Here is a 53602-nt window from a genome sequence, read left to right as displayed (position 1 = left end):
TTAAAAATGTCTGGAGAGTTTGAACCCCTAAAACCCCCCTGTTTACGAGCTTGGATCATATAGTATATACAATCCTATATGTATAGGTCTATAATGCAGCTTATATCATTTTAATATGAATTTGGTTTTGCCCACATCATTACTTTCATCAACTGTTTGTATTATAATTTCACCAAGTCGAAATCTGAGATTGAAAAAAATACAATGATGTATATATACAAATATATGTCAAATGTCATATACTATTTATTGTTTTCAATATAACAATTAACACATATTTTTGACGTTTAGAAAATTTGAGAAAAAAATTTAAATCGAATTTCTCCTACCGGCTTTAGAATTTATTGAGATACTTCGGAGTAATTAGCTATATGTCAGTACTAATGACTGTATAGAAGCCAAATTTTTGTCCAAATACATACTTTTATAAATACAACACAAAACAATATATTCTGATTACAAATCTATAGTATGTCTCATAGGATTCATATACTGAAACCTATGCTTGCATATTTCTAAATAGTAAATACCTACATTTAAGTTGCATATTTTATAAAAATAAATTCAATTTAGTGGAAATTTATATGGTTTTTTTATTTAACTATGATTTTATTATTTTTTAAAAATATTCTAGATATAATCTAAATAAACTTAGTCCCCTACATACGATACTCTAGTGAATGAGCTATGTATACCTACGCTATATTATGTATATATTATACATAATACATTTCTCCTGATTTTTTTTATAGACGTATATGAAATATTTATAAAATAAAAAAATAATTTCCAAAATTGTTGATACGAGTACTTCAGTTTCGTCTTTTAATTTTTATGTATTGAACCATAATATGATGATATTTTACGTTTTACGTATGGTATACGAGAAATCTGAAGATAGAATATTGTACAATACAATTATCACTGGTCCAATATCGCTGACAAGAACAATATTATTGCTGTTTCCAGTTGGTATAACCACTGTAGTTGCTGCAGTGTGGAAATATTATTATTATTTTTTATATTGTAATTTAATTTTAAATTTATGTAGTCGTTGACCTGGTTCTATTTGGATTCGCATCGTAAGTTACGTGTAAGAGTGTCAATAATAATGTATGCATAACATGTGACAATGTACTACCTATGGGTTTTGTCCGTCCTAATAGTACATAATATTATCACGATTACGGCATTTTTGTACGTTGTGTTTTTGCCATTTTTGGAGTGCAATCGTTGAGTAACTGACACAATATTGTGCGATGACTTTAAATAATAAATGTATGAAAAATGTAAAAAAATGTATGATACGTCCCATGGTATAAATATAATTTTATATTCTTATAAGTTATAAGTTATAAGTTATAACCTATAGAAATTGGTCAATAGTTAATATTAAATGCTCCGTAACTTATCGGTATAATATAATTTAATTGTTCAATAATGTTATTTGTGGGGATATTGACTTTTGGTGATTTGATAAGTGGGTTTTTAAAAAAAAAATTGTACCTATAAAATATGAATTACTAATATAAAATTTTTCATGACACGGATTACTTTATTAAACTTACAATAACATTTTATTATATTTAAAAGTTTACATTCAATATTTCTACATAATAATTACAAACAATTATTATTAATTTTGGATCTCCTCTTCTCCCCAACAAGTCTACAATATAATATTAAATATTATACATGATTATATAAAAAAATCATATTCATAAAGATGTAAGGTATATAGTAGTGATGGGTCGAACTGTTCGAATCTCGAACCGAACCGAACCGAACCCTTGATGTTCGGTTCGGTTCGAAATTCGAACTCGGCACGAAAAAAATTCGAACCGAACTATCAAACATCTTTTACTGTTCGAAAATCGAACTTGAAAATATTTGTCGAACCTGACTTACTGACCACGATAGTTCAGAGACCAAATATTTGTACAATTCTTCAAAATTTATTTAAAAAAAATAAAAATTGATAATCATTTTTTAGAAATAATTAGACTATTGGCGATAGAAAGTTATAAACTGTAACAGGCACCTTATGTATCATTTATAATAATAATGATAAAAAATATTGAGTTCGAGTTCGAGTTCGACTTAAAATGATTCTAGGTTCGTTTCGGTTCGGTTCGGTAGAAAATATGAAGGTTCGGTTCGGTTCGAGTTCGAAAAAATAATTTAAAGTTCGGTTCAAGTTCGGTTCGATTTAAAAAATCAGAGTTCGACCCATCACTAGTATATAGTATATTGTACAATAGTATTATACAATACTCGTATGCAATATAAGTTTGGATATTAAATGAATATAATAATCATTACACTCGAAAATAAGTTAATGTATACTATTATATTATAATAAATCGATTACATATCTATATATAAAACTATAAAAGTGCAGTAGTATAATATATTAATATTTTAGTTCCTACTGTAAAATGAGTTCTAAATTGTCATCCGTATTCTATACTAATATAAAATACAAATTTAATGATACAATAATTTATATACATATAAGATAAGATTTATAAACAATCATATATATAAACGTTACAGACTATTTAAATGGATCACCTTCAAAATAATGACCTATAGCTTTTGGCTTCAATATAATGCTCCCAACGGTCATGCCACTTTTTAAAACACGTTTGAAATTTATCTGAACTTATAGCCTTTATTTCTTCGGTCGTATCACAAATGGTCTTATTAACGTCCTCAGAACTATGGCCTTTGAGGATAATTTTTAGTCTTGAAAACAAAAAGAAGTCAGGTGAGCTTACAACTGGTATATTTTGGATGCTAAAAATATTTCCATGGATAGTGCTGAATGCGCTGGCGTATTATCATTCAAAATCCATGACTTTGAATTCCACGCTTCTGGCCTTTTACGGCGTACTTTCTCTCTTAATCTTTCCAAAACTTGTTTAAAAAAAAACTTGATACTTGATTTACTTGTTAGGTACAAATTCATGATGGAAAACGACGAGCATTGCTTTAATGTTACAGGTGACCTGACGAAATTTTTTTGGATGAGGTGAATTCGCTGATTTCTATTGTAATAATTCAAATGTTATCTCATGTTTACCAGTAATAATTGATTTTATAAAATTTGGGTCATTAAAAACTTAACTTTTTAATTCCAAACAGATTTCAATGTGATATTCTATTTTATCCTCTGTTAACAATTTTATCTCTAATTTTGGGACAATAATTTTCAGTTTTCATACCCAATTCATCTTTTTAAATCGAAAGACAAGAATCAATTGATATACTAATTTCATTAGCTACTTCACTTCCAATCAACCTCGGTAATTTATAATAATTCCTTAAAAAAGAGCAATGGTTTGTGTTTGATGTTGAAGCCGTTGAAGGACATCCAGAACGATGGTTATCTTAAATACAAATTTAACTTTCAAAAGTTGCACAACGATTTAACGAAACATTTCTAAAAACTAATTAAATAAATTCAAAAGTTTCAGTAGAATTTAGAACTTTTACCGATTTTGAAAGAAAATTTAACGCGCGTTGTTCGTAAAATAATCACAATTTTATACAAAATGTCTAACTTTGAACGCATAATATTAATGACTGGTTTAAGATAATTTTTAAATTTTATATTAGGGCAGTAAAAATTATCTATTGTTTTTTTTAGTATAGCAATATTAGCGATAAAATAAAAAGTTTTTCTTTAAAAATTATAGTTTGAAAATTAATTGAACACACCTTAATATGCACTGCATTGCTGAATTAACTATAAATAATTACGAGTTAAAACAAAAGTTATAAATTTGTATTGTTATACAGCATTAATTTTGCATTTTATTATTTAGGGGTAAATGATCTATAAAATAATTGTCAGTTTATAGAATAAAATATTTGTATTGGGTATTTATGTTATATTATTGTTGTATTGAATATTCTTTCTTAAACTACTACACTTTTATAATATAATGTTAATATTTACCTAATACAATTTAAATATTTTAAGAGTTGCTTACAATATATACTTAAGTATATATTTTGAATATAACAATTGATACGAGTCACTCGGTGACAATAAAAAATGATTGATATGAAATAATCATCGATTTATCAATAAAAAATATATGTTTATTAATAGTGTTATAAATATTTATTTATAATCCTATTGAGTCTATTCATTATTTTGAAAAGTTTTAGCTATTATAATAAGTATGTATTTATGTCATTGTAAAAGAACATTTACAATTTTAAAATAGAGTTATAATTTTGCAATTATTTGATTTAAATTTTTAAACAACAAACATATTTTTTAATTTCATATTTCTAAGACTTACTAAGTAGAACTTTTTTTAGAAAACTCCGATATATAAAATTTATTTTCTTTTGAGAAGTTAATTATTTATAAGAAGTATCGTCTAAAGATTTCAAGATAGTGGAATAACAGATCAACATTTTATCAGGTTACACCTGTGTCACTTTTCCATTCATACAAAGTTTAAATATTTATTGCTGAAGAATTAAGTATACTTGTAGGAAATTCAGTTTTTGAATAAAAGAAGTATTATTTTCGGAATAAAAAAAAAAAAATATGATATAATTCAAAAACTTAAAAATTGTATTAAATTTTTTGAAAAAATCATAAAATAAAACTGAAAACAAATTTAACACGTATAATATATTCAATAATTCCGTATTAAAATTATAGATACCTAATACTATGATAATAATATTGACGTAATATAGTAGGTACATTTTACCAATAAATTTAACATTATGAGACAAAATTTTTTTGTTATTTATTTACCTATTATTATGATTTATATTAACTTTGTCATAAATTAATAATCTAACCTTCATTCAAATGTGTACTACATTGTGCTTTTGATTAATTTAGTGAAGATTTCACTAATAGGTACCTAAAACGTGAACAGATTTAACAGAAACTAAATACCTATGTAATTCATATATTTTGAATATAATGGATCATTAAATTTAACAACGATGTGTATAAGAATTATACAGCTGTAAGTGTTATAAAATCAACTCCGAAATCTCGATAAATGGCGTTTATAAACAATATTCATTTAAAGTTACGCAATTCGTATACATAATCGTTCGTTTAATGGATTTATTTATAACGAAATATTTTGCAGTGGAAAACACAAATAGGTACCTACTGGAAATAAAAAAAAATCTGTATTTACTGAGTAGATGTATTTACAACTATAAAACATACACGTAATAAAATAAATTAATAATATAAATAAACTACAAATTTATGTTTTAAATTTTAACGATTTTTAAAAATCATTTATTACCAAAAAGTTTAACTAACTTCTTTGACGATTTACATATTTTTTATTTATTGTAGTCATGTAAAATAGTTGCATAATATTATAATAATTTAATACATCCTAACTATAGATATTAAATATACAAGTACATACGAATTTAAGCAGCTTACTAGATTATTATTATGTTAATATAAATTATACACTTATACTTATAACAAAATATTATTATTATAACTATGAACTATATTTGAACGGTATTAATAATAGGTAGTATTAATTTTTTAGAAACAGTTTTATCATAGTCATTAAATTCTGAACAGCGATGAATTTTTGTGTTTTCAAGCAGTAAGAATGCTTTGATTTTAAAATTGGATAGTGGTTTTTAGTAGAAAATTAGATTTAATTGGAACTTATGAGCGGGTGTTAAAAGGAATGGATTCAAAAAATAAGTTTTTGATAAAATCGACTTCATTAAAAATAAAAAATAAATAATAACTATAAAACGAATAATATTTTTACTGAATAGATATTCATATTTGCATTTACCTACAAGACGTGCTATAATTTTCAAAATATTTTGGTTCTTTTTGTAATATTTGTTACCTTATAAGTATTTTTAACTTTTAAAAAAACTGAAAAATTAATACAAGGTCTCTCGTAAGCTGTTCATATATCAATTATATATAATATCAAAAATATCTTGTCACAATATTTTTTTCATTAGGTTTTTAAGTTTATATTTTTTTTGAAATACAGCAGGTTGGAAATTTAAAAAATATTTAGATTAATTTTAAGCATTTTTTCTAAAACAAATGTTCAACCAACTAAAATAGGTATAATTACTAGTAAAAAATTAAATTAAAAATAGCAATATAAATATTTAATAAAATGTCCTTAGAAATATCAAAAATATGTGCTGATAGGCAATAATAATGGAATGATTTATCATTTAATTTAAATTCCAACACGTACATAACAGCGATGTAGTAAATTACGTTGTCTTTAACAAAATTCGCTAGAATTGCGGAGATTTTTAAGATGTTTTTTAGTTTTAGACTAAAGCCTAAAAATTTCAAAAGTATATTTATTCATAGATTTAATAGGTATTTAAAGTTTAAATTTGGATGAAATAAGATATTTAAACAAAGAATAACGGTTTTAACTATTTTATTTATTTTATAAAAACATTTAGTATATTGAAACAATTAGTTAATTATTTAAAAAAATGTTGTTATAGTTAAACAATTTATTACTGGAGAATTCAAACTTATAGGTATATATTATTCTATTTTATTTTATATAAAGTAATTTTACTTATAGTAAAATAAATAACTATGATAACAATATCAATATATCATAAATTAAGTTTTGTTTGTCATCATTTTTTTTTAAGGATTGCTGTGTACATTGGAAATAGAAGTGCATTATATAGTGTAAATATTAAGATACATATATTTATAGATTAGTTAATAATGGAGAATAAAATTCTTTTTTAATGAATTAAGCTAAACAAAAAAAAAAACAGAAAAAAGGGTGTATAGTGTATAGATTATATTGTACAAGTATAGATATATTATTGAAGAGTGATGATTTGTTGGTGTTCGTTATACAAGGTTAATGAGATGTGTAACTGATAAATATTGGCTGAGCTTGGTGTTATTGAATGGATCTGTACTTCATATTTCCGTTAGGTGATCAGGTATTCGAAGTTTTGATTACGGTATTTTAATGATAATGTATACTATAGTTTATAAATTTATAATAATTAATAACTGTCTAATTTTATTCATGTATTTGGTAGTAACATAAATCTCCGAGGCATAATATAGTCTGCAGTTCGCGTATATAGAATTATAAAATATAAATAGTAAGTGATACAAAAATATAAGTAATTATTGAATAATATTATCTATAAAAATGTATGTAAGACAATATTATAAATGAATTACCTAGTTATTTAATATTCAATCGTCATATTTTTTTTTTACCGTAATGATTAAAAAAGAAAGAAAGTATAACCATATTATTTAACATAACATAGTATCTAAGTTTTATCTATACTCAGTTTGTTTTCAAACAAAAATAATATTTTAGCAAACGTATACATTTGTTTTGTTTTTGTTTCCATACAATTTCGACCTTGGATTATTGATCTACTATATTCAGTTTTGATTCATGTAAAAAAAAATATAATATATATATTTTTAAAAATGCTCTACTAAATAACTTTGTATATATGGATCATTTTGCTGTAGTAGGAACACTAGAAACGCGGTAGAACCTTGAGGGCATAATAGAATACAATACAAATCGTAAAGAAAATAAAGGAATATATAGTTTCAAAATTATTCAGAATGCTGTATTAATACATACAAAAATAGTATTTAAAAGTACAGCGTGATCTATCCAAATTCCATACATAAATCATTTTACTTATAATTTCTCCGTGTCAATTACAAGCGTCAAGCATGTCTTAAACTATTTCATTGAATGCATTATTGTGTATGTAAAAAAAAAATTAAATAAAAATAAAAAACTTAGAATTTCACAAAAATGAATTAGGTTAGCTGATTTTTTGTCCCTATTCTACGTTACATGAGGATTTAATGTACTCGGAGATATAGAGTAGCTAAATAGAAATACGTAATTTAGCTTTAATTTATTACAGTTAATTTACTATTGTCTTTTAATATTTAATTATTCATATTTTTATTAATACATCGACGTCCACGTTGAACTCGACATACAACGTAATTTTAAAATTCTTCCTATTAACAATTAACATTACAAAATATCTTAAATATTTACAATAATATTATGAATTTGTCCATACTAAAACTAACATGGCGTATAGTTTCAATGTCGACACAATAAAATAGTAATATTAAAAAGAAATTAAGTTTTAGTATATTTTGAACGACAAACAAATCGTTCAAGTTTCTTAAAAAAAAATGAATTTCATTCAATGTTATTTGATAAATTAGAATGTCGTTTGCAAAATATAAATGTGAATGTACGAAATAAAGTGTGACTAGCATATCATTTTTTTATTACCTAAAGGGAAAGCTCTTCTCCCCAAAAATGAAAAAAATCCTGATTACGTGCTTTTGTGTGTGCGCGCTGTCGACTAGCTACTATTAATTACAGTTGCAACTGTTTACCACCATGTTGGGTAAAGATTTAACAATGATGTTGAAGTCCTCGTCGTGGTACAAAACGAGTTTGTCGTACAGCTTATCAGGGGTGCAGCATGGATCGGCGTGCGCAACCGACTTGTTGGTGAGCTGGGAGAGTTGCGTGTGATTGTTATATTTCGATAACTCCGATGAACACTCGCCCATACAGTAATTGGCTTCGAACTTTTTGGGCGCGATAATCCAATCCCAGCCCAACTCCTCAAAGTCGACTATCAGAGGATACCGGCCGCATTGGGTCACCGCGGACGTTTCATTGCAGTTCAGCCAGTATTTTCCGAACGTGGACCGCCTAGCCCGGAACTGTTGGTCCTCCCGAATTTGCCACTCCAAGTACGGTATCTAAACGGATTAAAGATAGCTCAATGAGTACGTGTGTTTTTCAGTTTATAGTTTATGTGCCCTGTACAACCTTGTGTGTGTCAGTTTGTGCATGCTAATCGGTGATGTTATTATTTTTTCCCATTTTAACTTAATACTCAGTGAGTTAAAGTTATAACTTGTTGATTATTAACTTCCAACTTAACGATCGTGTGTTCAGTTAATTTAATTTCAGTTCATTATTTTCATTAGCGTGCCACATTTCTATAAATATTATCTATACATATGTAGATTACGTAAGTATAGCACTGCAGGTGGTAATGAACGATGAGTGATAGTGATGGTAGTTGTGGCATTGGTGATGGTGTATTATAACGGCATTTAATATTATAACGATGGTGCATACAAAAAAAAAGTGAACGATACGAGCACACAATTGATGAACAAAAGGGCTGAGTCGCTAAGTGTAACCGGAATATAATATATTTTATACTTGACAGATACTTAATCTTTTAATTTTTATCAAAACTAGACTACGGCCGAATGATATTTACCTTACTCCTTACTCTCGGTGCAGAAATGCCAAACCAAGAAGTATATTCAATATTATTTTATGTATAGGTATAATTAATAATTATTAAGAATATGGTTCATGGACCATGTGGCCTTGTGGACAACATAATTTAAATTCAGTATACACTTGAAAGATGGAAATAGCACAAAATAATTTCCTAAAGCATTCAAGGACGAAACTCGAAGTGGAGACGATGGAATCTCTGTCTCGGATTCGTTCATAAAGTGAAGTACACTCAAACCGAAATTATAATTGTAGTTTAGTTTTTCCCAGGCGAAGGGGGATAATACAAATAGCATAGGTACTATATAATCTTTCGCAAATAATAAATACACAATATTTTTTATATTTATTTATAACTATAACCATGACAGGGAATACTACATTTTTAAATATTTATATTTTATAAGTAGGTCTGCTGTATAGTAGGTATTACAAATGTACCTCGTCGTTGTCATTGAATAGGTCAGTGCTGTAACGGGTCTATTAAAAGTGAATTCAATGGTAAATCATTATAATTATATAATATAATATTATATGTTAAAAACATAAAATACAATTCAATAATACGGTGAAATAATGTGTTGTGGTGACTGGTGAGCATACATTTCAACATACCACGGTCATGTTTTGTCTTTCTGTGGCGTCCGTTACGAAGGGTGTCCTGAAGAGCGTGGTGTTTTTGTTCAGGTAGTATACATCCACCATTAGCGTCAGGTTTTTAGCCCCATCAGTAGTCTTGAGCCAGTCGGACGAAATGCGTCTCTGTAGCTGAATGGGCACCCAGCTCAATTCGACGGTGTTCATTGCGCGCTGCGAATACGTTAAAATGACAAATATAAAACACGCAGAACTGCGACAGCGAGTAACATAAAATTATATTTGCACTGAGAAAATCTAATGATGGCTTATAATATATATATAATCGAGTTCATAGATTATTTAACATTATATGATATTATGTTGTAATAGTCTGCGAGAATCAATTGTGACCAACTCTAAACTCAATAAAGTTAGACCCACCACGTCGCGCGCCTCACCTTTATACTAGAAACGAACAACTGGTGCATGTTGTTTGGATTGATTCTGAATACATCGATAATGGCCACCGAATCGTCATTGACCACGTCCCACCGTCTCTTGTACAGCCACAAGATCGCTTTGGTGATCGGATTTTGACCCTTTTGCTCGGAGATCGTAAAATAGAGTAGATTTCGGTTCTGTAGCTTCCGGCGTTTTTGCATCATTAAATCTGTGTACGACACTACTTTGACAATTTTATCTTGTATTGTAAATTATGATATAACAATTTAAAATATCTATGGTATTGATTTTTTTTTGATTTGGGTGTTGTTGCTTTGGAAAAGATGAGAACCATATTATAGGGATCGTTTATAGTTGAACTTACGCGGCTGAGCGAACGTTATGATATGGTGTGTCTTAACGTGACAGCCATCGCCGTTGATGGCCATGTTGTCCCTATGCATGTCAGTGCCACTGAGATAGCCGTTGTACTTGTGCATTCAATTTTGGCCGCAGATCGGTAGGTATCCGAGGCGGTAGCCGGCCACTGAAAGCCGGTGGCTGCTGCATGTCCAGCTTTTTCAGTATCGACGCTTTGATCATCTCGATTTGTTGTGACTTGAATTCATCATGGTCCGAGCAATTGGCAAACCTGTCAGTGGCCGGCATATTCCGCTACCATCACTATCACCAACACCGCTGTCACTAATGTCACCGTCAGTCAGCGCCATGTGCGTGGTGACCAGCAACAGAGGGACGGCGATGACGACGGTTGTCACATTAATCATCTTCCGACGCATCAAAGGTTTTCTTTTTAAAGTTATCTTTTGGTCTACAGCAGTAAACGTTCTGTAAAATAAAACACATGCATAATCATACATACATTGTTATCGTTATACCATACCGTCTCGGGATTTGTAGTATTATTATTCTAATAGAACGTGTTATTTAATACGTCTTAAGTGTAATATTTTGATTTATACATTCATTGGGAGAATAAAAAGTTGATAAAATAATCGTTGAAATTGTACGTCATCTTACAGGGGAAGGTTTATCATACGAATTTTTTAACTAAAACTTAATACATTTTCACAAATATGGCATATATAATAATATATTATATTAAATTTTGTCAACAACTGATTTTGCATTAAATTCACATGTTCGTATAATATTGTTTTTGTTTCTCCTGAGTATTATGAAGGTATTGTGTTGAAAAAATTTAAATCTTCTTAATTCTCCCAAAGTCTACATTGCATACAGAAATATATATTATGAATCGTTAATTTCATAAATTAGGAAAATTTAGTTTTGTCATTATGTATTATTAAATATTTCAAAAATAAATAATTGCGACTTATTCATTTCAAAGACAAGAAATTTTAGGTAAATTTTGACCGGCTTTTGATGCAACAGAGTGTTTTGAATTCGATTTTTAAATGAATTGTTTCAGTGTTTGATGGATTGAACATTTTATATTTTAAATATTCGTTTAAGGCTTTGTATTTCAGTTGAACAGTTTACTTGATTAAATGTTTATATTGTTCTATATTTAAATTATATAATACTTATATATTATTTCAGGCCGCTCCATTTTTAAGGATCATTCTATAAATAACAATCATGCTTTTGACTTTTGAGTTAATATCAATACAAAATACGTACCTGTCTTACCTTATACTCAACTGTTTTCTATTGACTGAACGAACTCATTATTGTTAGAAAGGTGAACTCTGAATAATAAGACCGTAATAAAGAAACTACATATACGAATTAAGAAATAGATTACAAATATAAATTAGTGATGGTCAATTAAAACAGAGATAACAAGGGGTTAAAGGGGGGGACTCAGTCTCCTCTACCTCTGGCTGTGCTTAAAAAGTTGCCTCTTTAACTAATTCTTCAAACAGTACGCTGAGTCTGAGCCCTGAGGTTAAATCAAAATAATTTTTCCACTATTAAAATTATTTATTATTTATTTTCAAAAATGTATCATTTTATATTTTTCAATATTTATAAATATATTTTTTTTTTAAATGATAAAAAATTATTGGCCGTATAAGCCTCCCAACTTGCGTGCAGTAAACATTTATATGAGAGACGAGCTACATATTACATGTAAATGAACGAAACGTTCCAAGAAGCAAGAAAATTATAATTTATGCACCTGATGTAAATAATTTAATTTAATTTAATATTTATAGGTTTTACGTATATTTGTATTATATTGGTATTTTTGTTACATTATATTAAAGAAAACCAATTATATTTCGAATGAATTAAAATAAAATATAAATCACTATAATTATACAACTAATTATTGTATATTATATTTCTATTAAATAGTTTATATTTTAATATTAACTATCTTATATAATGTAGTCCTTTTAAATTGAAAATAAATGAATTTGACTGTTATAGATGATAATAAATTGATTAGATAATCGATTCCTAAACTATGAGGTGTGACTGATTTAGGAGGCACAATCACTTAATAAATAATAGGGGAGGCGTGATAATAATATTGATATATATTACATATAAGACACTATAAATACTAATATAGTACAATACATTGATAACAATTTGTGTTTCATTTATTCAATGGAGGTGTGATTAATTTATTTTATTTTTCGGAATGCATGAACCCAAAATGTTAGGGAACCGCTAAATTAGATGATTATAGAATACAATATTTTCAGTAAATTGTAACAAGTTTTTAATCAAATATTTATTCATTTAATATTTATTTTTGTTATTATTATTATTGATAATCGACCAAGAGTAAAGCAATATTTACAAAATTTAATAAACATAATGGCAAAATACATTAAAAAATGTGGTACATCGAAAAGCCAAAATCAAGCATTTTTTAATTATAATATTTACAATTTTACATTTAATAAAATATATACCAATTTATCAATAGTATATATTACGTATAACTAATAAATAATAACTATATCAATTACATTTTTAAATGTATTGTTTATAATTTTGCTATAATTTTGGCGATGGTAATTTATAAAGTTAACAAGTACAAATATTTTTATTTTTAAACATCATCAAATTATTTTCTTCCTCCTTTAAAATACTGCGTGTTTAATTTTTACTAGGTACCTATTCAGTTTCTTAAGCATAATATTATTATCGCTTCTTCTTTAGTAGCTTTCATTTCAAGTAGCTATAATATAAACAACATTCTATATTATAATAGTCTTATTAAAAATTATTATTATTACAAATTTTTATTCTACGAGTACCTCATAACTAATAATTATTCTTTATACATATTTATAGATAGGCAGTCAGTATGACGCGGTTTGTAGCAGTCACAAGTTCAAAGTACATTACAAGCATTTCAGTGTACCACCTTCGCTCGTTCCTATCAGCCGCCACTTCCGGACACAAACAGCGTAATTCGTTCGATTCAAAGACCATATATATATATATTATTTTCGATTCAATATTTAGTAAATTACCATTCGATATTCATAAATCAAAAATCAAAAACTTATAAACATTAACGATTTATGATAATGAATATTTTCCAAGTATAAATATGTAATACTAATCCAGTAGGCCGGCTTATATACATAACACATCAATAATATAACAACTATATATAAAAACAAAATGTATGCATGTATAAACTAAATAATATCGATACACGGGCTAAAAATGTATCGCAATACAAAGTATTTGATACTCCCTGTGACTATGTAAATTGCAAAATACAAATCGTATTCATGATTTGTATTTATGATACTTTGCATCTTAACTTTTTTTTCAGTTATATGGGATTGTAGGCTGTTGAACATTTTTCTTCATCCTATTCAAAATTGAAATGACGACACTACCTGGAAGCCCTTCTAACGAAGCATGTACATTGTAAGTTTTTAACAGAATAATATTACAATATTGGTTAATTTAATTTCACAGGATTATATATTATATTTGCCACGCCACGCCAATGTCCAATGAATCTGATGTAAATAAATTTAACTATATATATACGTATTATATTTGTTAATTATTATGAAATGCTTATTTTATGTTGCTCTTTAGTAAGGTCATCATAAATATAAATATTAAATATAAACTAATGTGCGCTGTTTGTCAGTTTGAGTGCACTCATAGGATTTTATTTCTATATCGTTTTTACAATATGTACAAACATTATTTATGATTTTATGAATGAAATACTTTTTGTTTGGTCAACTCTTTTTTACATAAGAATTTGCATTTATTATTGCTGATGAAGGCTTTCCCTCTAATATATTATTATATAATTATACACATTACGAAAAGTTTTAGACATCAACCTTACTTGCATTATTTTTCACTATCAACGATTCTATTAGTACATAAATATTTGAATATTTCTGTTTACTTAATCATTCAATAAGTAATAATTTACCTATGTGTACAATGTACGGACTTGACATTACTGGTTTTTATACAGACGTCTAACCTTATTTTAGTCAAAAGCCTTATATTATGTTATTTTGAAATTATTTATCTCTACTTGGTTCCTCTTTTACTCATTTTTATATTATATAGGTAATGAAATCTTAAAATATTTTCTAATTTATTAATAATATTTTTTTATTAAAGTTGTATCGCAATATTCAATTATGGTACGTACTTCGTTTATTTTTTTTTATACAATTATTATTCATGCTCATCGATTTATCTTAAACGGTAATATTGATTTGATTTATGTTTGATTTCACTAAGACAATAATTTTAATATGCTAATATAATAATAATTATAATTGTGTTTGAAAATGAGTTTGAAAATGAGTTTCCATCGCCCATAATCAGATTTAGTGAGAATCTTAGAGAATAGAAACAAAAAAAAATACATTGAAATATTATTCAGAACATCATATTTACTTACAAATATAAAGTTTAAAATTAATATGGAAAACTATCAAAATATAGCCAATTTTAATTAATTGATAACTTTCCCGCATCTGCTACACGAATATCTTGATCGTTTTGCTCAAAACATAAAATGGCAAACCGAGAACAACGCACTAAAATCGATTAAATTAGTTGATATTTTGTCCCTAAGACACGTTAAACATCATGTCTCATTTTATGCCCGTGAATAAAATAAATATTTTATGTATAAACCGTAGAAAAAATGTATGTACTTAGACGATTCAGTTATTGTACACACATCACATACATAGAAATATTGTTCTGTACATAAACTATAACAATTATAAATTATACAGCATTGGGTAACTTTTGTGTATTTAAACAATATGACAACATATTTAAAGGTAAGTACAACAAGGACACTTCTTATAATTTTAAAGTAATGATGGTATACTACGTATGTTTATCCAAACAAACGTGATCAATCGTATTTATTATACTTAGGTTTATACTCTTATTAGTCTATGTGTATTTATCATGTGTATAAAAACTGTCACAACAGTGAACGCACACCTTTGGAGTTTAAGCCTTCTTATCCACACACGTCCGTTATTATGTCGGGTATCACCGTCGAGTTCATTATACCTGAGCTGTCCACGTACAGTAAGGTAATATTAGACGTCTTACGTGGCACGCAACACTGGCCGATGGTGGAGTTCTGTAATCCTTGCGATAAACTGCACTCTGCTGTGTTCGAATCTCTTAAGCAGTAGTAATATGTGAATGACCTGGGCATGATGATCCAGTCCCAACCAAAGTCCCGAAACTTAATCCGCACCGGGTACCTGCAGCATCGGGACTGGGGTTGCGCTTTGGTCCTATTGTCGCACGTCGGTGATTTGATGTCCCATGCTTCCCGTCTGTTACGATATCCACGGTGGGTGTGCACCTCCAAGTACGGGATCTACAGAACGCATAACCACGGTTAATCGATTGAATTAAATAATACTAGACTATTATTATTACTCATATTATAAAGACGCATAGATGGCATTGAGTGCTAAGCGATGGGAGTATATATAGTGTTACAAGTGGGGAGCAATGTATAGTTATTAGTTGTACGATAATACAAATACAAAGGTGTCAATATTTATTATTGTGGTGATTATATCAATAGCAGTGATGACGGTGGTAGAGAATGATATAATAATACTGTGTTTTATCAATATAGGTACTATATAATTGTGCCTTTCATTCTTTAATTAGATACTTAAGTATTTAAAAATCTTTACGTCCGATATCATTGAGTTACTCCGTTAACTTAATACAATATTTTCACTATATAATTTATGAATTGTCTAAATAACAATGTAAAACAAAGATTTGGCTCGGTTAAGTTGTGATATTACAAAGTTAAGGGGAGACTGCGTCAAATTGACCCCTGAAATAAAAATTGTGTATTTAATATTTATGGAAAATTTTACTACAAATATTGTTCGATGTCAGATACAACTAAAGTCACTAAATATAATACATTTTATAACTTGTAAGTTGTAACCAATACTAATCGAGTAACTTGGCTATCTTTGTATAATATAATATCTACATATTAAATATACGTAGTTATTTAAAAACTGCAGGAGGCGCAGGTAATATGTAATATCGGGTTATATTTTTCACAATTCATATATTTCGTATGTATTTAAAAGTCAACATTATACAATCGATGGTAATACGCCGTTCTAAGGTATATTATTATGTTATGCGAAGTCGAATGCAAAGTGTATCGAATTATGCTCGGTTAACAGTTTTCTAATACACTACCTATATAATCAATAAAATGCGGCGATGTTACAATAACATCCAAGTTCATCGTATTATGATTTAAATGTTAAAAAAAAAGTCTACAATATTCTTTCGACGGATATATCCTCTAACTTAAAATAATATTAATATAGCATAATAACACTACACTACCGTTTTCTGAATTATATTTGAGCTGCGTAGTTCTTATATACTATATCGAACTTCTAACATCGTAGTGATGTACGATAATTATTCATTTATTATATGATTCTTTTAATCAAACTATATGATATTTAAATGTGTTTAGCGTATACAATAATAATACATTATAATACAGTATACAGTATGTTTATGACATAAAATAATATTCTTTATTAACGATTAAATTATAATATGTGTTCATGGTAGTAAGTATATATTAGTTTGTATTTTAATAATGGTAATAAGTAGAGACCGGATTTCCGTGCAATCGCATCTTTTTATAGCCGTGTTCTAAATTCTATAGGAACAAGCTACAAATTCAAATCAAGAGATTTGTATAATATTATTTAATTATATGCTGTATTATAGGCATTTTATGAAAATAAGTGGAGTCGGGACTCGACTTTTACGAAGAACGAATTACGATCGAGATTTACTTTATGTCGAGTGGTTTCAAAATAAAGATAAACTTTAATCAAATATAAATTCTGTTATATAATTTGTTATATTATATGTATTAATTTGAAAGTTCTATTTTGCACAAAATTACACGTTTCAGGTTTTTTTTAATAAAAATGTACACTAAATACTAAATAGTATTTTTGTATAAATAGTTTTGATCTATGGATCTATTATAACATCTATCCACTTTTTCATTGCAATATTATACGTTGTAATATGAATAAGACTGGACTTTTATATATAATATAATTATATATATATATCGATGTAATACGACGTAATTTAATAACGATACTACTACAATATTGTTGATTACACATGATATAGGTACCTGCACATATAGTATTACAGTCAATCCACAACAGCCGTAGTTAACTCGTGTTTTCACAATTAAAAAACATATTTGGTGACAATTTTTAAAAAATATTTATCTAAAATTATAATTTTATAGAAAAAAACTTGGAAATTCATATGATAATACATTTTAATCAAATATTGTAAATCAGTTTATTATTATTTTATTTAAATTATTTTTTTTTTAAATATAAAACTTAATAGTTGTCTACTAATAAACAATAATATTATATAAAAAAAAACAATAGCAATAAAATAAAATTTGAAGTACTATTTATAATGAAATTTTTTTTACATAATTCCTAACAAAAATTTATTTTTGCACGATTTTATACATTTTGGGATTTTAATTACATGTTTTTTAGAAGTTAGCTGCACAAAAATCCAGTCTTTAGTAATAAGTTTCTTATAAAATTATTTTGTAATGTACTTACCTCGGTCATATTTTCATCTCCTTTATTGGCATCCGTTATGTACGGCATCTTGTTATGCGTGGTATTCTTATTAAGGTAATATGCATGTACCACTAATGTCAAGTTCTTGGCTCTATCCATGGTCTTAAACCAATCGGACATGTTTCTCTGTAGCTCAATGGGTACCCAACCAGGTTCATTGGTATTGAGTACCCGCTGCAAACATACGAAAAATTGTAAGTCAAACAAAATAAAAGGTCAATATTATAAATAATTATAAATATTAAATAATAATACAAAAATATTATATACAGTAATTAATTATTTACTAGCTGTATAACCCGTCTTTGCCCTGAAAAAAATTAACACATATAAAATATATTTTTTTATTATATATTGGTATAAATCGGTTTTAGGGTGTCTCTGTTTAAGGATTCAATGTCGTTGGTATATCTCGCTTTGAGAACTAATTCAACCGAGATGAGCAATACAACCTGTGGTGGATTTGATAAGTATAGCACTTGAACATGACTTAAGTTACTTTATAAACTTTTCTAATGCGAGTAAGAACAATTTCTAAAATTGTTATTAAAATTTATCGACTAATTTTAAACAAATATAAGTTACAAACGTACATTAATTTATATAAAAGTCTCTTTTATTTCTATAACCAATAAACTTACTAAAATTACTAAGGTAAATTAAGTTATCGTTTAGTGGTGGCTCACTTTTATGCTGGAAACTAATGACTGTTGTAAGTTGTTTGAATTAATTTTGTATACGTCGATGATAACCACCGAGTTGTCGATGATCACGTCCAAAAGTCTCTTGTACACCCAAAGGATTGCTTTAGTGATCCGATAATGACGAGTTTGATCGGAAAACGTAAAGTAAAGTGGATAATGTCCTTGTAAATTCTGCATCGTGGGATCTGTTAGTATTTATAATCATTATTATTTATTTATATTTCTCTATTACCATCATATTTAATTATTATGCGTTTATTCTATTATTATTAAAAGTAAATACTGTTGTTGTTGTTAATATTATTAAAATAGTAAAACTTTAAATGTAAATTATAATTTAAATGTGATCGGGCACCTTAAAAATATATATATATATATATTATAATGAAGAGAAATAAACCCTTAAACCACTCCCCACAATACCACTCCACTAGGCAGAGTCGATAGGTATAGCCGAGATAAACCGTGACCCGCTATATTATGGCACCATATAGTTTGAGGACTGAGGAGTCAATATAAGATCGGAGGTATACTCGCAATTGTGTGATCTTCAACCTCTTTAGAGGTCACTAACTAATATTATTTAGAGACACTAGTTGACTAGCACTTAATTACCTAACCAATGCAATGTATACACTATACATATAAAAAATAATTGTAAGTATTGCCGTTGATTTTAAAATATATTGTATTATTGTATATTAGTATATTTTAAAATCAATGGTATTGCGAAATAATTGAATGTCTAATTTAAGAGAGGGGGTCGATGATCAAATAAATCGAGAATAAATATTAAAGACTAATAAAGACCGTTTAGATATTATATATACCTACTTACGTGGCTGAGCAAACGCTATGAGTTTTTGGGTCTGGACGTGATAATCATCGTCGTCGTCGCTGTTGTAGTTGTTAATAGTGCTGTTTCCGGTCGAATTTAGGCGGTACGACCCGTGCTGGAATTGCGGAAGCGTCGCCGTGGAACTGCCACTGTTATTTTTGTACTTTTGCAAGTGAACTATCAATGGTAGTTGATCGCCAAACTCCGGTGGTTGCTGCATGCCCAGCTTGTTAAGTATAGACAATTTTATCAGCTCGATGTTCAGCGACTTCATTCCGCTATCGCCACTACGGACGCTGTCAAAGTCCTGCTGACGACCTGTGGCGGCGGTAACCACCATCAGTACCGTTTGTCCGGTGACCAGCAACAAAATAACAGCGGTAGTGGCGACCATGATCGCTTGCGACATCTTCCGACCCACCAAAAGTCCTGGGATTACCGTTCCGTCCAACGTTTTCGTCCGAAATTTAGCCGCGCTTCCTGCACTCTTACAACAACAAAAAAAAACATACGTACAATTAAATATTACAGACTTATGATAAACTAAACTCGCCCCAGTGGCATAGGTGTATAAGTTGAAAAGAGAGAGGCTTGAAGGTATTAAGCACCCAATGATTTTAAATAAGCACTCTCAGTTTGTACAACTTCTTACACAAATCTTTTAAAAACTATAGTGGTTTGGATTTTTATTTATTTATTGCAATTTATCGCTTTAAAAAAAATACTTATTCAACAAACATCCGTTTTTAAATCAAAATCTTAATCTTGAATAAATTATTTTTAAACTGTTAATATTTTTACATTGTTTTATAATAGGTAATACAATCATCTGTTTTATTAATACAATGAGACATATTTAAAAATAAAATTATAATTCACCATATTATGTTTACGGTGTTGATAACCCCCCCCCCCTACTCTAAGAGGTTGTGAGAAAAATTATTGTAGCGTACCCCAATGTATTCACACCGCTATATGTGTCCCTAGCTCGGTGGTGCTGAATTAAACGATTATACTAAAACAAGATTCAGAAAAATACCTGAAAATACTGAAGACTAAATTAGAAACATGCCATGTCCGTCATAAAAGATTGAAAATCAAAGAAAATGCGCCAAGTGTATAGAATATTCATACCATATTCTTATCTATCTATAAAAACCATTAATGTCTTTCATATATGTAGCTATTATTAAACAAATTTCAACTTAAAGTATCCAATTATGAATTTGTGTTAAACAGTCCAATATTAAATAATCATTACAATGACGCTAACGTCAGACAATTACTATAAATCTGTTTGAATGGCACAACACTAAACACTTGAAATTATATGATACTGTCTACAATCGCAGAAGAGATGGGACCAGCAAACATGGAATAATAGTATAATACTGTGACACGACTGTAGTCTGTAGCCATTCAGTTAATAGACAGCTCAAACGCCATATATACGATTTAGATTGATTAGATATTAAATTGAGAGCAGAATTCCTTTCAATGAAAATGTAACTCCACACACGTGTACACATAATTTAATGTGCCTATGTTTATATTGATTTTTTGACTGAGATAATTGTACATGAATTGTAAATCATTTTGAGATAAAACCAATTGGTCGTTTTGATAAAAAAAATAAAGACATAAAAAAAAAACTATGTTGATGGTGTCGAATGTCGAAACTTCATATCGATTTTTCATTGTGTGTGACTATTGAATACCATTAGACGTAAAACTCGGAGGCAGATGTATGATATTCGAATTCGTTATTTCCTATGGTGATGACTCTCGTTTAAGACAAACGTTTATAATAGTATTTTATATAATATTATGCTTGTAGAGTACGAGTGTGAGAATATAATTTATGAACCATCACAACGACACCGAATGAAAGTATAATATAATAATATGTTGAGTGGCTTATGTTTTTGGTATCATTAAGATACAATTGTACATTTATAACGCTATACGCGTGAATATAATATAACCTATTGTGATTTAATTTCAACGATTATTGTAGAAAACGTGTATTGGTATTATAAACTAGGTATGCATTCAAAGTCAAAATTACCATAAAACCTATTATTATTACGTCGGAAAACAAGATCTGAGAATCAATCATTCACGGCTCACAAGTATATATTAAATATATATTATGAGTTTATGACATAACGTATTGTGATTATTGCATATAAATTATAGCTGCGGGCAACGGTGCCCGATAACCAGCACAACATTATGCTTTATTTGCGAGACAAAAAAAAAAATATTGACACTCCCCCTACCCACCACAAATACACACACACACACCCTAGTACCAAATAAAAACAATTTTTTAATCTAACTCGTACACTCATACTTCTTAGTGATTACTATAATAGTATAAGAACTATAAGAAATTCACTACTCCAGACTCCAATACATTATAATATGCTAACCAACATTTAAATATGATACTTGTCTCGCGTTTAGCCGCTGCCGAGACGCCATCGAATTAAGGCTACTAGCTTTCTGTATAACAATATAACGATAATATAATTAATTTAATAAAATATGCATTTATTTGTGGTCATAGATGGGATTATACGTTACGAAATAGTCAATAGAACATGCATCAATTGCGCCGATTGATATCAAAATATACATGTATAAATTATTAATTAATATAACATGTTATTCATTGTTCATACACTGCAAAATATAATAAGATAGATAGGTATTTAAGTGCATTTGGTGACCTTATGGCTTATACGTAGGTGAAACTAGAAACACAAGTATGTTATCATTAGGGTTTTCCGGGCTTATCAAAAGTGTTGTGGTACCTTATCTTTCTTTATATTTTAATTAGCCTAAATTATATTTTTATACTTAGTGTACATTTGATTTTTTGATATTTGGTACCATGATATACAAATATTAAACTCATATCATCAATATTTATAAAATATAAATTAGACAAATAATCATTTTTTTAATTCATTATATCATCTACCTACATTTTTTCCATTGCGCTATTGACGTGTACCTATTTTTAATGCGTCGTAGGTGCATCTTGTGTACTGGTGCCAAAGTAGTATACAATAATGTTGCAGTACAAATCGCGTGGCGTTTAAGTTTTACACACATAAGTGTATGTAAGTATGGGCTGATAAATATCTTACTGCAATCATAATAGAATTCTAATACGCAAATGTGTGTGTGTGTGTGTGTGTGTGTGTGTGTGTGTAGATATTTCAAAGTAGCTAACAATAAGTAAGTTAGTACATTTTTATAGAAATTAACCTAAAAGGCTTAAATACTTGATATTTTCAGTAAATGTTGATATTTTATAACCTGACGCTAGTATTACAGATGTTGATTATATTCATATAGTATTGATTTATATGTTATGATATGATATATATTATGTATTATATTATTTAAAATGGAAAATATCAGTGCTATGTCATAAATACATGGTTTTTTTTTTTAGACCGACCTTTAAAAATATACAAATACATAAATAATCCACACGTAATTATTAATTCAATGTTCAATGTATGCTGTTTATCTCGATTGTTAACTTAAATACAATTTACCTATTAATATTAATGTCAGATGAAAACAAAATTATTTTGTATTTTTGCTTTAAAGAATTCAGAATACTTTATTATAAATTTATACAAGTAATAAAAGAGTCGGCAAACTGCCAAATTTTGACTGAAATAATGAATAACTGAAAAAAATAACTGAATATTTTAAAGCCATCATATTTTAGTGCCACAGTTTTGGAAATTAGAACATTTTTTAATACAGCCAAATATTATATGAAGGTAAATCTGGCGATAAGACCTTCAACACAACTGTAGATTGTTTATTCTATACAATTTCACTACAAAAAATGTCAATTATTAAAATTCTATTAAAAAGGGTTAAATGAAATTTACGATTTTAATTATTTTGCTGTAAGTATTCAAAAAAAATATTAATCATAGTCTTGAAACTTTTCAGTATTACGTATAAGTTCGTATTATTTTTCTATACGCAATGAAACTTTATAAATATTTAAAATTTTAGACTAATTTTAATTTGATACAGTTCGACGATACGTAGGTAAGTATTGATATATAATTATAGCTGCAAATTTATAGGAAAATGCATTTTTTTTATGATTGTGAAACGTAGCTTTGTAAGTACATAATCCATAAAGTACATAAATCCATTTATGAAACTTTTATTTTGGATTTTTATTTTTTACATTTTTTGATATTTTTAATTTTGCCGGTAATTTTTTTACCTTTTAGGGCATATATTTTCTTTATTAGTTCATTTTCTGGTATTTTTAATAAAATTTCGTTAAAATAAATACATAAAAAAAAATTTTTAAAATTGTTTTAGGCGAATAGCGTTATCAAAGAATCAATCAACTTCAAAATCAAAATTCTAATTTAATCAACTTTTCTATTAAATAAATACATTTTTATGCCAATATCAATATAAATACACAAATTAAATTAAAAACCATTTTAAATGCATTTTATACTATAATTTTTGGCATTTAAATGCATTTTTTTTGCACTTGGAGTGCATATTTTATTGCATTTTTTCTACATTTTAAATGCATTTTTTAGGGTTTTTAGTGCATTAAATTCATAGCACTACTTGTAAATTATATACGGTATAGTACCTATTATATTAATTACTATACATTTATTGAATAATTCATTTCATTTTTATTTTTTTAGATAAATATGAATTCAAGCTATCATATATCTAATAAAAAAAATTCATTAATTGTTGACTAACATACCTTTACTATTTTATAAGTTGTTTAGTTGTTAGCTGAATGAAACGGTTAATATGTGTGATGATGATCTTTGAATTTTCACGACTGTTACGAATAAGCTAAACATATGAACTAAAACTAAAGTTTTAATCTGTATTAAAACAATAGATTTGAATTGATTTGCATGAAACATTGTCCTTATAACTTTAGTATACTAGAGTTTATTAATACGAGATAATTAAAAAAAACATTACTAATTACATAATATTGATAAGCATTAATGACTATAATTATAAAAAAAATAGTTTAAATAAACTTGATGCTGTAATGTATTTTTAAATTTGAAATGTATAATTAAAATCTATTGATTATATTATATTGTATTATAGATACTAATGATATACATAGATTTATTATACTATAATTGTATTAAATAAAAGTGAATTAAAAAAAAAAAAAAAATTTTAGGGTAGTAAAAATAATGTTTTCAAATGTATACATAATATTATAATATCTGTATGAACTTCAGATATGTTTTGATTGGGTTTAAATTTGTATTTAAAGCTATAAGATTATTCTTAATATTTTCTAAGAAACTGGAATTAAAATCAATAAAAATTAAGATTGAAAGTCATATTTTAATTAAATATAACGATACATTATTACATTCATAACGTACACTATATCAATTTATAATTTTCATAACCCATCAGATATAATGTAACAACTAATAAGTCTTTATCTTAGTGGCTGTAATAAGAGTTTAATGCTTTTAGTGTGTAAAACTGTAACGTGTATACTTTATTATTTAACCATTGAAATAGTCTAATGTAAATTATGCATAAAGACCATAAATACTAGGTTCATATTTATAAAAATTTAACTATTATTACAATAAATTATCCTGAATTATAATTATAATTAAAATCAGTATTTTTAATATCTATCTATAAGTACTTACTGTTTATTAATGTAAAAACCACATCAATTTAACTAATAATAATTGTTAGTTTTACTATTATTTTTGTCTAATCAACTTTAGAGTCGGTCGAATGCCTACGTGACTTTTGGTCTGTTAAAACCAAAAATAAACTAGAACAATACTTTAGAACAAAAATAATTGATAAAATGTACCAACTATTGAATCAATATTTATGATTTCACAATTTCACAACTGTATTTTTCTTTTTTAATGTAAAATAAATGTAGATAATACCTATATTAAATAGGTATTGTAAGTATTTAATATTTTTAAATAGTTCAAATAGTTGTGATTCTTAAAATTATAAATTAGATATACATAGGTAATGCAAACATGGCGTGACCTACTATAATATCATGTTGAATCAACTAGATCAAGGGGCAACGGTTACTAAAATAGTGATGATTGATTACTAAACAATTTCGTTGCAATATTTGAGACATATAACTAATTCAAACCATTGAATTTAATTCGTAGTTAATAATATATATTGCATTAACATTTTTTTTTATTAGAACGATGAATATATCGATTTTATAATGATGTGTGTTTATTTGTGTGTATGAACACAGGGTTGTAAACCAAGGTTATCACGAAAAACTAAAAAACCCAGCCTGAAAAAACCCGGGCTGCTTTTTTGGGTTAAACCCACTCATTATTTTGAAAAAAACCAATAAAAACCCAGTCTGATTTACTGGATAAAATAGGAATTCACTTTTATTTTTTTTTAACTTGTTTTAATTTTCAGAAAAATTTACCTTATAGGTATAATTTATATTTCCAATTAAAGTATTTAACTGATTTATTGACACATACAAACCGTCTCCGCTCATCATAGTTTTTAGTATACAATGGTATAATTCAAATTTAATACACCCATTACAGCAACACACTCGATACTTAATGTACAGCAGAATAGTATCCACTTGTCTACCTATTTCTAATTTAATTGAAATAAAATATTTTGATTTTATATTATACTATAAATGTCTGTGTACATTTACTGTTGTTGTTGTTTTTTTTTATTATGATGTAAATAAATTAAAATAAAGTTATAACGATAATTGCAAGTTATTTATCATCACCTCTAATAATAATAATTTTAGTATAGCTTAATAATAACAGATGTACGTAATAAATAATAATAATTTTATATTAGAATTTAAGTTATACGTGAAATTAAACATCGATAATAAAATAATTAATTTAATTAATAATACTAATTTTAATGCAATAAATTATATTATGAGTGTATTACTATAATATATACATATAGAAATAAAATAAATAATATGATAGTGCGCGGCCGATCGTATTTTCTTTGGTTATTTGACAAAAACTTACTCATATTAAATAATTTAAATGTTTTTAGTTTTTAAAATCAAAGAATGGTCATTATTCATTGTTCAATAACTACTATTAATGTCCCCAGTGAGTCGTTAACTCCATTAGATCTTTTTAACAATGTCTTGCACGCTAGTTTATTATAATATATTATTATCTAGATAATATTATATTATAGACTGTAATAGTGTAATATAACATATTTGCATTGGTACCTATGTAGTATATTGATATATCATAACAACCATGCAAGAGTTCAATAATAGAAACTATAATATCAATATGGTTACTATATTAATCAATAAAAATGTACAACTGGATCCCCCTGCCCCAAACAATTGCTACGAATATTATATCCATACATGTGTATGAAACTAATTTTTTTCATATTATATAGTTAAATAATAGGTACACTTTGCATAAATCTCGCTTAGATTGTTGATACTAAAAATATGATGCGTTCAATATGATCATCTTACAGGTATACCATCAGTTATAATATTTAATATTGCCTAAATATAAATATATAAATCAAATATAATATTGTTGGTATAGTATATCCACCAACTTGAATCAAAGTGCGTCATTAACTAAATAAATTGAGATGTTATACGAATATACAATCTGCAATAATGTAGAATAATATGATCCGCACTTTCATAATATATTCATTGTTTAATAACGACATTTTACCAACATAATGCATAATATATATACCTATATATATTATAATATGTAGGTATGTATTGGTATATGTTTGGTTTTTATAAGATTCGATTAAAATTATAATAATATCATGCTTTATTGAAATTTTAACGTACATTTTATGTAACAATAATAAGTATTGAGAAACATAATATTTAATTATATAGAAATTTGAATAATATATCGATATATTTCCAAAATAAAGCATAATCCATATTCTATTCGCAATTTAAATATTATATTACACATCACGATACAAATGTGTGAAAATCAAAACATTTCTATTCAAACTTTTTTTATCTAGAACATAAACAACAACAATTTTAATGTTTTTTAACGGCCTTGAGACAATCACGGGAAATCTAATTTCTTTGTTTAAATGCACACATAACATAATTGTAGTACTCAAAAAGGTTATACAAAACTAACGCCATCTTACACCAGTACACCACACAACTATAATTACCAAGTTTACAGTTTATAATTGTAACCACAATATTATTAATAAACGACTATGTTTCATTATTTTGTATTTTGTAAATAATCATCGGATCAGTAAACATTCGAAAGTTGGCAATGGACCAATGAAATGTATTATATTATACTATTTTTTGTTTAATTAGAAAAAATTGTATTATTAACTGATAAGAAATGCATGTATAATATATATATATATATATATTATGTAGGTAGTACCTAAATCATTATACATTTTTTTCTACAATATGTTTGCAATAATTTTAATTGATCAGTCTTTATAGTCTTATTTCTTATATTGTATTGTTGCACTAAAGTTTTCAACCACCCATAAAGTCTTTAGACTATTTGTTGACCCATTATTGTAATAATCATATAAGTAAACTCAATACTCATAATTAAAAACTATTATATTGGAAGACCAGTAAAACCAACGAGTCATCAAGTAAACAGTTTTACTCGAACACATAATTTTGTTTAATATTTGTTCATCCGACAAACAATTACTTATCATTGAAAAATAATCATGCCCATATAACCTATAAGCTATTATTATTACATTATAAAATTAAAGCATATATGTATAATAAATATAAATTAGACAATACATTTTATATGTATGATTCTGTTTTAATAAGTTCTAGATATAAATATATAATATATGTAACCTGTAGGTATATAGATAATACGTATATGTATATAGATTACTATTATGACTGAAAAAATGATCATGTTTTTTTTTGTTGTGTTTAATACACCTACATTTAGCTATTGTAAGATTGTAACACTAAACCAAAAAAAAAAAAAAACTATTATATAGTAACTAATAATAGGGTTCGTATGCATCTTTTTTTTGGAATGGTTTACACGTTGCTTTCCAAGTTATAAATGTATTTCAAGTACTCCATGTTGTAATTACAAAAAAAAATTGGGGCATCTTTTACGTTTTTAATACATTTTTTAATTTTTTAAGACATTTTTGACCTATTTCTTGTATTATGGCTAAAAATTTACATTAGAGAAATATAAATAATAAACATAGATCATAGTACTTACCAATATGTAATACATAGTGAAATACAAATGATGTAATTTGTAAAATTTAAGTTTTTATTTATTTTTTTTTTACATATCCCTGCACAATTTTTTTCTGCTGAATTTTAATATTAATTTATTTTATTAATACACCATTTTGGTTCTTTAAAAAAAACAAAACAATTTTATGTAAATAATTATGTTTAAATTAATTTTTCGGGAGACATATTTTTAGTTCGATGAGGTCATAAATACATTTTTTGAGAGGGTAATTTTTTGATATTTTTAATGAATTCAAATCTGAGCCCTATCTAACTAATTATTAGTTAGTAACTAGTAATTAGTTAGATAGAAACGACTATAAATATTTAATTGTAAATTATTATTACATAATAATCATTAACTGATGGCTATGGCCATGTAAAAATAACTATGCGTTAATACCATTGCATTTATAGTCATATTTTATACTTAATAAACGGGTTATACAATCCATAAATCCTATTTGGTTTATAGTTTACCATTTGAGAACCATTATATAGGAGGTAAATTGGACTAATTTACTTAGCAAGCTAGTAAATTACGATGTTTTAATATGTGTTGGCATTGATAAATGATTATAATGATATATTGAACGAATGGCCGAAAAGATGAATCAATATCCTCGAAACACAAATTTCAAAATAAAACATCATTATATTATGATACACTTATTAATTAATAAAATATATAAATATAGTGATAAAAAATGTTCTCAATAATATTAAATTATTGGGAAATTTGTTTATATATATCTGTAGAAAGAGGTAACCACGTTTAAATAACAAATTCATAGTGACGATTTAAGTAATTATTTAAAATTATTTGAAATATAAAAGGTTATACCTAACCTAATTTTACGTTGATTTAAGTTTATTCTATTGTTTTAAAGAACCAATAAATTGAACCAATAGATTTTTCAGTATTTTTTAACACAACTTACCACATAAATTCTCCTCATTATTATAGGCACTCGCACTCCTTAATATTAATAGCAGTGTAGCACATCGAATCATAACAAATAGATAATATTGTAATGAATAAATAATATAACTATTATCGAAAACAAGTGTTTAATCTGAAAAACGTATGAAAGATTGTCATCGATAATTTTCAAATTTTAAGAGTTAATAAAAATATACATATGTTTACTCATCGATTTATTAACACTGCGTCACGATAATAATAGGTTACACGGTATAAAACAGTAAAACGTGAGAACCTATATACTACGCGTTTATGGATAAACCATTTGTTCATTATCGTTTATATAAAATGATTATTTAGAGAATGTAAAATGTCCGCTTTAATGATGACAGCCATAAAGTTGAATACCTTAAAAAATTGTTCAACTTAAGTCAATGAGCTCGTGTTTTTATAATAAGATTGAAATGTCACCTTCTATTGTCAATGAACAAAAAATTATTTGTCAAATTTCTATGGTTTATACTAACGTTTAGACGTGAAAAGGTATTTAAACTGAACCAACAAGTTATCGAATAACAGTTTAAACATAAAAAAATAATATGAAAAAAACCATAAAACATAATTGTATAGATTAATAAATGACATTCTAAAGACATAATAAACTTAGTATTGATATATTATTATATGTTTATATACCAGTAAAATGGTGCATATATATTACTACCTATAATCGTATATATATATAGGTAATATTATGATGCTATCGAGAGACATTAACGCACGAAACCATGAATAAATTAGAATACTATGCTTGTAAAATCGATTGTTAAAATAAAAACTATGTCAAACTATTTGATAAATAATTTTCGAAATACTTAGAATCGTAAAACTTGACAGTACATTATAATTTTATCTAACAGATAATACATCACTGCTGCTGTGTGATTCGGACGTCTCGTCATTCTTAATTTTTCGAATTCGTTATCAGTTATTAGCAGATAATTCATTATCTATATCCACAGATATTATTATAATATTAACATTTTTGCTTACTTAGTCATATATATGTAGCATATCGAAATTTATTAAATCGATACAAGAAAAAAATTAAAACTTTGTCGATGTACCACGATCTGAACTCATCTGAATTGCAACAGTGCACACAACTATAAATAAAAACACGTAGATACAGATTTATAATTTTATTTTGTGTTTAATTCAATTTTTGAAGCTTTAACAACTATATTTATTTAACACAAAATAATACGTAAAACCTTTGAGTGGACAGGCTGACAAAAGTCCGTTACTAACAGCTTATAGTTTTACTTAGTGGCACATTCAATAATTTTTAGCTCCCTCAAAAAACAAAAAAAAATTAAAATTAAATTGTACATTAATATACGTTTTTATACGTTTGTGCACATTTGTATAATGCGTTATGTATGATTTATATGTATTCGTCATTTTTTTTTCACATAGTCCTGTTATAATTTGTATTAATGATATCCTACTAGTATAGTATTATTATAATTCCATAAAACCAATGATTTTGTCTTAAAATGAAAACAATTAACAATTTAATAAACTTTAATAGTAGTTTTAATAGAACTGCTATAGATTTACATTTTATTTATTCATAGTAAGAATATCGAAATCGAAAATGATATTTACTTGCATAAAGAATAAATTTTCTCAGTCTATCTATATATTTTCTAATTAAATGATATTTCACTAAATGATAGTTTGAAAAATATTAGTAACTTTATTGATTATTTTAAAAATAGGTACACATATTTTTATTGGATATTCTTTTAGCATATTTCGATAAAAGAAAATGCACATTTTTTACTATTTCAAATTGCATAAGTATAACTTCTAGTCATATCTTATTTCTAATGTAACCTCTATACATGTGTATGTGTGTGATTATAAAACTCGCATTACATCGAGATTCCGACAGAGGCCTTCGGCTCTTCTCAGATAATTTGTAGGCAAACGTATAGGCACCTTTACATACGTTGGCCTGTTTTCATATAATGATAAACGATCATTGTTTTAGGATTGGAACGTCGATGAAGACCGACACAAAAGGCGAAAGAATAATGGGAACGGGAATAGCGGTGCAGTAATTGTATTATATACAGCTGTACATAGCGCTAACGAGAGACCTTCCAATGGTAAATTCAAATTAATAAATTACACGATGAGTCATTAATAATATTACATTAGTGTAATATTTGAATAGCAAACGGACGTGTGTATACGTAGATAATATCGCTCAGACACCATTTTTTACACACAAATATTATCCTTATACTGGCCGCCACCGCTCAAGGTTTAACCAATCAAATAAAATAAAACATCACACACAGAATATTATTATATTATAATATAAATATAATATAGGTATAGAGATTATAATTTTATTATTATTATTATTATACAAACGAAATTGTATAAAAACACATTCTCTTCCGCCGCGCGCATACAATAGAGTTCGTTATTATTGTTGTTATTGTTATTAATTTTTTATTGTAGTGCTTCGATTTTTTTATTTTCGACGCCAACGGTCTATAACGAGCGAACTTAACCGAACGACGCTGGCGGGCGATTTACGCGTTATAGTCTTCAGTGTCGATATCTAATCGCGTGACCGCCGTGATCCTAGTGTTAGGGTTCAGAAAAACACATATACTAACATACACTAAATCTAACACACACACGCACACACACACCGGTTTTAACGCGCACACACACAACTCTAACGCGCGCACGCATGCACGCGCGCCTCTCGCTAACCCACATAATATCCGTCCTCGACTCGCAATTAATCGTAGTAGTGTATTCTGCTGCTTCCGAGACGTACATACGTGTGTGTGTTTATTAACATTCGAGACTGCACAACGACACAGTTTTCGTTTTTCATCTCTCGTCTTAACAATCGAAATAATGGCAAAGTTCGCGATCAAAGCCCTCGTCGTCACCGCACTGGTGTGCCTCGTTTTTGACGTGAGTATTGAAAATGGAAATGCATATACACCAACCATAGAATATTATACTATATTAGCGCCATAACTGTCATTATTATTGCAGTGCACGATTATATTATAATGTTTCGTTTTATCGACGAACGAATAATTATTAATGCACCTATATAATAATGTTTTGTAACAGTTCCACAAACGTACATAATATTATATTATTCTACCAATGGTCTTTTTGTACGGTTGAAGACGATATTTATTGCGATGCACTACATATATTATAAATATATTATATATGTAGGCTTGTTGTGCAAATACGCGAATAAACTTAAAACTCTGTATACAATAATATTAAATTCTACCTATACATCATTTTACCATAATATTCAATATTTTTTTTTCGAATTTCGTTGAATAATAATATTGTACAATTTATGGCATTATTTATTATTTGTGTTCGTTTAACATACATAAAACAATGTTAGACGAACGTCGAGCTGCCATCACAATGTGGTCACACAACCGCGTCTGTTTATGTGCAAACATTACTATTGCACGAAGACGATCTCGTTATTATTATTATTATTTTATCGATCAGATTTATTTGATTTTAAGTTTTCTTATCATTTCTACTTATTCCTCCCGGCTTCAAACCATACAAAAATACCATTTTTTGATTTCTACTCGCATGTGTTAATAATATTATAAAACGAAGTGTGCATTACTTTCGAATAAATTCGCAAAAATTATAAAATCTATCAACTTATACCTAATACCTAAACTCATTAAAATATTACCGTTTTGAAAGAAAATAGACAATCTAATTTTATGTTAACACTAATTTAAATATTATCTATTGATTATTATTATTATAATTATAGAAGTTATACCCAACTTAGTACACGCACATAATTTTATTCAGTTCGTGATAAATTTGATGCTATAATAGGCGCTATTATATTATGAGTTAGTCGAAATAAACTTTATCGTATTTATTAGATTGGCACGACCATAATAATTATCATTATTTTAAATATGACTATTATCGTACGTTCTTATTTTACCAGATATATTGTATGGTTTTATGAAAAATAATAATATTCGTAATCGGGCCAATTATTATTTTCATTCGTTGGACGAATTTATAAGCATTAAATACAAAATATATTTTATAGTTAACATTTTATTAGTAAAATATATTATAACGTAATATTATGAAACAGTTTTTATTAACAGTTTACTGTATAAATTCAACCATTAAATAAATCATTACTTTTACCAATCATCAAATAATTTATAATACATCCAACAATAATTTATTTAAATTTTTCGACCTTGCCATTCGATTTTTCACAATAGAACAATGTTTCAACGAGATGATTTTATAATAAATATTTATGACGGTTAATTTTACTTTTTCTCTTATTCAAAAATTATACTAAACATGAGTATATAGATACCTCAAATATAAGCGTTGACGCGTTAATAGACAGCAATCAAATTGCATGTACAGTTTTGTCACTATGCTTATATATACATATATACGAGCCGTTTTAGTATTTTTACTTCAACAAAAAAGCTATTATAGTTGTAATATTTTACGTAATCTTTTTTCATAAAAATAATTTTTTAGAGTTACAATAGCACTTTATAACTTCATACGCTATATTTTATATTACATTAAATTCCTCAATTGATTGGAAATTAATTATGTAATTATAATTCTTATGAAATTATCTAAAAATATAGTTCTATTGTGCTTAGATCTAGATGACTTATTGATAACACCATATTATTTATTAACTATTGAAATATTCATGAAATAAATATGGTAACATGCATGATGTACCAACTAAAGTGGTCAATTTATAACAATAATCTGATGGCCATCGCCCATCAAATAAAGTAGGTACAAAGCATGTTTTATATATTTTTAATTTAAAAACGTGAGTATGCAAACAGGACTTCTATTAAAACAACTAGTGATGGTATCAAAAGTAAATTTATCATCATCTATAAAAATATTATCATTTTATGACACAGTTAAATATTTAATGGCCGTCATTTATAATATGATTTGTACACATAAATTACTAGAACCTATACGTGCCTATAATTTATTATTACTAACAGCTATATTATGGTGTCTTTTAATCTTTATCTGTGTTTTTCACTATTTCTGTATTATACTAATACAGCCATACAATCACTGCATTCTTTGATAAATAAAATAGCTTTTAATTGTTTCATGAAAAGTTATAAAAAAATAACGAATTCTTTTACAAAATCCATGTATATACTTACTTTGAAGCATATTAAATTTTACACTTGAAATTACGTGCATAAATCAAATAAATAGATAATACTCGTGTAAAATAAAAATCTGAACGGTTTAGAGAATAATTACGGAAATATTAAAAATCGTAACAAATAATAAAACATTCTTTACATCTTTAACCGAGGATAAACGTATTATGAATACCTATATAATATACATATGACACAAGAGTTAATGGAAGATTGACCATCCATATCAGAATAATGATAATTCAACGTCAAATTCTCAAATCGGTCAAATGTATAATAGTATCCAAGCAAAACGAAAATAATAATACATCAACACATAATTTGTATTCAAACATTTGGTTCAGCATTTCGGACAGCAATAATGTCCAATGATTTCAACAACGAAGCAAAATATTAAATATTATGTCAGTTGACGGGCGACGGGCGATTTATCTCTATTCATAATTTTATCATCTGCAAAAAAAGTCAAAATTTTTCATTTATGAATTATACATCGAAATAAACAATATACAGATGCGGCGAGATTTGCAAAATATTTCGATGAGCCGGTATATTATAATAATACTCGGGACGGCGCATAGTAAATCGGTTGGAATTAATTCGTTTGCTGCATATAAAACAAACCAAAAATCAACGACATCGTAATCGCTGAAATTGTACTGATGTTTTTTTTTTGTATTAGGTATATAAGTATATCTTAAACAAATTTTATGCGATTTTAAATCTTCAAATTAGAATTGCTCCAATCTCGAAAAACTTTTGCGTTGTCTTGCATTGCACAAATACTTCAATTAATTTTATTAATTGTACTACATCGTACATATAACTAATTTAACCCAAAAAATTGCAAATTTTCAAATTTTCATGAGTTCAAACGTAAACACCCACTTTTAACTCTGATCAATATTGACAGTATTTGTGTTCACTCCATGTTGATAATGTTTTCATAAAAAAAATATACAGTAAGACTCTGATAAACTTAAAGTAAGTTCCATATTTTGGTATCTTACAATATTTTATACCTAGTTAATAATTCACAGGTTGACTATCCAAAAATAAATATATTTTTAGATTTTAACCAACATATTATTCTTATACATCATAGTGATAGTTATAGAAAACATACTGTATTACAATTTACAATACAATCGAATCCATAAAAACTTCTATAAAGATATATTGTGTTTGTGATTTCATAGACTTTAAGATGTAGACACATATAATAATATAATAAGCGCAATAGATTTTTAAAATTACCTATAGCTAATATCAAACAATATTGACCATTTTAGTTGTAAGCGCTTTTACATGCAAGTTTAATTTTCCAAATAACAATAGTATTTTTTTATTAGGTGTATAGGCCAACATAAGTTCAAATTTGAACTTTTTAAATGTTAACAATTAATTTTTCAATTAATCAGATTCGCAGTGAAAAATTATAAATTACAAATACAAGAAACACATCATACACATTATCCATAGATACCTAATTCGATGTGCCGTAACTGCAGGCCGTTCCATATACTAACAATTAATTTATAATAGAACAATAATATTTTATGTGTATACTAATATCGTTATTATTTTTTATATTGTATTTGTATATTTATTTTTCGTAAATACAATATGGTGATTAGCGCTCATAGTATCTAACTAAAATTAAAATTGAGTACCTATAACTTTTAAGTGGGCGTCCATATTATTAAGATGAAACAATGCTGTCTACCGACAATAGATAACTCCACAAGATCCTCTTTGGGATGGCCCTATTGGTGCCTATTGTTATTCTCTATCGTGTAGGAATATTTTGGAATTCATTTCCACCTCGCCAATAATAAAAAAACTTTCATTTTTAAATTTAACTACCTATTATTTACTGTCGTCCAATATCAGTCTAGTGGTTTAGCAAAAGAAATATTTTAATTCCACTAAACTATTCGTTGTTATATACTGTGAGAGATAAGGTGAGCAGTTATAATACTTAAATATTGTTTAGAGGCGAAATATTTACTCAAACTGCTGAAACACAATTAAGTGTCTGGTATTAAACAAAACATTATTATCAAAATTACATTCCGTAAATCTAATGCAAATCGAAATGTTCGAGAGGCAGGAGCACAATGGTTATGTAATACACATTTATGTTTAGGTACCGTATAATGTGAGTAGGACAAACGAATAGCTATTATTGTGTATTTGTACCCAGGTAAAATAATAATTGATAACGACAATAATATTATACTAATAAATGCATCACAATATCAATATGACGATTAAATAATAAAATAATAATCATATAGTGTATATACCTAAAATGCGGTCGTTTCATGTGACTTTTGGCATACCATACAAAACAATGGATGCTAACGTGTTGTATAACACTATTAAAAAAACAAAAATGTTTCTTCGGTAGGTATTGGTTCCTTTTTCGGTTTCGATTATTCGGCACACTCGAATTTAATAAGACGTGTCGAAATGTAGTATGGGTATATAGGTGTACATGGCGAGGAGATCGTTATTGTTTAACATATTCACCATAATATTACAATTCAATATAATATTTTATACGTAGATTTAAATAATATAATTCAATATGAATATATACTCCGGTGAGATTATTAAAATGCATACATATCGAATATAACGACAAATTCGAGACATGACGATAAATGTGCGCCGAAAAATCGCGATGACTGAAATCCCGCCACGGCGTAATGCAACGATGTCTGCAAAAGCAAAAATCCTATCGTGCATCGCATAATAACGTAATAATTATAAACATATAGAATATAGATAATATAGATAATACAGTAAGTTATATGATAGATAAATGCGACTATATAATTGTATACATATTAAACTTAAAGATTATTATAGCATGCGAGTATCTGCAGTGGTTTAACTCACGTATACCTACAGCAACAGAATGTCTAAAAAAAAAAAATACATATTAAATTTACAAAAGCCATAATATTTTATTACATGCGCGAATTTAAACGAGAGGATGGTTTTTTTTTTGTCGAACACTGAATTTTAAAAAAACCAAAACCAAAAAAAATCGTCTGGTTTGTTTTGATTATTTAGTGTGGCCGCGCGACGGACACGCAACAACAGGGGTTGGATAGTATACAGGAGGCGGCTAAGGGAAAGATGACCGAGTTCATGAATTCGTTCAAGCAAACCGCATCAGAAACGTTCAATAAAGTGCAGGACGCGGTCAAAGAGTCGGAAAACACCAAAAAGGTCGAGTCGCAGCTGAGCAGCTTCTTTAGCGGTGCGTTAAGCAAATTGAAGAGCACGTTCAGCTCGACTAAAACCACCAACCCGGACGATCTGACCAAACAGGAAGCCATCAAGGCGTTTGACGATTACGCGGTGAAACATCCGAAATGAGTCGTCGGCGAATAATATTAATTTCGACCGGGATAATATAATATGGACGATTTTCAATAACATAGCTTTTAATATGTATAGTATACGATATTATATAGGTTAGAGATTTTATATTTTTAAATTTTATGTGCACCGACTTCAGTATACGGTTATACAACGATCGATGTAAATAAATTTATCTTAAGTAAATTTCTCTGTAAATCAAAAATTGTCAATAAAATTGGTATCCAGTCGAATTTTATGGTAATGTTTTTTTATTATTGTTTTTGTTGTCTTCGTAAACATAGCTGACAAGTATATTATTTATTATATCTATAACGAGTGTGTACTGTGTAGTATGTAGTGTGCACTGTATATTAATAATTGTTGTGATAACAATAATATGGCCAATGTTATTTCAACGACGTATTGAAATATATGGTTCATGCGATTGAGTGATATGTTCATATATTAATGATATTAAATTATTTAAATTAACTCGAATATTTTCAAAAGAACATAGTATATATAGGACATAGGTAGTAATCTATAACACTTACAATCAAGATGACGATTTTACGTGTATCTGCACAGAGACATTGTTTACGCATATAACTTAGCACAGTATGAATGGCATGAATTTGTTATGTACCTACTCAGTACTTACCTATTTAGTTAAATTGATTATATCCACAAATAACCATAATTTTAATACAATATTATGATATATGCGTGTATTTTGATGATAAAATCACACTTTCACAGATTTTAAAATATACCTAACCATTTGCGAAAAATTGCTTTCGTTTCAAATTAATGCTATGTCTATATTCTATATCTAAGGAATCATAATAAATAATTCCATTTAATATAAATATTTTTTTTCAATTATAATTTGATATAGAAGAGACTTTGTGCTTAAAAATAAAAAATAAAACTAATATTTAAATAGGTATATTAGTCATTTATCAAGCGAATAAAATTCAATCAATTTCTAGTTAATGTTGCACAGTGGCTATAGGCTAAAGTGGCTAAACACACAGGCTAAACAGGAAAGTTAAAATCAAACCATTTCAACGATTAAAAATAAATACGTTTTCCTATTACTATAAAAACAATATACATTCCTTACAGTTTCAGTCTCAATTAAATTTAAATATATAATTAAAGGTAATGGAACGAAAATCTCACTAAAAACAATACAATCTTTATCCACTTCTGATTTACGCTTATAAATATGTACACAAAAAAAATAGAATTTCACAAGAATAATTATATTATAGTTTATATAAAAAGTGAGAAAAAGTGTTGGATATCGATTTTCATGTTTTAGAATTTTAATTTTAATTAATATTATTTAGTGCTTTTTTATAAGCGTTTGTTATATAATTTGTTTCTATTCATAATAAATGTATAATATACAAATACAATTCACAAACACATATTATTATATTATTGTTATTATTTGGTATATACCTAACCTATTTATATATGTGTTATTGTAAAGTGTGTAAATGAATGTAAATTACATTATTTCCTAACTCAACTTACACATACTTTCATTATATTTAAAACAAATACCAAAATACTAATTTAATGCCTTAGATAAAAAATGATATTGCATAAAAATGTTTACCTATAGTATTCTATATATTTTGCTATATCAACGATAATATTATTATGTAATAAATAATAATAATCACTTTTAATCAACCATTAAAAACACTATGAGCCACTCAATACGTAAATTGTGTGTAGATGAATTCGTATTTTCTCTGTATATGAATATAAATAATACGTAAATAATATTATAATATTTTACCATACATTAGTGTATTACACATAATATTAATATTATAAATAATCTATAATAACGAAAGCGAGTAAATAATATTGCTGTAAAACAAAACCAACTATAAGGTACGTTTAATTATACGAGTCTTTATTAGAACCGGAGAAAGAGTTTAAGACTCCATATGTATATACTATATATAGTCTATACTCTATGACATACAGGCTCCGTATGTCAAATATTATTATAAAACCTCGTAGACGAGACGACCGCGGAACATTGACGATTTTCAGTTTTCATACGCGTTGAACAAAACGAACAACATTCATATAACTTGAGATTCAACTCGAAACCCACTATAAATATACATTATACAAACTATAATAACACTCAAAAACTTTCACTGTAATTATATTGCACGTCATACTCTAAATTCATGCACTTGCGTCTTGCAGTAACCACATCATCGATTAACTCTATTTTCTTAGTGTTTATTTTCTCTGCGCGTAATATACTTATCTAATATTTATATATATTTTAATACTACATACTAAAATGTTTGTCTTTATGCGTGTGTATGAATAATAAATTATAAAATCTCAATACATTTTACATACAAATATTTTACCACTATTAAGAATCTTTAAAAATATATATTATAAAAATAAAATGTTAATTTTTTTTTATTATTATTATTTCTCCACAGTGTTATCGACTTTTACGTTGTATGGGTTTGTTCAAAAAATTACAATTAAATAATAATAATAATATTCGATTAGGTAAAAATACTAAAAATCTTATAAGTACATATTATAAACTATAAAGTTAAATACTTCTGCAAGTAGAAAGTAAAAATTAAAAAAAAAAGTTTTAAGAGCCCGGATTTTTGTATTAAATATTTAAAAAATTCTAAAATGCTCTACAAAAGTTTAAATTGTCAACAAAATATGCAAAATAAAAACTTCGGAAAACAATGCAAAGTATATATCCTAATAATAATGATTATCTATAATGTGTACGACGTGCACCGCGTCCGTCATACCAGTGTCATCTATGCATAAATATAATATAATATAATCACAAGTGTTTCTATGAGGTTGTTTTGTATTGTTTTGTGTAGTTGGCCGCGTCCGATAACAGCCACCAGCATCAGCAAAACGAGGACTTGCACCAGCAGACGATCGGGCACGACGAAAAGGACACAACTGCGGAGACCACACCTACGCCTAGCACGTTCAAGGACAAGGTCAAGGGATTCGTGAGCAGCGTCAAAGAAGGAGCGTCGGAGGCGCTCGACAAACTGGACGACAAACGCAAGGAAGCGGTTGCCGGCACTAAGAAGTTCGTGAACGGCGCCATCGACAAAATCAAGCACACGTACGACTCATACAAGAACGGCAACTCTGAGGAGAACGTGCCCAGGATTCCGGAATCGTCGGAAGAGCATGTCAAAAACGTCGCCGATAATGCTAAGGACGCCAAGGATGCTGTTATCGACAAGACCCAGAACTTCATGAAATCCGAAAAGTTCAACTGATGATCCGTTATATATGACACATCAGCTCTCCAATCACACTACACATACATTATAATTATAATATATTATATTATCGTACAATAATATTATTATTTTATTTTATTACCTTTTTTCATGTATTAATAACAGTAACATATTATGTTGTGAGCTTCCTCGAGAATCCGTGACAATATGTTTTGTCCGTCGACAGCACCCAAACTCGCGTTACAATAATATAATGATATGATTAGACATTTAGACAATAACATCGTCTTGTAATTATATGTATAATTTATTATGTATAACGCGTTCTGTGGTGGACTGTTTTCCATTTTCACCTTTATAACTTCCATTACATTTAACGCATTATAATATTAGTATGATAGGCATAAGCCTTATTATTGTTAATATTGTCAATTTATTATTAATATTAACATTACTCTTTATTTTGTGTTAAACAATATTGATTATTACTATAAACGTCAGATTTTATTTAATTTTGCATTATTTTTCAACAAAATATATATAAGTATATGTTTCTATTTATTTTAAAAGTGTTTTTCATATTTTGACACAAATCTTTTATTTTTTTAACCAGTCATTTTCAGTACATATAACAAGGACAAACGTTAAATTATATATTATATATTAAATATATATATATATATATTTATATGTGTGTGTGTGAGTCTGAACAAACAACTAAATTTAGTACACAACTCATTTCATATTGCATTATAATATTACAAAGAACAAGAAAGTCTATAGACTAGTTAAATTTTAAAAATCCACAAATTTCGGATATACTTTTTATTATACCTATACATATTTCAATAATTTGGTATTTATATTATGTCATCATTACACTTGGATTTTGTTCACACAATATAATTAATTGATTTAAATTGAGTTGTTTTTATGACGTAAAATTTAATAAATAATATAGTTATTGAATTAAGTTGAGTTTCGTTAATTGGAACACAAAATACGACAATCCCATACGTCTTACCTACGCCTGAAAATTCACTTTCAGTAATAAACTAATTACTATAATAAAGTACATATTTTCAGTGCCGCCGAACTATATTTTCCTATGGAAAAAATGCTAGATATACCTGCTTAAAATTAATTTTTGTAACCTGCCATACATTATTATACTATTTATACTTATACATACCATCATCGTTAAATTATAACTTATGTCAAAATACAGCGAATTACTTAATACCACCCATCAACATCACAGCCAACCGAAAAACTTTTAGTAATAATTTACCTCAGTTGGTACCTATAAGAACTCACCGCAAATGCGGAGTATGCATTAAATCGGTAGAAACAAACGTTATAAAATATCATTCAACGATATTTTTATTTTCAAAAACATTTTGGATAATGCTTAAGGTATATATATTGCTATTACTGTGTAATATTCAATATTATTCAATAAAAAAAATTCAAACGATTTAATAGCTTTTCATTTATTAATTCTAATAATTTGACACGCTTATTTGATCTTGTGCTGTAGTCAATAAGTACGTGTCGTATTATCCACTCTTCTGTATAAATAAAATAATCACGTTGATATTAAATTTCAAACAAAATTTATAACATATAAATATATAATCCAAATAATTCTCTATTTTCTATAGATGTATAGAAAATAATAATATAAAGCTTTGTTCAGAAACAAACAAAAAAATATATGTGAAAAATACTATATATATTATACACATAAATGTTTAGTATTTTACAAGAAATCATCAATAATTATTGGTTTATATGTTTTATGTCAATCTAAACAACCGTTAAGACTCGCCAAATATTTAACTTATAATTAACTGTGCGAAGAATAATGATCCATATTATTTTACAAACGTCTGTTTTCAATCAAATGAGGTCAACGAGCAAATTCCAAGAATATAACGCAAACAGAGCATCATTTGAACAATATAATAATATTACGCATAAATAAAACAATAGAATATTTTAACAGTTATTTCATTCAAACATGATTTTTCTTTAATAATGCAAAAAATGTGCAAATTATTATTCAGTACAAAGAAAATAATACTCACAACTTGGCGGGTCGATAATTATTTTATTGTTTAAAGTTTAAACTCTATAATATAATCACGCCGGCCTTTAAGTTTGGTACCGCGTCACGATATTCACAGACATATTAAAAACATAATACATAATTAAATAAACAATACCATTACTATACATACAGGTTTGAAACAATATTGCAATAATCAGTGCACCCGTAGTACATATATTATTATATCACGTGTTTATTATAAACATAGCAGTATATTATATTATATAGGTGTGTGCAGTATTATTTAAATCTTGAATAATATAATAGGTATAATTATTATTGTTTCTGGTGTACACTTGCAATAAAGTTGTTAAGTATGTGAAAAAATATTGTTGATCAGAGTGCAATAGTCATAATTATTTCTACACATTTATCCACAAATCACATTGTACATAATGTATAGGTGTTATTGTGCCAACATTGATTATAATTCATACAATCAATACGATGCCAGCCACTGTTGAAATCGCCGTTACAAACTACAAAACAATTGGATATTGTTTAACAAACAACGTGTTATATATATAAAATATTAAATAGTGATAAATCGGTTTTTTTCTGTGCGTTTTATCTAATCCCGTCAGATAGTCGAATGACGATAGGCGCAAAGCAATTTATATAAAATATTATAACGAAATCCATCAAATACCGTACACGGTCGGCGAATTATCTATTTAGTCTTCTATCGACATGCACACAGTGTTTATAGGTAACGTAAATTAAATAATATATTATTCTATTTTTATACACTCGTCCTGAGAAGAAAAAAAAACTATGATCGCTTCCCGTTGTTTGCTGAATGGTTTCCTGGTGATCACCTTAACCATGTCCGTCCTACTACACGTAAGCGCAACTATAAATTACAATAAATGACACCTATTACACCTAGTATTCAAGTACTTATACTATACACATTACTTTATACATACATTATTTTTCTGACTTTTCTCTTTCGATGGTCTTTATCTACGATGGAATATTATTATTTATTTCGAACTCATTAAATATTTTATGGTGAAAAGATGCAAACGAATTAAAATTATAATAAAGGTAGGTCCGTGAAATTCTACATAATACAATCATTAAATTTATTTCACAGAATTCTCATATGAATAACTATATCGCAAAATGTATGGTATTATATTTGTGTTCATTTACAGCAATTCTATGCGTTGATCCCATCAATTTATGTATGTATAAAAATACAAAATTTCACATTGTGAGTTTCATCTTAAGTATACTCATTGAACGAAACTGTATAATATTATATTCATATTGGTCTCGTTATATTTTGGCGATTTACCATAAATACTATCAAATGAATAATTATACATTTTATTTTTAATGGTTTTCCACCCGTTATATAAGATCAGATAAAGTAAATCTACTTCAAAGTTCAAGAGCCCGTTAATAGAATCTTCGTTTACAATCAATTATTATATTCAATAATGTATGAAATATATTTTTTTTAATATTGATGAAAAGTTGAGTTTATTATTACATCGCAAAAACACGGTTATTATTATTAATATTATTTATTTGTATTTGTTGTTGGTTTAGTGTTATTGTTACATATTTTAAGTTAAAAAAATATCTAACTGTATTAATAGATCATAAAACATCAATATTTTACCTTGGAAAACGGTAAAAAAATGACTTTCTCGTGTTCTAAAAACCTATTCATAAAAAATACATAAGTATAAACAGAAAAATAAATTTGAAAGATTTAAATAAACACCAACAAAACGTGCAGGAATATTCAAAATCGATTTTTGAATACAACCTTGCTTTCAAATTTAAATTTACCCATGTTAGTGGTATTCTTTGACCATCTCTTATATCAATATCAGTGTTTCCTAACATTATATAGGTCGCGACCCAATACTGGGTTGCAAAATATTTTTAAGTATTTATGATTAAAAAATTTGAAAATTTTTGACGAAATCCAAAAGTTTATGTAACTTTTAAGTTAATAATATTAATCCAAGTATTTCAAAAATTTGTGTATCTAAACTATCCAAACATATTTCTCTATTATTGTTCATATTAAAAAATATATTCTATCAAATAATGTTTTAATTGTACAGCAAAGAATTGTATAATTAATAAGAAAAATGTTAAGATAATGAATGATGTAATAACATATGTCGTGTAATGTATACTATCAGACTAGATTGTTTATCATTAATTCATTTTTTCACTTTTAATCAACTATATCAACACGCCGAAAACCAGCCATGCATATGAACTATATGACATTCAGAGTATGTTAAACAATGATATTATAGGTACACAATAAACGACAAACGTAATAACTTTTTATGAACAGCCGTATATACCTATAATATTTTACAATTTAATAATAATTGAAAACTTGTATTACATATACCTACTTTAATAAGTAGATTAGTAGACACATTAAAATAAGATTTATCTATAAAATGTACCTACTATTATCATATTACAAACTACAATATTACAATTTTCAATATAATATTATGCAATCGTAATATTATATAGTGAGATAACGCAGAAATTGCACTTTAAACAAAAACAAAATTCCTATTGTGGGCTTCACGTTAACCTTAACAAAATACGCCCTTGAAAATTTACTATAAACAAATAGTGTTTAACTAAATATACTTAACCTGTTGGCTGTTAATATACATACTTATGTATCTCGACTCGCAGGAATTCAAACATAAATATATAGTGACAAAGAAATAAACATATCTACACCTACATATTAAGTTTTTATTTAATTTAAAAATTCAGAAAAATAAGGTTAAACTACTGACATACATTTATTTATTAATTGTATTGAATATTAATTATAGAATTATTCAATAATTTATACAATAAGTATAGTTATTATAATAAATGTATGACACACAAATATACAATGTTATGTTAGTAAACAAATGTCACAATTCATAGCAAAAATATGCTAATTATATTAAATAAAACATCAACAACTACTCACTTTATAATAATAAATAAACACGCAATTTAAAATGACAAAACATATAAATTTAACCACAATTGTTTAAGCAAATTCAATAGGTCGTATCATACAATATCATTAATTTATTAAATTAAATTATCTATTTTTACCTAACTATATTTTATTGGAAAATATAAATCATGAATGTTTATACTTAAAATAATAGTTTTCCTGACATTTTATAGTTTCGAAGTCGTTTGTTATTTCCTCAAGATTAATTTGAAAATTATTAAAATAACATTTTGTTTAGACCCGTTCAATAAACCATATGCTTACATTCAACAATCGATCTTAAAAAGATTTATTAAAAATATCTCAAACGGTTTTCATGATTTTTGATTTTAAAAATTATTTTTTAATCGAAGTAAATTTTACTTACCTACCTACCCATTAGTTACCAGTAGAATTTAACTAATTTAAGTATGAACACATATAATTAGGTCAGCAGTGATGAGTTCGCAACAAATGCAATAGTTAACGATAATTTTTATTAAATAATCTCATTACGTAATAACTTACTTCGAACTGTACGAATAACTACGTCGTGTGTTCTCAAAACTTGAATTTATCGACGTGTACCACTGTGTAGAACTTAGGCACTATACTGCGATAACACGTAACCATTTTAATCTGTACAGGGTGTCTCGTGAGGATTTACTCATTGTGATATCTACTGAAATAATGGAGATATCATAATTCTGGTTTTTTAATAAGATTCACAGGGACAAGAATTATACTGTTCTATTTATATTTTTTTATGTAATATAAAATACTCGTATTCATATTATATATATATATATATTATGGCGTGAGTGTGGATACAACTTATAGCGGTGTTTAGTGGTAAACTAAAATCGTAAGGTTTGGCCCAGTCGACGTGGGAGGTTTTGAAGAGATGAGGCTCAATAGCCACTGCTCTGCAGTTTTGTCGCGACATGCGATTCGCATCATGTTATTGTGTTATGACCACGTTATAATGTGTATTGTTCGCAGCAAGTGGAAAATACGGCGGTTATGCGACGACCTTCGTTGGTACAGAGTATACTACAGCAAGCAGTAGCCATCGGGAAACGGACAGTAGATTTGTTTTTCAAACCGAGGCTGATAATGCCCAAACACTTTCTGGGAAGAAAAACTTCATACAACTCTGTGTTGAACGGCTCCAGGAGAAGGAACCTAGCTAGAAGGCGTTTGACAAGGAAACGAATTAACATCTTGGGCAGAATGAATACGAATAGACATCTCTGGCCCGTTACACACTGACATCTTACTCAAATAATTCATAAACAGTATTATCCGTAGTATTAAAATAATATTAAATGTTTAAATGTACAAATAGAACAAATTGTTCTGATTGAAATGTTTGCAATGTTCCTTTGTACACGACAATGACGTATCATGAACGTTGACCATGATAGTATTCATAGTTTAATAAAATGTATTAAGTGAAAATTGTTATTTTATGTATATTATAGCTACAATGTATTTAAATATTTTAAATAATTATTTTGTTTTTAAACGTACCATTACACGAAAACGTAAAATATCTAAATATTTTTTTTTCTATAATGATGGTTATTCGCTTACTTAAAAAAAAGAGACTAAACCTTCAATTTTGAGTAAATTTAAAATCTACAATGAAAGATAACCGTCACAGCAAACAATCAGCGGTATTATTGAAAATCATGTTTCACATCAACGAATTTTTTTTCGTCCAACACAATACACAAACATGCAAAGGTTCGATCATATTATTATCGATTTAATATACAATTGTTTGAAACCAAAATGTTAAATTATCACTAAATTGTATTAGCGGCGTATTGTTAAGCTAGAACATGCAAGAAGATAAATAAAAATATCATAACTTCAAATTACTTTATTATTCGTGTTATATACCTTATTTATACGAGTAGAATCACCGTGCATAATATAGCTATAGTTTAAGTCAAGTATGCAGTGACACATAATAATCCGGATGAAACAATATTTTACTATTTTTTTATGTATATTTTTTCCTTCAATTCTCATTGTGCATTATACTTGTCGAAGATTACAATACAACGTACATTTTTAAATACTTTTGATTTAAACTCAGATTGTAATAGTCAGGTAGGTTACCTATCAATAAAATGTATTTTATGTTTGGCGATAGGCTCTAACCGCGATACGGGACCTTAGCGTCGAGCGTCAGCGTTGATTAAAATCTATGTTTAGATATTGTAAGATACACATTTTTAGAGTTATAAACGATAAAGTACGCATACAATAACCGTGAAAAGGTTTCTGATGTAAAATTGCATATTGTAAACATCCAGACGGCCCTGCAAAAATGTTATTCTTATCACTTATCATATTATATTCGTATAAAATATATATTTGTGTATGTGTTATGTGTATATAAATACATACGGTACAACTAAATAAAGCAGGCTTCCGCAGTTGTGCCTATAGCACGTTTATATTCAATTAAGGACAATCATATTCGAAATAACGATGACAAACATATTAATTTACGGACAGAATTCTTCCTTTTACGATCACTTAAATATATTTAACTCTTAGTTCGACAATACTACTAAATAATAGTTGTTGGTTATTAAAATACAATGTTAAAATTGAATAACAAAAGTCAAAAACTACGATTTATGAAAGTACAGACAAATTACAATAAATTTATTATAAGGCTGAGTCAAATACAATATGACTATATAATGAGTATAATGACTACAAAATAAAAATATTTTTAGTCACATTTCTACAATATTATGTTACGAAGACTTGTTGTAATTATGATGTAATTAATTGATATGAAACAAAATTATTAATATTGATTTATAATTATAAGTTATTGAATTCAATTTAAGCGCATGTTAATATATTATGCAATATCTCTATAGTCTATATAATATTATAATGTTATTTTATACATGGTTTTATAAAAAGTTGTTACCTAATAGAGTCTATATTATACGAGTAATTGAAAAATAATTTTATTATTTTCGATGGATTCTGGAAAATATATTTAACCACAAATATTACTAGTTGGTCAAGGATTTTTTTATAGTAAAATATTTAAGCCACAAAACGTTCAATTTAGAATACAAAAATACCACTATCGTTTAAAACCATTCATTGGTTATTAATTTCTATCAAGGTTGTAAATATGTAAAAAGTAACTGCAGTAAACACAATCAATCAACGATAAAGTTTATTTGTAGATACAATTTTTTTTTTTTTAGAAATTTCAAATTTCTTTTCTATTGTGATAACTGTACCAGAATGTGCAAAATCGGTGTGATTGAACGTCCGTGTCCATCAATTTTAAATCTACAAATAAAAATGAGAAATGTATTTCCTTGTTCATAAACAATAATATTAGTTATTATTAAATTAATACTAAAATAAATAATTACTAATAATAAGTTATTGGTATACTATGGATTAAAAATTGAGATTTGGAGGGGGGATAGAATGATGGCAATTTAAATTAATAATTTGTCATATTTATAACACTTGCAATATAATATTATAATATACGCAGATACACCTCATCGTAACTAACCTCGTTTGAATTTTTATAATTAAATAAATTTGGTATTAAGAAATTAGACCATTTTTACGTTAAGCTATTTTTATAATGGACTACATGTGGGTATATTCAATATTATGTAGCGTGCTCGTGTTGAACACTTTGATCGAATTAATTAATTTAAGTTAAATATGCACGCATAGCATATTATTAGTCATTTTATAATACGTTAATACGTCAGTATTCAATAACGTTGCATATTTTTGATGCTACTTTTAAACCAATCAAAATTTTGATTAATCTACATAATCCTTAATAACGTTTTCAAGACTTGACTGCGTGTGTTATAATGCATGTGGCTTTTGTTGTCGTGACAGAGTATCCAAAGATCAGCTATAGGTTCGATTTACTATAAAAAAAAATAACAGAAAACTCCCCTCGCAGAGTTAAATTTTGAAGCATTTTCACTGCTCTAAAAAGTGGAGACAAACACACATGCACGATGCACACATGTAAACACACACACACACGCATTATAGAACTGAAATACATAAAATTATTTTTCGGTGTTAAGATTTGTATGTGCCGTTGACATCGTAAAATATTTATAATAATTCGTAATGAATAATGATAACATTTTGAGGGGAGGCTCCAAATATTTCGCACCGGGGCCCTGCACGAAACGTAGTTGTGGCACTACTGTTATGGTTTTTTCCTTAGAACGCAACGTGCACATCATCCGCCAGTGGAAGCGATGACGAAGACGGCGGTGGCGGTGTTAGTAGTGCCGTTGTTGGCGGCGAGGGCACATCGCCATCACCGTCGCTGATGGACCGAGTGACGGGCGTGATGGACAGTGTCAAGCAGCAAGCATCCGAGACGCTGGACGGGGCCGGGTCCGCGGCCGGGAACGCGGCGTCGGTGCTCAGCCGCCTCCAGCCGGCCACCACCAAGCAGGTGTCGGAAGTCGGCGGCGGATCGCGCACGGCTGAGAAGAAACTGCAGTCCGGCGATAACACGCTGGGGCGGCTGCAGGAGACCAAGGGGCGCACCGTGGCCGCGGCCAAGAAGGTGGTGGACGAGACCATACACAAGCTGCAGTCGACCGTGAGCGACATACGACGCACGGTCACCGGCGACGACCGAGACGACGTCGGCGGCGACCGGAGGATAAGTAGCGCGCTGGACGGCCTGCTCCGGGCAGTCGGCACGGAAGGCAAAGCGGTGTTTGAGTACGCGTCCGATGTCATCAACGAGACGGCGGACCGTGCCAAGGCGGCCGTCGACAAGGCCCAGCTGCAACAAAAGCGACGGCCAAACCAACAATGATCATAATATTATTATAAATATTATAATATATAACATTAATTATTTCCGATTACATGTAATAATATTTTATATATAATATTTATTATATTATGACACTGTTCGCGATGTTACGCATCAAATAATACTATTTGTGTTATACCGAGACATTGTTCGTTGACTAATATTTGTACGATAACGTGTGTGTGTAGTAATTGGTTAATATATTATACTGTCTCACAATATTTGTATACAATTGAACATTATTTTTGTGAATGTTTGTGACTTAACTTTGCAATCCCATAACACAATAGCATGCGTACTTCTACTATTCCATTTTACTTGGGTATAATTCGTTTTATTTTAGACACTACTGAAGGTGCGATGGTGGTCAGTTTGCTATATTCAAATATCACCTCGTAATATTTATACGGATTGAAATTTTTGCTTTTTGTACACTGAAACTAGTTAAAGTAACAAAATTCACTATTCTTATTGAAAAGTAAAGGAATTTCATTGCGATTTTATATGTGTATCGAGTAAAATAATTACCTACATTGCTCAGATTACGGTTTTATCCAATACATTATACCTATTCGTTTCCGTGTATTATGTCTTATGTGGTTTCACTACAACTTCGTTGTTACAATCGTATGTCGCGCATCAATATATCATGACGTCATGCATGACGGATCATATCAGAGATCAAAATATATTGTGGCTGACGAATTTCACTCTGTATATCAATCAGCAAACACCTGAACATCACGTGAAACAAGAAAAATATAAATCAAAAGTAGTGCTAAATCATCTATAACGTTCAAATCTTGAAAACTAATGTGTTTTTTATGTGAATGAATTTTCATACTTGGATCTCGGATGTATGTATACTTCTTACATGGTATGAACGACGTTATTAATGCCGGTGTTACATAAGTTTATTTATTATATAAATCATATATTAGTATAATATTTGTATATGATGTGTAGGTAATATAGGTATAGGCGTACCTTATACTGAAACAACTATACACATTGTACAAATGAGGTAGCTCTACGTCATATCAAGCATAAATATTCTGTGGCAATAAATCAAACAAATCGTTTTATCTTTATACAGTACAAAGTTATGAACGTTTACCTAACCGTGCGCAATGTCAGAGAAAGGCGGTGAAATAATGTAAATTCGTGAATCATTTAATATTATTCTTTAATATAGTTTATTTTATAAAAATAAAAACCATAATAATTATATCACCAAGTAAAATTGTTCTTAAGAGGACCTGTGAAAACACCTTACCCACATGTTGAGTGTCTCCGCCT

The 53602-nt window shown here is 27.6% G+C and overlaps 4 protein-coding genes across 6 annotated transcripts; 2 read left to right on the top strand and 2 right to left on the bottom strand.

Annotated features, from left to right (window-relative positions):
- Positions 1-8275: 8275 nt before the first annotated feature.
- Positions 8276-11385, bottom strand: LOC132922690 (growth/differentiation factor 8-like). Its single transcript, XM_060986335.1, is given in 5 exon segments — positions 8276-8812; positions 9984-10178; positions 10406-10617; positions 10774-10873; positions 10875-11385. Coding segments are annotated over 5 exon segments (1089 nt in total). The 5' UTR covers positions 11058-11385; the 3' UTR covers positions 8276-8413.
- A 4241-nt stretch (positions 11386-15626) lies between these two features.
- Positions 15627-30418, bottom strand: LOC132922687 (growth/differentiation factor 8-like). Of its 3 annotated transcripts, none has more exons than XM_060986329.1 (5): positions 30386-30418; positions 20099-20585; positions 19243-19445; positions 18536-18730; positions 15627-16242 (listed from the first exon to the last, which is right to left on the bottom strand). In XM_060986329.1, the coding sequence occupies exons 1-5, from the start codon at positions 30401-30403 to the stop codon at positions 15871-15873; spliced, it is 1275 nt and encodes a 424-aa protein (XP_060842312.1). In that variant the 5' UTR covers positions 30404-30418; the 3' UTR covers positions 15627-15870. The 3 variants fall into 3 exon arrangements, with proteins under 3 accessions (XP_060842312.1, XP_060842314.1, XP_060842315.1); XM_060986331.1 differs by lacking the exon at positions 30386-30418 and adding an exon at positions 24885-25016; XM_060986332.1 differs by lacking the exon at positions 30386-30418 and adding an exon at positions 24885-25008 and having other exon boundaries at positions 20099-20578.
- Positions 30419-33112: 2694 nt separating this feature from the next.
- Positions 33113-42886, top strand: LOC132922689 (uncharacterized). Its single transcript, XM_060986334.1, has 2 exons — positions 33113-33378; positions 41945-42886. Exons 1-2 carry the CDS (start codon positions 33319-33321, stop codon positions 42359-42361), a joined length of 477 nt encoding a protein of 158 aa, XP_060842317.1. The 5' UTR covers positions 33113-33318; the 3' UTR covers positions 42362-42886.
- A 2209-nt stretch (positions 42887-45095) lies between these two features.
- On the top strand, positions 45096-52524 carry LOC132922688 (uncharacterized). Its single transcript, XM_060986333.1, has 2 exons — positions 45096-45281; positions 51695-52524. The coding sequence occupies exons 1-2, from the start codon at positions 45213-45215 to the stop codon at positions 52301-52303; spliced, it is 678 nt and encodes a 225-aa protein (XP_060842316.1). The 5' UTR covers positions 45096-45212; the 3' UTR covers positions 52304-52524.
- Positions 52525-53602: the final 1078 nt, after the last annotated feature.

The sequence above is a fragment of the Rhopalosiphum padi genome, chromosome 2 (genome assembly GCF_020882245.1).
Source record: "Rhopalosiphum padi isolate XX-2018 chromosome 2, ASM2088224v1, whole genome shotgun sequence".
In the NCBI taxonomy this organism is placed as follows: domain Eukaryota; kingdom Metazoa; phylum Arthropoda; class Insecta; order Hemiptera; family Aphididae; genus Rhopalosiphum; species Rhopalosiphum padi.
This window is presented reverse-complemented; position numbering and strand designations above follow the sequence as displayed.

Coding starts and splice junctions, on each gene's coding strand:
- LOC132922689 (XM_060986334.1), top strand. CDS start 33,319: ATGGCAAAGTTCGCGATCAAAGCCCTCGTCGTCACCGCACTGGTGTGC. Junction 33,379..41,944: donor TGGTGTGCCTCGTTTTTGAC/GTGAGTATTGAA, acceptor TGTTTTGTGTAG/TTGGCCGCGTCCGATAACAG.
- LOC132922688 (XM_060986333.1), top strand. CDS start 45,213: ATGATCGCTTCCCGTTGTTTGCTGAATGGTTTCCTGGTGATCACCTTA. Junction 45,282..51,694: donor CCATGTCCGTCCTACTACAC/GTAAGCGCAACT, acceptor TTTTTTCCTTAG/AACGCAACGTGCACATCATC.
- LOC132922687 (XM_060986329.1), bottom strand. Junction 19,446..20,098: donor CATAGCGTTTGCTCAGCCAC/GTAAGTAGGTAT, acceptor AAATACTAACAG/ATCCCACGATGCAGAATTTA. Junction 18,731..19,242: donor CATTAGTTTCCAGCATAAAA/GTGAGCCACCAC, acceptor GTATGTTTGCAG/CGGGTACTCAATACCAATGA.